Source organism: Convolutriloba macropyga, chromosome 12, assembly GCF_964194025.1.
Source record: "Convolutriloba macropyga chromosome 12, txConMacr16.3, whole genome shotgun sequence".
Lineage (NCBI taxonomy): Eukaryota > Metazoa > Xenacoelomorpha > Acoela > Convolutidae > Convolutriloba > Convolutriloba macropyga.
The window spans coordinates 18209412-18281500 of record NC_134479.1 but is presented as its reverse complement, the minus strand read 5'-3'; the positions used below and the strand labels follow the sequence as shown (position 1 = coordinate 18281500).

General features: G+C 35.9%; 2 protein-coding genes across 2 annotated transcripts; both read left to right on the top strand.

The window, feature by feature from the left end:
• The first annotated feature begins 27967 nt into the window (after nt 1–27967).
• Nucleotides 27968–53285, top strand: LOC142350670 (nucleobindin-2-like). Its single transcript, XM_075402598.1, has 9 exons — nt 27968–28300; nt 28806–28991; nt 29278–29407; nt 29786–29913; nt 33070–33215; nt 37926–38064; nt 51058–51200; nt 52111–52201; nt 52843–53285. The coding sequence occupies exons 1-9, from the start codon at nt 28129–28131 to the stop codon at nt 53139–53141; spliced, it is 1434 nt and encodes a 477-aa protein (XP_075258713.1). The 5' UTR covers nt 27968–28128; the 3' UTR covers nt 53142–53285.
• Nucleotides 53286–55734: 2449 nt separating this feature from the next.
• LOC142351256 (vesicle-trafficking protein SEC22b-B-like) lies at nt 55735–67556 on the top strand. Its single transcript, XM_075403405.1, has 5 exons — nt 55735–55761; nt 58737–58899; nt 61863–62004; nt 65694–65824; nt 66685–67556. Exons 1-5 carry the CDS (start codon nt 55750–55752, stop codon nt 66900–66902), a joined length of 666 nt encoding a protein of 221 aa, XP_075259520.1. The 5' UTR covers nt 55735–55749; the 3' UTR covers nt 66903–67556.
• Nucleotides 67557–72089: the final 4533 nt, after the last annotated feature.

Genomic DNA, 72089 nt, shown 5'->3' with positions numbered 1-72089 from the left:
TTCTTGTTTTTGATTCTTTGGCGAAGTTTAATGTAGTAAAAACAAAGCTAAAATGATAGAAAAGTTAGGTAAAATAGAGTCAAGTATAGTGAGTTCATCACCTGTTAAGTTTTTTCAAAATGCATTTAAAATGATTCTCTGATGCTTTTAGGCAAATCTTTAATGACTAATATAATTATGAAACTGAGTCAATTTCTGAATTCCCCTGCACCTAATAATCGTGTTCAACGGTTTAGATTGGATTTTTAACGGTATTCAATTTATTGGAAGGACTTAAATGGTTAAACTTTACAATCAAAAATTCTTGCAGAACTTTAAAAGTTTTTTTATTGTCTGACTTATAAAATTCACTTTTTTGCAGCCAGATTTTAAAGACGAACACAAAGTTGTATCATGGCAAGTTAATAGAATAATTTTTGAGGGAATGGAGCTGGGAAACTTTTTTAAATCTTTTTATAATGGTAGAAATTAATGATATTTAAATTAAGAGAAATTTATAATATTTTAATGCACAATTTAAAAGTTTTTTTGATGGTCTTATTTGTGAAATTCACAATTCTTTTTCCACCAGATTTTAAAGAAAAGTACGTAGTTGTATCATGACCAGTCTCAACGAAATAAAATAATTTTAAGAAAAGCGATCTGAGAAACTTTATTTAGATTTAAAATGATGGAAATTAATATTAGAAGATATACTCTAAAAATCTTTGAATGAATACTGCGCATTTGTAATGATGAAAAGGGCCTGTTAATGGTTGCTTTGTTGAAACCAAATGTTGATTCCAAAATTGTACTTTAACTCAGATTATTAGTGGACTAATATGTATAATATAAGTCATGAATCTGGGACAATATTACAAATCTCTAATAATTTGTTCATAATCTCCTTTAATCCGCTCGAACTCCTATGCTGACATGTTGCGCGCGCATTGTTCTAATTCAAACATGGTAGTTTACCAATTATTAGTCATGACTAAAACTATAAAATTCCTTTGGCCGAAAAAAGCACATTTTTAAATTATCGTAGTTGGAAGACAAAGTATTTAACCACACAGTGCATGGTGAAAGCGGGCTGAACAATAGGATCACTTGGCTGTCCGATATGATACATTAAACTTTCATTCGTATAAAACCCTTTTCTTGTTTGTTCGCGACGACAAACTCACTTTGTAGTTCAACATTAACTGTCCCAGTGAAAAAATTCCTTCGTCGACTGTGCTGTTGTCGAAAAGATCCAAAGTTTTTCCCGAAATCAGAGCGGCTACTCGATATGGGAGGAGTGAAACAAGCTCCCATTGCGGCTATGATAGCTGTACTTTGAACATATAAACATGGATGGATTGCAAACTTCTTCACTACAGACGTACCAAGCTCGAAAGAAATTGTACGAGAGTTAGACAACCCAGGAACTTGTTCACCAAATGTGAACGTTAACTTTGACGCATTATGCCTTCGAACAAACTTATCTCCATCAAAAGCCCGATCTTTCGCGGGTTAAACGGTCGGTCGGACCACGAGATTTCGCTCTAAGCACAAACGGCTAATCTGGGAAGCGGTCTTCAAATATCCAATCTTCTCTCAATGGCACCTTTCGCAATCCCGCGACCTCCAGAACACCACTCTCCGCCATTGTAAATTTTTCCGTGACATCGATGGTATCCATTAGCAATTCAATCAATCTGAAAATAACAGTTGGATTCAACAAAGCGAAACTGAAAAAGAAACACTAAAAATCAAAACAATTTTGAACGATTTGTTGACGGACACAGAAATCAAATTCGTTGACCAACGCATACAGTGATGCTTTGAAATAACTAGTAACACCAAAATGGCGGTAAAGAAAGGTGGCAGCACAGAACAAAATTGCCACGTAGACGATAAAGTTAAAGCACTTAGACGATAAACATATTAGCCGAAATAACTATCATAGTTCTTTTGTATCCCCATTACTGCTATCCCTCCAGGAGGCAGTAACAAACAGTAGTCTGATGGCAAATAATCTTGAAGGTTTCTTTCGCAATCTGGAAGTTCGTCTCTGCTGAATTCTCCAAACTTGAATGAACATCGTAGCCTGCTTCTTGAAGCTATCTCATGTGCGTCAAGTAGTTCGGTTCTTCACAGTAATCAAGCATATTCACCGTGTAGCCTCTAATATCAGTGATGTGAACTTTTGGTTTGAACGCACTTCTGGATATAACCGCCATTTCTGTAAATTTGACATTTCGGCCAAATTCATTTGTTGGTACAAGATCTTAATTCTGGAAAGATGCTATATAGGAATCTCTAATCATCGTATAAGTTTTTTGGTTGCTTGGTAGCTTCAGGAAATTTTTGATATTGGGATGTTCAATTAATCTGTGAGTTTTTGTTCCTAAGCTGTCAATGAATGTCTCGGTAAGATGTGCGTCGATGTATACTAATACTTGCCCGAAATAGGGGGAACTATCGGTGTGGGCAATTTTGGGGGGCAATTGTAGCATCCACAGTCAATTGAACCGAACCAAAGCTATCGAAATGATTCAGGCAAATATTTTGCTCTGCGGATATTTCCACAAAATATTCGTCGATTTCGTTCAATACTTCTGCTATTTCCTAACTGGCCTATAGAGTCGTTGATCTTGAGTATATTAACTTTTTGGGGTTTTTTGGGACGATATTTTAGGTCGGGCATTAACAACATTGTCGGGGCGAAATAAATCATCTGGTTCTGCTTCGTTCGTCCACTTGTGTTTCCCTGCCGATTTGGGTGGCTTACCTTTGAAAGATTGGAGTGTAGATTTGTCTTGAACTTTCACATCGCGGCTACGCAAGCTTTTAAATAGCTGTGGTTCATCCTTTTTTGTTTTCTGCTGCGGGTCGACATAACTCAGTTATAAATTTCAATTAAGTTAACGATGAATTTCTCAAGAGTCATTGATGAATTTCCTGTTTTTGATTCTTTGGCGAAGTTTAATGTAGTAAAAACAAAGCTAAAATGATAGAAAAGTTAGGTAAAATAGAGTCAAGTATAGTGAGTTCATCACCTGTTAAGTTTTTTCAAAATGCATTTAAAATGATTCTCTGATGCTTTTAGGCAAATCTTTAATGACCAATATAATTATGAAACTGAGTCAATTTCTGAATTCCCCTGCACCTAATAATTGTGTTCAACGGTTTAGATTGGATTTTTAACGGTATTCAAATTATTGGAAGGACTTAAATGGTTAAACTTTACAATCAAAAATTCATGCAGAACTTTAAAAGTTTTTATATTGTCTGACTTATAAAATTCATTTTTTTTTGCAGCCAGATTTTAAAGACGAACACAAAGTTGTATCATGACAAGTTAATAGAATAATTTTTGAGGGAATGGAGCTGAGAAACTTTGTTTAATCTTTTTATAATGGTAGAAATTAATGATATTTAAATTAAGAGAAATTTATAATATTTTAATGCACAAGTTTTTTTGATGGTCTTACTTGTGAAATTCACAATTCTTTTTCCGCCAGATTTTAAAGAAAAGTACGTAATTGTATCATGACCAGTCTCATCGAAATAGAATAAATTTAAGAAAAGCGATCTGAGAAACTTTATTTAGATTTAAAATGATGGAAATTAATATTAGAAGATATACTCTAAAAATCTTTGAATGAATACTGCGCATTTGTATTGATGAAAAGGGCCTGTTAATGGTTGCTTTGTTGAAACCAAATGTTGATTCCAAAATTGTTCTTTAACTCAGATTATTAGCGGACTAATATGTATAATATAAGTCATGAATCTGGGACAATATTACAAATCTCTAATAATTTGTTCATAATCTCCTTTAATCCGCTGGAACTGTAATGCTGACATGTTGAGCGCGCATTGTTCTAATTCAAAAATTGTAGTTTACAAATTATTAGTCATGATTAACTAAAATTATAAAATTCCTTTGGCCGACAAAATCACTTATATAAATTATCGTAGTTGGAAGACAAAATATCTAACGACACAGTGCATGGTGAAAGCGGGCTGAACAATAGGATCGCTTGGCTGTCCGATATGATACAATAAATTTTCATTCGTATAAAACCCTTTTCTTATTGTTCGCGACGACATAATCACTTTGAAGTTCAACATTAACTTTAACTGTCCCACTGAAAAAATTCCTTCGTCGACTGTACTGTTGTCGAAAAGATCCAAAGTTTTTCCCGAAATCAGAGCGGCTACTCGATATGGGAGGAGTGAACCAAGCTCCCATTGCGGCTATGATAGCTGTACTTTGAACATTTAAACATGGATGGGGTGCAAACTTCTTCACTACAGACGTACCGAGCTCGAAAGAAATTGTACGAGAGTTAGACAACCCAGGAACTTGTTCACCAGATGTGAACGTTAACTTTGATGCATTATGCCTTCGAACCAACTTATCTCCATCCCAAGCCCGATCTTTCGCGGGTTAAACGGTCGGACCACGAGATTTCACTCTAAGCACAAACGGCTAATCTGGGAAGCGGTCTTCAAATATCCAATCTTCTCACAATGGCACCTTTCGCAATCCCGCGGCCTCCAGAACACCACTCTCCGCCATTATAATTGTTTCCGTGACATCGATGGTATCCATTAGCAATTCAATCAATCTGAAAATAACAGTTGGATTCAACAAAGCGAAACTGAAAAAGCAACACCAAAAATCAAAACAATTTTGAACGGTTTGTTGACGAACACAGAAATCAAATTCGTTGACCAACGCATACAGTGATGCTATGAAATAACTAGTAACACCAAAATGGTGGTAAAGAAAGGTGGCAGCACAGAACAAAATTGCCACGTAGACGTAAAATTTAAGCACGTAGACGATAAACATATTAGCCGAAATAACTATCATAGTTCTTTTGTATCCCCATTACTGCTATCTCTCCAGGAGGCAGTAACAAATAGTAGTCTGATGGCAAATAATCTTGAAGGTTTCTTTCGCAATCTGGAAGTTCGTCTCTGCTGAATTCTCCAAACTTGAATGAACATCGTAGCCTGCTTCTAGAAGCTATCTCATGTGCGTCAAGTAGTTGGGTTCTTCACAGTAATCAAGCATATTCACCGTGTAGCCTCTAATATCAGTAATGGGAACTTTGGTTTGAACGCACTTCTGGATATAACCGCCATTTCTGTAAATTTGACATTTTGGCCAAATTCATTTGTTGGTATAAGATCTAATTTCTGGAAAGATGCTCTATGTAGGAATCTCTAATCATCGTATAAGTTTTTTGGTTGCTTGGTAGCTTCAGGAAAATTTTGATATTGGGATGCTCAATTAATTTGTGAGTTTTTGTTTCTAAGCTGTCAATGAATGTCTCGGTAAGATGTGCGTCGATCGATGTATACTAATACTTGCCAGAAATGGGGGGAACTATCGGTGTGGCCAATTTTGGGGGGCAATTGTAGCATCCACAGTTTTCAATTGAACCGAACCAATGCTATCGAAATGGTTCCGGCAAATATTTTGCTCTGCGGATATTTCCACAAAATATTCGTCGATTTCGTTCAATACTTCTGCTATTTCCTAACTGGCCTACATGATCGTTGATCTTGAGTATATTAACTTTTTCGGGATTTTTTTGAGACGATATTTTAGGTCGGGCATTAACAACGTTTTCGTGGCGAAACAAATCATCTGGTTCTGCTTCGTTCGTCCACTTGTGTTTCCCTGCCGATTTGGGTGGCTTACCTTTGAAAGATTGGAGTGTAGATTTGTCTTGAACTTTCACATCGCGGCTACGCAAGCTTCTAATTAGCTGTGGTTCATCCTTTTTTGTTTTCTGCTGCGGGTCGACATAACTGAGTTATAAATTTCAATTAAGTTAACGATGAATTTCTCAAGAGTCATTGATGAATTTCTTGTTTTTGATTCTTTGGCGAAGTTTAATGTAGTAAAAACAAAGCTAAAATGATAGAAAAGTTAGGTAAAATAGAGTCAAGTATAGTGAGTTCATCACCTGTTAAGTTTTTTCAAAATGCATTTAAAATGATTCTCTGATGTTTTTTGGCAAATCTTTAATGACTAATATAATTATGAAACTGAGTCAATTTCTGAATTCCCCTGCACCTAATAATTGTGTTCAACGGTTTAGATTGGATTTTTAACAGTATTCAAATTATTGGTAGGACTTAAATGGTTAAACTTTACAATCAAAAATTCTTGCAGAACTTTAAAAGTTTTTTTATTGTCTGACTTATAAAATTCACTTTTTTGCAGCCAGATTTTAAAGACAAACACAAAGTTGTATCATGACAAGTTAATAGAATAATTTTTGAGGGAATGGAGCTGGGAAACTTTTTTTAATCTTTTTATAATGGTAGAAATTAATGATATTTAAATTAAGAGAAATTTATAATATTTTAATGCACAAGTTTTTTTGATGTTCTTACTTGTGAAATTCACAATTCTTTTTCCGCCAGATTTTCAAGAAAAGTACTTAGTTGTATCATAACCAGTCTCAACGAAATAGAATAAGTTTAAGAAAAGCGATCTGAGAAACTTTATTTAGATTTAAAATGATGGAAATTAATATTAGAAGATATACTCTAAAAATCTTTGAATGAATACTGCGCATTTGTATTGATGAAAAGGGCCTGTTAATGGTTGCTTTGTTGAAACCAAATGTTGATTCCAAAATTGTACTTTAACTCAGATTATTAGCGGACTAATATGTATAATATAAGTCATGAATCTGGGACAATATTACAAATCTCTAATAATTTGTTCATAATCTCCTTTAATCCGCTCGAACTGCAATGCTGACATGTTGCGCGCGCATTGTTCTTATTCAAACATGGTAGTTTACCAATTATTAGTCATGACTGACTAAAACTATAAAATTCCTTTGGCCGACAAAAGCACATATATAAATTATCGTAGTTGGAAGACAAAATATCTAACCACACAGTGCATGGTGAAAGCGGGCTGAACAATAGGATCACTTGGCTGTCCGATATGATACAATAAATTTCCATTCGTACAAAACCCTTTACTTTTTGTTCGCGACGACAAACTCACTTTGAAGTTCAACATTAACTTTGATTAACTGTCCCCCTGAAAAAATTCCTTCGTCGACTGTGCTGTTGTCGAGAAGATCCAAAGTTTTTCCCGAAATCAGAGCGGCTACTCGATATGGGAGGAGTGAAACAAGCTCCCATTGCGGCTATGATAGCTGTACTTTGAACATATAAACATGGATGGATTGCAAACTTCTTCACTACAGACGTACCAAGCTCGAAAGAAATTGTACGAGAGTTAGACAACCCAGGAACTTGTTCACCAGATGTGAACGTTAACTTTGATGCATTATGACTTCGAACAAACTTATCTCCATCCCAAGCCCGATCTTTCGCGGGTTAAACGGTCGGACCACGAGATTTCACTCTAAGCACAAACGCCTAATCTGGGAAGCGGTCTTCAAATATCCAATCTTCTCTCAATCGCACCTTTCGCAATCCCGCGGCCTCCAGAACACCACTCTCCGCCATTATAATTGTTTCCGTGACATCGATGGTATCCATTAGCAATTCAATCAATCTGAAAATAACAGTTGGATTCAACAAAGCGAAACTGAAAAAGCAACACTAAAAATCAAAACAATTTTGAACGGTTTGTTGACGAACACAGAAATCAAATTCGTTGACCAACGCATACAGTGATGCTATGAAATAACTAGTAACACCAAAATGGTGGTAAAGAAAGGTGGCAGCACAGAACAAAATTGCCACGTAGACGATAAAATTTAAGCACGTAGACGATAAACATATTAGCCGAAATGACTATCATAGTTCTTTTGTATCCCCATTACTGCTATCTCTCCAGGAGGCAGTAACAAATAGTAGTCTGATGGCAAATAATCTTGAAGGTTTCTTTCGCAATCTGGAAGTTCGTCTCTGCTGAATTCTCCAAACTTGAATGAACATCGTAGCCTGCTTCTAGAAGCTATCTCATGTGCGTCAAGTAGTTCGGTTCTTCACAGTAATCAAGCATATTCACCGTGTAGCCTCTAATTTCAGTAATGGGAACTTTTGGTTTGAACGCACTTCTGGATATAACCGCCATTTCTGTAAATTTGACATTTTAGCCAAATTCATTTGTTGGTACAAGATCTAAATTCTGGAAAGATGCTATATAGGAATCTCTAATCATCGTATAAGTTTTTTGGTTGCTTGGTAGCTTCAGGAAAATTTTGATATTGGGATGCTCAATTAATTTGTGAGTTTTTGTTTCCAAGCTGTCAATGAATGTCTCGGTAAGATGTGCGTCGATGTATACTAATACTTGCCAGAAATAGGGGGAACTATCGGTGTGGGCAATTTTGGGGGGCAATTGTAGCATCCACAGTTTTCAATTGAACCGAACCAAAGCTATCGAAATGATTCAGGCAAATATTTTGGTCTGCGGATATTTCCACAAAATATTCGTCCATTTCGTTCAATACTTCTGCGATTTCCTAACTGGCCTACATGATCGTTGATCTTGAGTATTTTAACTTTTTCGGGATTTTTTGAGACGATATTTTAGGTCGGGCATTAACAACGTTGTCGGGGCGAATTAAATCATCTGGTTCTGCTTCGTTCGTCCACTTGTGTTTCCCTGCCGATTTGGGTGGCTTACCTTTGAAAGATTGGAGTGTAGATTTGTCTTGAACTTTCACATCGCGGCTACGCAAGCTTTTAATCAGCTGTGGTTCATCCTTTTGTTTTCTGCTGCGGGTCGACATAACTCAGTTATAAATTTCAATTAAGTTAACGATGAATTTCTCAAGAGTCATTGATGAATTTCTTGTTTTTGATTCTTTGGCGAAGTTTAATGTAGTAAAAACAAAGCTAAAATGATAGAAAAGTTAGGTAAAATAGAGTCAAGTATAATGAGTTCATCACCTGTTAAGTTTTTTCAAAATGCATTTAAAATGATTCTCTGATGCTTTTAGGCAAATCTTTAATGACTAATATAATTATGAAACTGAGTCAATTTCTGAATTCCACTGCACCTAATAATCGTGTTCAACGGTTTAGATTGGATTTTTAACGGTATTCAAATTATTGGAAGGACTTAAATGGTTAAACTTTACAATCAAAAATTCATGCAGAACTTTAAGTTTTTTTATTGTCTGACTTATAAAATTCACTTTTTTTGCAGCCAGATTTTAAAGACAAACACAAAGTTGTATCATGACAAGTTAATAGAATAATTTTTGAGGGAATGGAGCTGAGAAACTTTGTTTAATCTTTTTATAATGGTAGAAATTAATGATATTTAAATTAAGAGAAATTTATAATATTTTAATGCACAATTTAAAGTTTTTTTGATGGTCTTAGTTGTGAAATTCACAATTCTTTTTCCGCCAGATTTTAAAGAAAAGTACGTAGTTGTATCATAACCAGTCTCAACGAAATAGAATAAGTTTAAGAAAAGCGATCTGAGAAACTTTATTTAGATTTAAAATGATGGAAATTAATATTAAAAGATATACTCTAAAAATCTTTGAATGAATACTGCGCATTTGTATTGATGAAAAGGGCCTGTTAATGGTTGCTTTGTTAAAACCAAATGTTGATTCCAAAATTGTACTTTAGCTCAGATTATTAACGGACTAATATGTATAATATAAGTCATGAATCTGGGACAATATTACAAATCTCTAATAATTTGTTCATAATCTCCTTTAATCCGCTGGAACTGTAATGCTGACATGTTGAGCGCGCATTGTTCTAATTCAAACATTGTAGTTTACAAATTATTAGTCATGATTAACTAAAATTATAAAATTCCTTTGGCCGACAAAATCACTTATATAAATTATCATAGTTGGAAGACAAAATATCTAACCACACAGTGCATGGTGAAAGCGGGCTGAACAATAGGATCACTTGGCTGTCCGATATGATACAATAAACTTTCATTCGTATAAAACCCTTTTCTTATTGTTCGCGACGACATACTCACTTTGAAGTTCAACATTAACTTTGATTAACTGTCCCACTGAAAAAGTTCCTTCGTCGACTGTGCTGTTGTCGAAAAGATCCAAAGTTCTTCCCAAAATCAGAGCGGCTACTCGATATAGGAGGAGTGAACCAAGCTCCCATTGCGGCTATGATAGCTGTACTGTGAAGATATAAACTTGGATGGGGTGCAAACTTCTTCACTACAGACGTACCAAGCTCGAAAGAAATTGTACGAGAGTTAGACAAACCGGATTTGAACGTTAACTTTGATTCATTATGCCTTCGAACAAACTTATCTCCATCACAAGCCATATCTTTCGTGGGTTAAACGGTCGGACCACGAGAAGATTTCGCTCTAAGCACAAACGGCTAATCGGGGAAGCGGTCTTCAAATATCCAATCTTTCAATGGCACGTTTCGCAATCCCGCGGCCTCCAGAACACCACTCTCCGCCATTGCAAATGTTTCCGTGACATCGATGGTATCCATTAGCAATTCATTCAATCTGAAAATAACAGTTGGGATTCAACAAAGCGAAACTGAAAAAGAAACACAAAATCAAAACAATTTTGAACGATTTGTTGACGAACACAGAAATCAAATTCGTTGACCAACGCATACAGTGATGCTATGAAATAACTAGTAACAACAAAATGGCGGTAAGGAAAGGTGGCAGCACAGAACAAAATTGCCACGTAGACGATAAGGTTTAAGCACGTAGACGATGAACATGTTAGCCGAATTAACTATCAATGCCTGTTTTGTATCCCCATTACTGCTATCCCTCCAGAAGGCAGTAACAAATAGTAGTCTGATGGCAAATAATCTTGAAGGTTTCTTTCGCAATCTGGAAGTTCGTCTCTGCTGAATTCTCCAAACTTGAATGAACATCGTAGCCTGCTTCTAGAAGCTATCTCATGTGCGTCAAGTAGTTCGGTTCTTCAGAGTAATCAAGCATATTCTCAAAACTGTCAACAAAATTCCTGCAATTGTTTTCGGCTTTTCGATGAATGTCATATTTCAGTAATTTAACGAGGGCTACAAACTTGTGATATTTTGCTTCAGCCAAATAATCTGAACGCTTCTTCTCAAGGACAAATTGGAAAAAAAACACAAAGAGCACGGTTTTCCGATCCAATGTCAATGACTTCAAATCCTGTGGCCAACATCGACAACGGATGATCTCCATGGAACAGAGCCTTCGTAACCTATAACCACTACTATTACTACTGCTACTATATGTAGTAGCGATAATGCTCCGGCTGATTGGGCATGGACACATTAGGCCTCCGAACCTCATTTAATACACCGCAACAATTTACCTCACCCAGTGAATCGTCTAGACCCCACCATATACATTGACCCCAGCGTACAATATACAACCCCAATGGCTAAAAATTCAGTTGATGGAAATGTATCCTACTGAATCTAGAAGGTCAGGTAGACAAGTAGTTGTTACAAAACTATTCAATGATCCTATTCCATGGGACGCTTTCAAATTTGAAAAGAAGTAAAATTTGTTTTTAATATTACACAAGATATAAATAATATTATTGCCTCTAATTATCGGGAATAATACTCTTGCAGATTATTGCCCACTCCAAATGAACTAAAGGATTTTTATGAGCATATTTAGAGGCTCATTCACAATCCTCTTGACTTAATAATAAACAGATGATTAAGGAAATATATAGTGACATAGAGCAATACTAATATAATTGTATGAAACCACGTTGGCTCCCATTAAAGTCAGTAAGAGCATTGTTGTCTCTTTATTGAGAAACGACATTTTCACTATGTCGGGACGTTTTTCTGCTTTACTTTGCTCCCAAGTTGTTATGATACTTTCAAGCATCCGTCTACTAAAGAATACTGTATCTGTAATGTATTCCGCGCTCATATAAACTCTCAATTCATCCACCGATAACTTCTGTTGCCCTATCTGGTCTGTTTTCAACATGCCATTATATGTGTTCATCTTGGGACAGAACAAAGTAATTTTATTATTAGCCAATCAAGTTCTAGTATTTACAAAAAATGAGATGAAAATATCCAATTCTAGAAACCAATAAAAAATTAACTTGAAAAGTGGATTGAAAGTTCCCGAACATTAAAAAGCGATGAAGTTGCACAAACTGCTTCAAGAAACGGGTATAAAATTTCAAACCGATGGAAACATAAAAAAGGGACCTAAAAATTCCTTTGTCGACTGTGCTGTTGTCGAAAAGATCCAAAGTTTTTCCCGAAATCAGAGCGGCTACTGATTTACCCCCGCCCCACTCAATATGGGGGGAGTGAACCAAGCTCCCATTGCCGCTATGCTAGCTGTACTGTGAATATATAAACTTGGATGGGGTGCAAACTTCAGTACAGACGTACCAAGCTCGAAAGAAGTTGTACGAGAATTAGACAACCCAGGAACTTGTTCACCAGATGTGAACGTTAACTTTGATTCATTATGCCTTCGAACAAACTTATCTCCATCACAAGCCATATCTTTCGTGGGTTAAACGGTCGGACCACGAGAAGATTTCGCTCTAAGCACAAACGGCTAATCGGGGAAGCGGTCTTCAAATATCCAATCTTCTCTCAATGGCACCTTTCGCAATCCCGAGGCCTCCAGAACACCACTCTCCGCCATGGGGGGAATGAACCAAGCTCCCATTGCCGCTATGCTAGCTGTACTGTGAACATATAAACTTGGATGGGGTGCAAACTTCAGTACAGACGTACCAAGCTCGAAAGAAATTGTACGAGAATTAGACAACCCAGGAACTTGTTCACCAGATGTGCACGTTAACTTTGATGCATTATGCCTTCGAACAATTTTATCTCCATCACAGGCGACATCTTTCGCGGTTTAAACGGTCGGACCACGAGATTTCGCTCTAAGCACAAACGGCTAATCGGGGAAGCGGTCTTCAAATATCCAATCTTCTCTCAATGGCACCTTTCGCAATCCCGCGGCCTCAAGAACACCACTCTCCGCCATTGTAAATGTTTCCGTGACATCGATGGTGTCCATTAGCAATTCAATCAATCTGAAAGTAACAGTTGGGATTCAACAAAGCGAAACTGAAAAAGAAACACAAAATCAAAACAATTTTGAACGATTTGTTGACGAATACAGAAATCAAATTCGTTGACCAACGCATACAGTGATGCTATGAAATAACTAGTAACACCAAAATGGCGGTAAAGAAAGGTGGCAGCACAGAATAAAATTGCCCCGCAGACGATAAAGTTTAGGCACGTAGACGATAAACATTTTAGCCGAAATAACTACCAATGCTTGTTTGTATCCCCGTTACTGGTATCCCTCCAGGAGGCAGTAACAAATAGTAGTCTGATGGCAAAAAAATCTTGAAGGTATCTTTCGCAATCTGGAAGTTCGTCTCTGCTGAATTCTCCAAACTTGAATGAACATCGTAGCCTGCTTCTAGAAGCGATCTCATGTGCGTCAAGTAGTTCGGTTTTTCAGAGTAATCAAGCATATTCTCCAAACTGTCAGCAGAATTCCTGCATTTGTTTTCAGCTTTTCGATGAATGTCATATTTCGGTAATGTAACGAGGGCTACAAACTTTGATATTTTGCTTCAGCCAAATAATCTGAACGCTTCTTCTCCAGGACAAAATGAAAAAAAAAACACGAAGAGCACGGTTTTCCGAACGAATGTCAATGACTTCATATCCTGTGCCCAACATCCACAACGGCTGATCTCCATCGAACACGGGCTTCGTAACCTATAACCACTACTATTACTACTGCTACTATATGTAGTAGCGATAATGCTCCGGCTGATTCGGCAATTACACATTAGGCCTCCGGACCTTATTTAATACACCGCAACAAGTTACCTCACCCAGTGAATCGTTTAGACCCCACCACATACATCGACCCCAGCGTACAATCTACAACCCCAATAGCTAAAAAATCAGTAAATGAAAATATATCTACCGAACCTAGAAGGTCAGGTAGACAAGTAGTTGTTACAAAACTTCAATGATCCTATTCCATGAGTCCTAGCAGAGGTCCAGATCGAGTGTTTAGGCGAACTTGAAGTATGAGGAAGTTAACTTGATGGTATCTGTAGCTCATACCTTTATCTTTCTGTACGTTTTCTTGAACGAGATCAAATACGCTCCCGAATCGGGCCTGAACAAAAACGGGCTTGGGACTTTAGCGCGCATGTCCTGCGCCACTCCTCTGTAGTCTCTTTGCTGCAGTTGAGTAGGTCTTTCGGGCAGTTTTAATTGCCGTCTTCTTATTCAATTGTTCGTTTTGCATGCCAGGAGAAATTTTCCTTATAAAACAGCAGTAATCCATAAAGGTACTCAATGCTGCAAGGTAGTTGAGCATAGTTTGGGGCTTCCAACCTCTTCGCTTTTGTAGGTCCAAGGCTGCATCAACTAGGAGTTTTAGATTCTTTAATCCTTGTCTCACTGTAAAAAATATCCAAACGATATTCTGATGGATTTCCAAATGACGTTTAATCCGCTTAACATGGGTGTAGCAAATCAAACATTCTACCGAACAGCCATCTTGACTTCTTTTACTCGCTTGCCTGACTTACTTACATAACTTGATGTCTGTCTGTGTTATGTATTCAGTGTCAGCATTTGCAACATCTGCTTGATGATAGCCACCTATTTGTTCACCAAAAGATTGTGATTGAAGTTCGCCATCCACGTTATTTGTTTCTCTAATAGACTGTAGCTCATGTTCGCCAGAAGACAGTGACTGAAAATCGCCATCCACATTATTAGTTTCGTCAAAAGACTGTAACTCATGTTCGCCAATAGACTGTAACTAAATGTAGCTAATAGGCTGTAACTGAAGATCGTCATCCGCCATAATAGTTTTTACAATAGGCTCTGACTCCACTTCGTCATTTTTCTTTTTTTCGACTCTTTTTTCGACATTTTCGGCAGGTAGAAGAAAGACATTGTTCGTTCCTATTGCCAAAATAATTATCTGCGCACGACTCTGTTGTTTCTTCGCCTGACGCAATATTTTTGATGGTTTCATTTCCAATGACTGTTAGATTTTCTCCCCCTCCGCTGTGTACCAGCAGTTCGTGTTGCAAATGTGATTTACAAAGGATGCAGATCTCAACATAGTTCTTGAATGTTTGTAATTAGAGGTGGCAGCGAAGACCGAGAAGGTCATATCATCAAGTAAATCGCGTTCATCTTTTTTCACCGTGTAACCTCTAGTATCAGTAATGGGAACTTTTGGTTTGAACGCACTTCTGGATATAACCGCCATTTCTGTAAATTTGACATTTTGGCCAAATTCATTTGTTGGTACAAGATCTAAATTCTGGAAAGATGCTATATAGGAATCTCTAATCATCGTATAAGTTTTTTGGTTGCTTCTTAGCTTCAGGAAAATTTTGATATTGGGATGCTCAATTAATTTGTGAGTTTTTGTTTCTAAGCTGTCAATGAATGTCTCGGTAAGATGTGCGTCGATGTATACTAATACTTGCCAGAAATGGGGGGAACTATCGGTGTGGGCAATTTTGGGGGGCAATTGTAGCATCCACAGTTTTCAATTGAACCGAACCAAAGCTATCGAAATGATTCAGGTAAATATTTTGCTCTGCGGATATTTCCACAAAATATTCGTTCATTTCGTTCAATACTTGTACTATTTCCTAACTGGCCTACATAATCGTTGATCTTAAGTATATTAACTTTTTCGGGATTTTTTGGGACGCTATTTTAGGTCGGGCATTAACAACGTTGTCGGGGCGAAATAAATCATCTGGCTCTGCTTCGTTCGTCCACTTGCGTTTCCCTGCCGATTTGGGTGGCTTACCTTTGAAAGATTGGCGTGTAGATTTGTCTTGCACTTTCACATCGTGGCTCCGCAAGCTTTTAATTAGCTGTGGTTCATCCATTTTTTTGTTTTCTGCTGCGGGTCGACATAACTCAGTTATAAATTTCAATTAAATTAACGATGAATTTCTCAAGAGTCATTGATGAATTTCTTGTTTTTAAATTTTTTGGCGAAGTTTATTGTAGTAAAAACAATGCTAAAATGATAGAAAAGTTAGGTAAAGTAGAGTCAAGTATAGCGAGTTCATCATCTGTTAAGTTTTTTAAGATGCATTTAAAATGATTCTCTGATGCTTTTAGGCAAATCTTTAATGACTTAATATAATTATGAAACTGAGTCAATTTCTGAATTCCCCTGCACCTAATAATCGTGTTCAACGGTTTAGATTGGATTTTTAACGGTATTCAAATTATTGGAAGGACTTAAATGGCTAAACTTTACAATCAAAAATTCATGCAGAACTTTAAAAGTTTTTTTATTGTCTGACTTATAAAATTCACTTTTTTTGCCGCCAGATTTTAAAGACGAACACATAGTTGTATCATGACAAGTTAATAGAATAATTTTTAGGGAATGGAGCTGAGAAATTTTTTTAATCCTTTTATAATGGTAGAATTTAATCATATTTAAATTAAGAGAAATTTATAATATTTTAATGCACAATTTAAAAGTTTTTTTGATGGTCTTACTTGTAAAATTCACAATTCTTTTTCCGCCAGATTGTTAAAAAAAGTACGTATTTGTATCATAACCAGTCGCACGCATTTTTCTAATTCAAACATGGTAGTTTACCAATTATTAGTCATGATTAACTAAAATTATAAAATTCCTTTGGCCGACAAAAGCACATATATGAATTATCGTAGTTAAAAGACAAAATATCTAACCACACAGTGCATGCTGAAAGCGGGCTGAACAATAGGATCACTTGGCTGTCCGATATGATACAATAAATTTTTATTCGTATAAAACCCTTTTCTTTTTGTTCGCGACGACAAACTCACTTGGAAGTTCAACATTAACTTTGATTAACTGTCCCACTGAAAAAATTCCTTCGTCGACTGCGCTGTTGTCGAAAACATCCAAAGTTTTTCCCGAAATCAGATCGGCTACTCAATATGGGGGGAGTGAACCAAGCTCCCATTGCGGCTATGCTAGCTGTACTGTGAACATATAAACATGTATGTGGTGCAAACTTCTTCAGTACAGACGTACCAAGCTCGAAAGAAATTGTACGAGAGTTAGACAAACCAGATTTGAACGTTAACTTCGATTCATTATGCCTTCGAACAAACTTATCTCCATCACAAGCCACATCTTTCGCGGGTTAAACAGTCGAACCACGAGAAGATTTCGCTCTAAGCACAAACGGCTAATCGGGGAAGCGGTCTTCAAATATCCAATCTTTCAATGGCACCTTTCGCAATCTCGCGGCCTCCAGAACACCACTCTCCGCCATTGCAAATGTTTCCGTGACATCGATGGTATCCATTAGCAATTCATTAGCAATTCTTTCAATCTGAAAATAACAGTTGGGATTCATCAAAGCGAAACTGAAAAAGAAACACAAAATCAAAACGATTTTGAACGATTTGTTGACGAACACAGAAATCAAATTCGTTGACCAACGCATACAGTGATGCTATGAAATAACTAGTAACCCCAAAATGGCGGTAAAGAAAGGTGGCAGCAGAGAACAAAATTGCCACGTAGACTATGAAGTTTAAGCACGTAGACGATAAACATGTTAATCGAAATAACTATCAATGCTTGTTTTGTATCCCCATTACTGGTATCCCTCCAGGAAGCAGTAACAAATAGTAGTCTGATGGCAAATAATCTTCAAGGTTTCTTTCGCAATTTGGAAGTTCATCTCTGCTGAATTCTCCAACCTTGAATGAACATCGTAGCCTGCTTCTAGAAGCTTTCTCATATGCGTCAATTAGTTCGGCTCTTCAGAATAATCAAGCATATTCTGCAAACTATCAGCAGAATTCCTGCAACTGTTTTCAGCTTTTCGATGAGCGGCATAATTTCAGTAATGTAATGAGGGCTACAAACTTGTGATATTTTGCTTTAGCCAAATAATCTGAACGCTTCTTCTCCAGGACAAAATGAAAAAAACACACGAAGATTACGGTTTTCCGGTCCAATGTCAATGACTTCAAATCCTGTGGCCAACATCCACAACGGATCATCTCCATGGAACAGAGCCTTCGTAACCTATAACCACTACTATTACTACTGCTACTATATGTAGTAGCGATAATGCTCCGGCTGATTGGGCATGGACACATTAGGCCTCCGAACCTCATTTAATACACCGCAACAATTTACCTCACCCAGTGAATCGTCTAGACCCCACCATATACATTGACCCCAGCGTACAATATACAACCCCAATAGCTAAAAATTCAGTTGATGGAAATATATCCTACTGAATCTAGAAGGTCCGGTAGACAAGTAGTTGTTACAAAACTATTCAATGATCCTATTCCATGGGACGCTTTCAAATTTAAAAAGAAGTAAAATTTGTTTTTAATATTACACAAGATATAAATAATATTATTGCCTCTAATTATCCGGAATAATACTCTTGCAGATTATTGCCCACTCCAAATGAGCTAACGGATTTTTATGAGCATATTTATAGGCTCATTCACAATCCTCTTCGACTTAATAATAAACAGATGATTAAGGAAATATATAGTGACATAGAGCAATACTAATATAATTGTATGAAACCACGTTGGCTCCCATTAAAGTCAGTAAGAGCATTGTTGTCTCTTTATTGAGACACGACATTTTCACTATGTCGGGACGTTTTTCTGCTTTACTTTGCTCCCGAGTTGTTATGATACTTTCAAGCATCCGTCTACTAAAGAATACTGTATCTGTAATGTATTCCGCGCTCATATAAACTCTCAATTCATCCACCGATAACTTCTGTTGCCCTATCTGGTCTGTTTTCAACATGCCATTATATGTGTTCATCTTGGGACAGAACAAAGTAATTTTATTATTAGCCAATCAAGTTCTAGTATTTACAAAAAATGAGATGAAAATATCCAATTCTAGAAACCAATAAAAAATTAACTTGAAAAGTGGATTGAAAGTTCCCGAACATTAAAAAGCGATTAAAAGTTGCACAAACTGCTTCAAGAAACGGGTATAAAATTTCAAACCGATGGAAACATAAAAAAGGGACCTAAAAATTCCTTTGTCGACTGTGCTGTTGTCGAAAAGATCCAAAGTTTTTCCCGAAATCAGAGCGGCTACTGATTTACCCCCGCCCCACTCAATATGGGGGGAGTGAACCAAGCTCCCATTGCCGCTATGCTAGCTGTACTGTGAACATATAAACTTGGATGGGGTGCAAACTTCAGTACAGACGTACCAAGCTCGAAAGAAGTTGTACGAGAATTAGACAACCCAGGAACTTGTTCACCAGATGTGAACGTTAACTTTGATGCATTATGCCTTCGAACAAACTCAGTCTCCATCACAAGCCCCATCTTTCGCGGGTTAAACGGTTGGACCACGAGAAGATTTTGATCTAAGCACAGACGGCTAATCGGGGATGCGGTCTTCAAATATCCAATCTTCTCTCAATGGCACCTTTCGCAATCCCGTGGCCTCCAGAACACCACTGTCCGCCATTGTAAATATTTCCGTGACATCGATGGTATCCATTAGCAATTCAATCAATCTGAAAATAACAGTTAAAATTCAAAGCGAAACTGAAAAGGAAACACTCAAAATCAAAACAATTTTAACGATTTGTTGACGAACACAGAAATCAAATTCGTTGACCAACGCATACAATGATGCTATGAAATAACTAGTAACACCAAAAATGGCGGTAGAGAAAGGTGGCAGCAAAGAATAAAATTGCCCCCGCAGACGATAAAGTTTAGGCACGTAGACGATAAACATGTTAGCCGAAATAACTATCAATGCTTGTTTTGTATCCCCGTTACTGGTATCCCTCCAGAAAGCAGTATCAAATAGTAGTCTGATGGCAAATAATCTTCAAAGTTTCTTTCGCAAGCTGGAAGTTCGTCTCTGCTGAATTTTCCAAACTTGAATGAAGATCGTAGCCTGCTTCTAGAAGCTTTCTCATGTGCGTCAAGTAGTTCGGTTCTTCAGAATAATCAAGCATATTCTGCAAACTGTCAGCAGAATTCCTGCAATTGTTTTCAGCTTTTCGATGAATGTCATATTTAGTAATGTAACGAGGGCTACAAACTTGTGATATTTTGCTTCAGCCAAATAATCTGAACGATTCTTCTCCAGGACAAAATGAAAAAAAACAGACACGAAGAGCACGGTTTTCCGAACGAATGTCAATGACTTCATATCCTGTGGCCAACATCCACAACGGTTGATCTCCGTCGAAAAGAGGCTCTGTAACCTATAACCACTACTATTACTACTGCTACTATATGTAGTAGCGATAATGCTCCGGCTGATTCGGCATGGACACATTAGGCCTCCGAACTTTATTTAATACACCGCAAGTTACGTCACCCAGTGAATCGTTTAGACCCCACCATAGACATCGACCCCAGCGTACAACCTACAACCCCAATAGCTAATAAATCAGTAAATGAAAATATATCCTACTGAACCTAGAAGGTCAGGTAGACAAATAGTTGTTACTGAAAATGGCAGTATTTGCGAAATATTTCTAAACTAAGATTTTCTGCACCATAAATAGGGAAGCAAAAAGTAGAAAAATCATTCTTCCTTCACTGACGAAATGCTCATCAGAATAAACGGCAAATTATCCAAACTAAAATCTACTTTCTTTCCTGCTAACGACTTGAACAATATTCACGCTACTTTTCTATTTAGGCAAGTAATTTATTTAGGTAAGGTAAATTTGTATAAAGTAAGGTATTTTATAATTGTTCTCCATTCACTTTCTGCAAATTTCTATCCTTTTAATGTTAGAGTACCTGAAATTGTACCCCTAATTATTTCAACGTTATTTCAGTAACTTGAGCAAACGCAGACTCTAAATTTAGCAATACTCTAGGGCAAAGAAGTAGGACATTTTGATTTTTCTAAAATTGATTTCAATAAAATGTATTCGTTGTACAAAGTAGCTCCGTGTGATAGAACCCAAGAAAATGGAAGTAGGTAGAGCAACTGCTTTTATGCAGCGTAATTATGAGACTAATTTAGAAGCCGCGATGTGTAAAGCTACACATCAACGACTAAAGTGGCATTGAGATGATTTTGACGATAGTATTTTGGTCCGCTATAGAAGCAACTAATTGCTCAGATATTATATTAACCGCCGAGCAATGTCTCGACGCTAAGAAAACTGGCTCTGCAACTATCAACACTCACAAATTACCATTTAATGAAAATGTGGGGAAACAAAGTTATGAATAAGGGCGACTTTAGTGACAAATATAGTAATTAGTGAAAAGCAACAGGATGGATTTATCACGATACTTATGTGGCATATATGCAAGATATTAAATTACTAGTAATTTAATAAGATGGAACTGTAAAAATCATTATAACATTCCTCTGCCTTCTAGTCTATACAAAAATGGCTGTGATAATGATTCAACTGATCCCTATGAATATACATCGGTATATAGAGAAAATTGTTTAATAGAAGAATTACACTCAGCTCCAGTAAAGAGATCTAAATAGATGAAAAATATTATATAGTAAGAGACCATCAAACTAAACCTGATTAACATGGATGTGCGCAACCGTTTAAGGGGTCACGAACTAATTATTTTTCAGATTAACAGTAACCCACAGTCAATTTGTGGTTCCCTATAGTTCCCATATATATGTATATTTGTATATGTATATGTATATATGTATATGTATATGTATATATGTTTATGTATATGTATATATGTATATGTATATGTATATGTATATATGTATATGTATATATATATGTATATGTATATGTATATGTATATATATATGTAAAAGTATATGTATATGTATATGTATATGTATATGTATATGTATATGTATAAGTATATGTATATGTATATATGTATATGTATATATGTATATGTATATGTATATATGTATATGTATATGTATATATGTATATGTATATGTATATATGTATATGTATATATATATATGTATATGTATATGTATATGTATATATGTATATGTATATGTATATATGTATATGTATATGTATATATGTATATGTATATGTATATATGTATATGTATATATGTATATGTATATGTATATATGTATATGTATATGCGTATATGTATATGTATATGTATATATGTATATGTTTATGTATATATGTATATGTATATGTATATGTATATGTATATGTATATGTAAATAAATAGATTATACATATATATACTCCTTATAGTTCCCTATATATACATTATGATGGAGGATTTGTAGTGGGTACAGGAAATGCAAGGAAACCAATTCCAGACGTATACAAAAATTACTTATATAAATATATAAATAGTATTAATGGCAAATTGCTTGTAAAACAAACTTCAAGAGCCAAATGTTGATATGCAATCAGTAATTAGTTATGAAGCTCATGTGGCAACAAAGTTTGACTTCTACGAATACACTAATATATGGAGACTGCAGGTTTTAGATTTAGAAATTATAAAGACTGATTGTGAGTTAGTACGTGCTATAAAATGAAGAAATTAATTTACTCACAGTAATCCACGTCTGACAAATAATCGCTCAATGTTAGTAGAGACAAATGAAAACGTTGCTTGACTATATCATTGCCCACACTATTTTTCACCGTTACAAATAATGGACAAATCTCATAATATAATTCCAATTATCTATCACAATAAAATACAATTTTTTGATCCAATCACCAGAAAAACGTATACTAGCGCCAAAGAACAATCCTCTGTAGATAAAAACGTTATTTTTTCGATTTGGATATTGATGATTCTTGGGGCGAATTAACACCAGGTTTAACTGGAGTCAAGAGACCTTATATTTTTGAGCCCAATGTTGCTCCCCAAAGATCAGGAAAATACAAATTCAAAAATATTGATGAAATTTATTTAGTTACTGACAATTAAAGAAATTCTGGCGCGAAATTGCTTTTATCTGAATTATCCAATGAGAACACTCCATTTCATTTAGACTCTTTACCTTTCTTCAAACTTAGATAACCGCTATAATGAAATTATTGGTTACACACACAGTTTATTTTAGACCAATGTGAAATCTATTTTACCGCTTTTCATTTCTTGAATTTTGTTCTTCAAATTAATGTGACAGTTATCAAAACCCTACTAGATAAACTAACCGGAGCTTCTGTTAACTTTGGCAAAATTATTTTTTTAGCCACTTATAACATTCCCTTCTATTTTGACTTCTATCAATGAAAAACAGCCAGATGATGCTGAACACTTTGTAACCTAATTTAATGTTACACACTTTATTCTATACCCACATATTTTGCTTCCATTGTATAGTGCAATTAGGAATGAAAACAATGCTGCAATAGAGGAGAATGGAGATAATCCAATGCCCCCATATAAAAATTATTTATAACACGTAAAGCATAAAAATACAAATAATTATTTTGTTTTTACACATATACCCTATCTATATTACACGTTTACGTTGTTTCTTTTTTTACAATTTAGGTTACGACGCAGATGACGATATGCCTGATCTGGACGATTTCATACTAACTGACCTTTTTGAGGAGCTAATGGCAACAACGGCAATGGAACCACAACAACAACCATCCAGCGGGAGAGAAAAAAATGAAAATGCAAATACTTCAGCAAAACGGATTGAAAACTTTGCCGAGATAACAATAGCACCGACGTCAACGCACTTGGCCGAACAGACAGCAAGTATTCAACCAATTCAACCGCGCACCCTCACTATGAACAAACGCTTGGAACGTCAGAAATTTAGTGAGGAAAAGACAAGAAGTACGCAATTCCGTGGGCACCCTAACTATGACTGTGGACTGCAATATATGATTCTCCCCGAAGGGAATGTGTATAAAGGTCAGTCCTATAATTCAAAGCTAAGAACTTATCGACTGAAGAATATCGCGTTGCAGTATATTCGTATGCAAGATTTTTTTGAATTTGTTAAATAGTGTAATATCTATCCTGTTTGTCAACGTTGCAAAATTCTATCTATTTAATTCAATAAAATTATCTTTGCTGCGGGATGAGATGTACTAAAAATAAATGAATAGTAAAAATGGGAACTCTTGTCGCAAAATGAAGAATGTGAGGTATTATACCAAAATAAAATGGGAGGTTTCATCCGAAAATACAAATGGCAGGTTTGTTTCCACAATGGGATCTTTTATCCCACTTCTATTAAAATGGGGAAATAGTATCCCACTTCGACGCCTATGAATAGGAGGTTATTAATTAGCCCTTCAGTATCCTAAAAAATCATACCAAAAACTATAAACCCTTTACTTCTCTTCCACCCGCTAAGTGTTCATGATATCCTTTATATTGAAATCTTTTATTGTATTATATCCTTCAGCTCTTTTTTATAAAATCCTAAATTCCATCTTTTCTTTTATCGTTAGAACATCAAAGCAAAATTTCCTTTGTATACTCCCATCCAGACGGAGAGTGCAATATTAGTATAAATTTGAGAATAATGTTCAAATGATTGGATATACTGAATGAGCAGCTTGAGCTGTCTTACAACAATGAGGGATTCAACTTAAGTGAAATTTTTTTCTCAACCGCATTATTTCTTTGTGCCTAAGGTCTAATGGCACCTATTCTCCTAATTACGACCCCTTCTCCTCACATTCCAGAGCCGTCAACTCTTGGAACCTCTTTTGAGCCATTTTCTATCAATACAGCACGCCTCAGAATTTTTTCCGTTCAACTTATTCACATCACCTTACAGTTCACTCTTTTGCCGTGCGCTCCTAAACAAATCGATATTAGATTAATATATATTTTTAAAAACTTCAAACCTTTCAAACATCAAACTTTTCTGGTTGAGCCGACACAATAATTGATGCCTTCAAACCAATTATTTGCTATGCCAAACAATAAAATTGTGAAATAATGTCATGCAGATATAGGGTTTAATAAACGACACAATTTTGAATAAATTTGGAATCTTGATATTGTTCAATCCATCCCGGTTCAAAAATTGCTCAACATTTTTATTGCAGCCACCTGTTAACACTTTAAACTTTCATTATATTTTTGACTCTTTACCTCAAATTGAATTGATTCAATTTTTAAATTGAAACCCCAGTCTGTGATTACTGAGTACCGATTCCATTAATCTCTTATATTCAGTCAATGGATTGCTCCTAAACTTCTGAACTCAACTAGAAAAGGACCTGCCAGAACAGAGGACCCGCCAGAGTTGCAACAACTTACATTAACTAACAAAATACACCTAGTGTTTAAAAACGCCCTTCTAATGGACATTATGCTGGCTTCCCTAATACGAAACCTGTTTTGAAGGCACAGCTACAAGGCAAATGAGAATTTTAAGATGGGCTATAGATGTCTCAATTTGCTCAACGCAAATTGAATGACTAAAGGGGACACAACTGATATTACGCCCCTCCACAACAATGGTTCTAGTTCTAGTGTGTTAACAAAAAAGGCCACAAGCATTCTTCTGAATCGTTTCAGAAGCAAAATTTGCAATGATAACAGAACAGAGACATAAAAAACTAACCTTTCACCGCTGAAGAACTTAGCAAAACCTAAAGCAATTACTAAGAACTCAGTGTGTTTTCTGACCCATACTGAATGCTTTGCTAGACAGCTGAAGTATCGAGCATCCAGACTCAAAGTATTAATAGTCTGGCTATTGTTATTGTGAATTGAAATCTGATTGGATAAAATGGTGAATAAATAGTTAAATAAGAAATGCATTCGCGCGAATTGTTTGTTGTACTCTCGATCTTCGTCAAACTTTTTCATCGAATCTTCGTGAAACGAGCACAATTCTCTGTGTTCTGAAATTATAGTAATTTCTCATCTCCGGGGCACACCCGACGCTTGCGAAGCTAAAAACATAGAAAATTATTCAAAACGAAAGCAATAAACCGCGCCAAAGGTAGCTCAAATTAAAATCACCCATAACTAGGAGTAAGAGTTATCCCTACACCAAACTTTGAATCGGATTATTGTTTATATAGAGTTGAGAAGTAGTTGCAACAGTCAACGTATTCAACAATGAAAAAAATGCTCAAATATGGGTAGGTCAAGAATTTTAATCGTTTATGAACAATAATCAATTCAAGGGAATGTTGACGGGCCAATTATGATGAGAAGCGGTCTTGAAAACTTTTTTAAACATAGCTACATCTGCTACATTTTATACAGCTACATCGTAATAAGCTGGGTACGTTTTAACAAGCTCATCTGCTTAAAGCACCAGAATATATTCAGTCGCAAGCAGAATAACAGTTGTTTAATCGCAGTGGTATAAATCTGCAAATCAGTAAATCTGCTTCAATTTCTGATTCTGCTGAATCAGAAATGATTGTATTCTCATAAATGGAGAGCTTCCGAGAGATATCTCCTGAACTACTGTCTCGAAGTCAACATAATGAACTGGGCGCAATTCGGATTTGTTAATTTTACAATTAGTTTTGGGATCTCCAGTTGTCATACTTCTCTGCCATTTCTTCCAGTCTCTGGTTTGATTAAATCCCTAAAAGATCATGGTGTTTTTAATTCTTGACGGAATGACTATGATCTTTGTTGCTAACTTGTGGTTCAACGGGAACTGAAAATTTTTTGATCTTCACTTATTCGAGCGATGTCATTCGGGAAATTTTTGAACAGTTTTGTATTTTTGTTCACAAACGTTTTGACCTCGATGCGTTGTGTGAATTTCAATGAGCTTTTTTAAGTGTTCAGTGTATAGCTCTGTCATTTATTCAGTTCCAAAAGTTCTCTTTCTTAGCTCAAAACATGTTCATATCTCCATACCTGAGTTGTATGTGTCTTTATTTTCTCTCTGTGACAAAGCTATTTTCCTGTGCTTTCACCTGTTAACAAAGACAGCCCTGCTATGTCTCAATGCAATTTCCATTTTACAGTCAGATATGAATTGAAATGTTCTCAATTTACTCTTTTTCTAGTTCGATGAATATTTGAGAGTATCTGTACAACATAAGGAATTCAATAACGCCCAATGTGCCCAAAATAAATGCAATATTGAAGTTAATATTGTTAAGGTTATCTGAAAGATTGTGTACCGTTTTTATACCTAGAATGATAATGGATAATATGTTCATAAATTATTATTGAGACGGCCATGCCGTTGCAGCCCAAGTGATTTGATATGAAACTATTGCAACGAACTCCCCGGATCATAGTAACATAGTAACTCAAGGATGCTCAGTCAGACTATTTTCAGAAAAAAGTATCTATGAATTTTATACTGCACATCATGGAGTAGCAAGATACTCTTAGGATACACTGATACAGTACTGGGCCGACGATATACAATAGGAATAAAATGTTTCAGCACTGATATACTATATACTATATCTTTGCAAATAATTAGTTCTGTTCTGATCGTTGCAAATAACGAGTGTCCGGGTCAAGATCAAATTAACCGACTAATTTAAAAAACACTTTTAAAAAGAACTGCTGTTTTGTAAAGTTAAAATTAAACGTAAGATCATATGGATTAATGGGGTATTACCTAATTGGGTGTCTTTGCTTTTCGGGTATTTTGGCATTGGGTAAATTGTTACCGTTACCTTTAAAAGATAGATGCTTAAACACAAGTTTATATAGTTCTACTAGCAGCTTCAGAGAGGTTAAAGGTTTAAACTGCACTTTGCTTCGATAGTTTACTGATTAATTCGACGCTGTGTTCAAACAGAGCAGTCATGCTTACTTGAATGATTCTAATTGGCAATTGTAACTCAGATAATTAGTTCTGTTCTGTTCTGTGACATTACTAACAAGGTATATAATATTTTTCTTTTTAATTTTTTATTACTGAATTTTCAGTGTTTTTATATTCTGTTCTGATTTTTTTATTACTGGTAGCCTCCAGTAGTGGTATCCTCATTGCCGAAATTTTCAGTACTGCTGTCTCATTTACGTTATTTTTGCTGATGATTTTTTGGTTACTGATATTTTCCATTACTTCTGTTTCTCATTAATAAGCGTTTCATTTTATTTTCAGATGATTGCTGGCCTCTGATGTTTTGACCTTTATTGAAGGAGCGATTCGGCGAATCAGAGTTGATAATCAAAATTATCAAGAAGTTGTCAAATTCAAGTGCCAAAGTGGTCTGTCTACATAATTGTGGGATTTAATCGCTGATCTGGCCCAACTTAATCATAATGATGTCATCGCTAAATTCAAGGCTGAATAGAGGGGTGCTGTGCACTGTTGTTTTGTTGGTGTTTGTTTATTCACACCTGGGTCTGATTGACTGTAGGAGGATACCCAGAATGCATGCTGAGAATCCGAATATTAGACACGTTCCAAGAGGTCCACCACCTCCCCATCCAGGTACGCGACATTGTGTGTATGATATATTGATCAGCTAATATTTAGGGCCCATAACAAAATCCGCCGGCCCTTATTTAGATCCTGTCGATCAATTTGGAGCTGAAACGGCACATCCATTGTAGACAATCTTTCATACATTGGTTGATCTTCTGCTATTTACGATTATAGCATATGGTCGTGCATGCCTAAACTTGCTAACTCAGTATTAGTAGTCTAAAAATCTCAATTTAGAGTATCATATTAATATGTTGAAAACATGACATCCCTAAATAATGATGTGAAAGTTGAAGTCGAGCATTCGTCGACTGTGAAAATTTTGTGAGTTCTTTGTTTTCGTGATGGACTCAAGCAAAAATAAATTTGCAACTTTTATTTGAACGTCAATGGAGTGCAACGGCAGTGTCCTTGAAAATCTTTACTTCCGTTACTCCGGTGGTCGAAACATTTTTCAAAGAAGTTACTACCAATGTAAAGCAGATAAATATGGATTTTGAATTGGTTTCAGGTAGACTTGACAAGAATCCACCGCCTCGTGAGAAGCACATAGAACCGAAGGAAGGTGACACTTTGCCAGCTGACATTGCCGAGCTTAGCTATGAAAAGTACTTGAGAGAGGTCACTAGGATTCTGGAGTCGGATCCAGACTTCAAGAAGAAGATGGAAAACGCTACCAGGGAAGAAGTTATGTCAGGTTTGCGCGAAGTCTGTTTGTGATTCCTCAACTCATCATTTAACCTATGAAAATTGACAATCCTTCGATGGTATCTTCAATCATAGTATAATTTTTAGACGTTGTGGCATTATAGTCTTTTAACCACATAAAGGTTGTTCTTCATTTTGGTGTATTAAGGATAATGAAGTGCGGGGGCAGGTGGAGTGCTGTTGGTAATATATCTTACTGGTCGCTTAGTTAATGAATTGAATCGAGGATCCGCAGAATTGTATGAAGTGAGAATCTTGTATTTAGTTGTTTTCAGGCAAGCTGTCGAGAGACTTGGAGTTTGCCTCGCATCATGTGAGAAACCAGTTAGATGAAGCTAAGAGACGAGAGATCGATCGACTGAGAACAGACTTCAAGGAAATGGCTAGACTTCAAAACAATGATAGGCAAGTTTATGCTGTAGGGATATTAATATTAGGGTTTTCCATTTCATTGGTTTCTAGAATGTGAAATATCGCTTTTTATCACAACCCTTTTCTACCCCACTCAGAGAGCTAGTCTCCTTTTTATTAAATTAACTACTACCAAGCTAATCCCCGCCATTCTTTTAAAATCAATGCTTCTGGAGTTAATTATGCTTTATATAGAAAGTACCTCGGTAATTTTTATCAACTTAGCTCTGCTTCTGTTGCTATTCACGGTCAGAAAGTTGATTTTAAAGCTATTCTCCAGTCTGTACTTTGCAACATTAATTCATAGAAGCATTTTGCAGGATACCAGAAAACGGTGTTGAAGTAATTTATTAAATTTATTCGTTCTTTTAGGTCAGTACACGAAGACTATATCAAGTCGATGACTGCTCACATGAACAGACCAAAAGACCCGAAAGAGTTCGACAAGTTCACATCCGACGATCTTCAACAGCTTATTCACACTGCCACTAGAGATTTAGGTTAGTCTAAGAATGAAGTATTTTTTTACATTTATCCCGAGAAAAGCAGGAAACTATTTCCGCCAAACTCACCCCTCACTGGTGGGACAGGGACAATAACCTACACCTCTAAAATTATTAATTTTAGCTGTTGTTGCTAGGCCACCTCTTATAGGCTGTGATAACTATTAACGGCGCAAAGTTGCTTTATCTGGTTCACATATTATTATTATGAAAGCAAATGTTTAATTGCTCTTGAACGAAGTTCATAGCACTTATTGTAAACGTGTGTGTCTTCTTTTTTATGCAAAATTTTTGCTTGACGGTATCGAGTGACTTTCACGCCCTTGCGTTTCGTGTGATCTAAAATTCTCTCTCAATCACAATTTTAAGCCGCTGAACTCAATTGGCGGCAATTTAACACTAAAAGTCAAATAAAAAGTGCGCCGAAACTTTTGCCATTTTTCACTTTAAATTCTAATAGTGGTATATGTTAACCTCTAATGTGGTTATTTGAAGCCCACTATTGAACTTCTTAGTCCCATTTAAGCCCCCCCCCCCCCCCCCGACTGAAACAAGCTGCAGTTGATTAGATCTCCTACTAGTCGTTCGAGAGCAATTCTTCCGACGTTTAGTCGGTTATGTTTTGTTATTAACACGTAATGTATTATTACTCAGATAAACAAAATCTTAAATTTACTTAGAAAGGCAGTTTAAATTTGTGATTTTTTAAACTGAGAAAACTCAGCTGATTGAGTTCGAGCATGACGTCATTTTCACTTCAAATAGGCTTTTGTTCATTGTATTTTCAAATAGGCTTTTGTCCATGATTGTTTGTGGAAGATGTTTTGCAGGATGTACTTTTACAATTGCTGGACTGAAATTTTAATTCATTCGCGTAAATAGTTGTCAGGCCACAATTTACCTTGCTCTCAAAATGGTTTTCCTCTTTTTCAAGTTGATTTTTGCCAGCTGTAGTTAGATGTTTTGTAAGTGACTATCTGAATCTTGAATGCAAATTCAGATCTTTTGGTAGACATTTCATCAATCATACAGACTTTTTTTGATAGTATAATCATTAGAAATTGTGTTTTCTGATGATATTTTGTATGTGTATATTTTCGAGTTCTGGTCCTGTTAGAAATTGCTATAAGGCAAACACAAGTCGTCGACTCGTATGAAAGCAGGCCTGGTGATGTACAATGTAAAAGATATAAGTAACTATGCTATACTGTAATTTAGTCGGAAAATCAGTACGATAACAATAATATTTTCTACGATAATATTTAGTTTTTTCTTCTTTGACCCTCAAAAGATCTGCTGGGTTTTTTTAATGGCTGATTACTAAGAAGTCGGCCAGGAACGGAACAAGCTTCTTGGGAAAACAATGTCAGGTTAAAAAGCATTTGAAACCCTCGGTCATTTTTTAAGGATAGATTTGACTTCAGTTTGAAATCGCAATTCAATATAAAAGTTTTTTCATTCCTTTTTTCCCTCTGCTTTGTGCTTTGATTCGTATTTGTTTTTTGTTGCCAAGAACAATATACTCAATTTTATTAGCTTTTAAATCGAGAGAGAGTTTTATGTGAAACATGCGAATATTGCTTCTACCCAAGCTTCAAGATTTTGCAAAGTTAGAAGTTGCAAAGTTTAAATTGTGTTAAAATTGCGGTATCAGCATGCTGCATTCAGTGTTGATCATCTTAGTCATTCAAATCAAGAGTCAACTGTTCGATACTCTCTATATAAATCAATTCAATCAGATGTTTCATCATTGACAATTACTCTTTCCTCGTCCCGAAAAACGTAACATATTGACTGGAGAGGATGAGAAGCCCACCCATTCAAGTTTTTTTTGTGAGTTGCAGATCTTGATATGTTGAATCAGAATCTTTTGATGAATCGATTTCTTTTGACAGATCTCAAGTGTTTCCTTGAATGAGCTATTCCTGTTTCGGTATACAGGAATCCAGTTTCTGTAGCTTAAAGGATTTTTCGGTGCAAGCATAGTTTATTTAATAAAAGAGGACCTTAAACTTTTTCCTCTGGAACTCTTTGAGCTATCTCAATCGATTCCGATTCAATGTTTCTGAGTTAATAACAATAATTTTTTTTGGTCCTATTTGTTAGATAGGTAAGAAGTTGGATTACATTTGTGCTCTCTCGTTTTTTCGCAATCCAAAGAATTTGGATTGTATCGGTGGAACGTCTTGTCAATTGCTCTCAAACAAAGTTTTTTTGCTATTATTTTAGCCATGAGGCCTTTATTCAATGCAATTTTTTGCCTAACCAATTTTATGTCTGACGTTTTCAACGTTTGACCTCAAAACGGGATAATTATGTTACGCTCGGAGGTCAGAAATTGGCTGAGGAGCTCACTTAGAGCTTTCCTAAGCGCTGCAATTCACTGAAACTGTTTTGAGCAGCAGACATTAATTTATGGTGAGAACGATGGCTCTTATTCTTGAGCCCCACTCCCCCTTTGAGTACAGTCCCTGCACCCAGCCCCCCCCCCCCCCCCACCATCATTTGACCCCCCCCCCCCCCCCCCTACTGCATGCCCTGATGCTAGGATCTCTCAGCCACAGTTGGCTACTATTTGAGCCTACCGCTCGCAGGTCGGTTATGTTTATTCAGTTTGTGCAGAATCAGGAAGCCCAAAAAGAGAATTTCTAGTAAGATATTATGATCGATAGAGTCGAATGCTTTCGATAGATGCCGCTTCAGTTTCTTTTTTTTGCATTATCTGATTTTTCTGCTAAAAGAAAAAGAGTAAGTAACTATTAATTTGTTTCGTCATTGAGAGTTATGCGTTGTTCTATTACCAGACTGGCTGGAAAAGTTTTGGGCATAGTTTCAATTGACGTTATCCACATAATACAAGTTCGGCAATCATGAAATCGTTGTCGTTTGCAGTAGCTTTTGTCAAAAACTGTTTTTAACCAAAAATACTAATTTGTGCAAATTTCAATTTTTACGGAGATTTCAATCCGTAGAGTTGCATATTGCCTCGTATTTTACTCGCATATTGCCTGCTGTAATCTTTTTATCATTAATATTCGGTTCATGGTTTAATGGACGTCGGTGACGTTGAAACAAGGAAAAATTTTAATGTCTTATTTTTTCCGTCGATTTAAGCAGCACAAGTTTGAGCAACCATTTTGACATTTTTTTCAGACGCCATTGATGTAAAACGACGCGAAGAATTCAAGAAAAATGAGATGCGAAAAGAGTTGGAACACAGACGGGCCATGGAGAAGTTGTCGCCTGAAGAGCGGGCCCAGAAAGAGAGGGAATACAATGCACAGAGGAGAAAACTGAAGGTACTTTATGTTGAAACAAATCTTTTGCATTGTATGTAGGCTATATGACAAATGTATGCTGGATCCTAAAAAAAATTATGAAGAAAATTGCCGTTTAAGTTATGAATTTTATAGGGTATCCTTTTTTAGAAAAAAATGGTGTTTGATGAGGTGGAGATAAATAGCTCCATTAACAAGAGCAGTGCCGTTTTTTCTTCTTGAGGATTAAAGTTAGGGTAGGTGGCTAAAGTTGGACTGATTTGGATAAAATCGAGTGGGACTGGGTGCGTTGTTTCTTGACTGTTGAGAACCAGTTATACCTGTTGTGGTAAATCTGACGTGCAGCAATGGATGAAGATAGTATTGATTAATAGCCGCCTCAGCTTCTCAGCCGGCTATTTTAGCGCTCCTAATTTTTTACGACTCTAAGAGGAGTATTGGTTTTAGGTTTTTTTTACCGGAAGTACTATTCGCTCGAACGCTGTTTTGACCTAAAAGCGAAAGTGAGAAAAAATGCCGTGTGAAATATTTTTTTCTGAGCGAGAGAAGTTTCTTGATCATGCGCTGCGTTTTGTGAATGACTTTGTGACTTCGAAAAGTATTTTTGACAGAATGTCCCATATAGATAACCGTTTTTAGCCGTTTTTCGTCTAAGTGACCAGTTCTTTTGCTTGTAAATTGTTTTTTTTTGTAGAAATAAGTTTTATTCGATGCTTCATTGAAATGTAAACTTAATTTTTTGGCTTTTTTTAATAGCCGCACAGCGATAGATGGGGCTATTATTGGCCTTCTCTTGGTTTTTTACAATTCAAAGAGTTTGAATTGTATTGGGGCGCTGTCTTTTTTTAAGATCTGTTCACACATTTTCACGATTTTTGAAGTCAAATGGGAGTAGTGATTTTGGTCACGCCGAAACAGTAAGTGGAGCGAAAAAGCAAGTGGTTTTGCGTGAAATTTTTTCGCTCCAAATTTAAAGTAGACTGAGAAAACGGTGTTTGAACAAAGATTCGCCTTCTCGCTAGTGGTTTTTTGTTCACATGCAGCAATTTCACTTTGATTTTTACTGTTTTTTCGATTTTTTGGATCGGTTTTTTTCTAAATGGTTTTCCCAATCCATTCATAGTCCGTTTTAGGTCTAGTTTTCTGTTTAGTCAATGGAAATTCTTTGAATTGTACGTCAGGACTTGTCCTGCTATGTTTTTTATTTCGCTGTCGCGATTTTTGTTATGACCATATGACGTCACAACCACTTCAAATCTGCTTTTTGTTCATTCGTTCATGAAATTTCAACTGAACTGCGTGCGTGACGTCATTTTTCGCTCTTAGTGGAGCGAGTTTTTTCGTAGCTGCAGATCTACGAAGCTATTGCGGCTACTTTTTGGCAATATGCCAGCTATGTTCTATTAATTTCTTCGTTTTTGGATCTTTCAGCCGTTTTTTTGGCAAAAACTAGTTTATATGGCAACTTCCTTTTGATAATTCATATAATCAATGCCTCTTACTATCTGGATGGGATGTAATTTTTGTTCTAATAAATTGTACATATGTCAATTCGATTTTGGTAGTTTTTTTTCAATTTTTCTCAGTTTTTTGTTTTTAAAATAGTTTTATTTACTGGAAATAGTCGTTTTGTGCAATATGAGGGACTTTAATTTCGATTCAGAAAATTTCAGTCATTTCTTGGCGCTAAGTTGTTGAAAAACAGTTAATTTTTTTTTAATAAATGCTGACTTAAGTTTTTAATAAATGCTGACCACTTTTTTGCAAAATATTTCAATGTGTTGTATGTTTGAATTCTGCTTTTACGTTTTTTATTCTGTACAGGAGGCTGGATTTTTTTCTCGGATGACTCGTTGTCTTTTCTATGTCTCGAATGCTGAACAATGAAATGTTTTCGTTTTTCTTGATTTTTTGTTTGATTTTTGACTTTCAAAAGTCACGAATTAGTCTATTTGTTAGTGCTTCTTGCATTGTGTCCGTATTCTTCACTTTCTAGTTTGCATCATTCTAGCTTTGTCCTGGCACCTACTTTTATATAAGTTATATTGATTTTTCAGTGCTAAGACTGTTGACATATTCAGCTTTTTCTTAATTTTCGTCATTTCTTGGGTATTTAATTGATTTCATTCAACATAAAGCAGTACTGAGAGTTTGTTTGAAAGTCTGTTCCTAAATTTCCACTTATTGCTATTTATTGCAATTTGATTGCGACAGTGGAATTGTTTTTAAACGCTCTTTTGCCTCTGAATATCATTCTGTTATGTCTTTTGTATGATTAATTTTATTTTAAAATTAGTAAGAAATTCTTTTGTCTAGTGTATATACAACAAGGAAGAAGTATGTGCTGTTTTTTCCTAATTGGATTGATTAGAAATCTAATTGTAGTGGTTTTTTATTCTTAATTTTGAACAATCTTTTTTGAAAAATTTTACTTAGTTTTTTAAGATCATTATCTGCCGTTTGCTCTCGCAATCTTTTCAGACTAGAATTATGAATTCTTTGAGAGCAATTGATAGCCTTCTAAGTTTTTCAGCCAATAAATTTTTTGATCCTTCTTTATACGACTTCATTGTTACCAAACGTTTTTAATTGATATAAAATTTTGCTGCATTTTGTTTCTCTTGTGAGTGAAAGTTGTTTAATTTTCACCAGTTTTTAGATCAGACCTGGGGAGGTAATTAATTAATGGTTTTACACAAACGGTAAGAGCTTCAGCTGCAATTACGGTTTTTTGTAAATTTTTGACGCTTGGAATCGCTTCCGGAATTTTTCCGGCTATTTTCTTTACTTTGTCGAATAAAAATTTTTTTGCTTTACCGTAGTCCACAGATTGTTCTGCTAAAAGTGTTTTTAGACAGCAGTTGCTCAGCAAAGCATTTCAAACTGAACAGCGTCAGTATCAAAAAACGAAATCAGAAATAGAAACGGGATAAGCCCATAGAGCCCAGTTTTAGATGCGCGTTTCTCGAATTTGGTTCTTATAAGTCTTAGTTACCGCCTGTAATGCTTATTGGTATTGATACTAACTCACTTTGACTCGCTTTGTCTCACTTTCAGACCGGATTATGTTCAACTACAAAATGACGTCAGAATAGTTCGAACTCTAAAATCGTTTTTCTACTAAAATATTTTCTACGGCAGCTTTTTTAAAATCAACGGCGGCTATTTTTCTGCAATCTGCCGGGTATGTTGTTATCTTGCTTTTCTTTCAGTTCAAATAATTCCAGATTTACTAGGGTACTGTCGATCTCGAAAGATTTGCTAACAGATTTTGATTAGAAGTCCAATTTTTAATTGCTCTTGAACGACGTTCAAAGCAATTATTGTAAACGTGTGTGTCTTTTTTATGCAAATTGTTCGCTTGACCACTTTGGGCTTTTCTTCTTTGACTTCTGAAGTGACTTTTTCACGCTTTCGTTCTTCATTTTTGAGTGATCTCTATTGCGGTCACTCCCAAGTACAGCTTGTTGCTAAAATAAATTGGTTGCAGCAGAGCAAGGAGGAGGTTCTGATGGCGCATTTGGAAGTGCTCGGGGGTACGGACTTGGTGGTCAATGGTTCGAATCCCGTCGGGGGAAAAGTTTTTTTGCGCACATAAAGAAAAATTGATCTAGGCTATAGTCCCTGAATTAAATTGCCTCGCCTGTCGTTCAAGAGCAATTCTTCCGAAGTTTGTGGGTTTATGTTTTAATGATGGTTTTTATCACGCCAAAGCAGTAGCTTGAACGATTTGTACGAGCAGTTTTAGCGTGTGCATTTCTTGATGGTTTTGGGTTGTTGCGTTTTTCCAACTGGATTATTAATTTCACAATGGAACCATGATCGATTGCTTGTGTTTATCGCAATTAGGAAATATTCTCCCATTTCCCTTTAAGTGAGCTTGTGTTTTCTTAAAAATAGGAGCCCTCTTAATTATTTCTGTCGAATCATATGAAATTCATTATAAACAGCCTTGCTAGTTGAAATTTTCTTCAGCACAGGATGGTTGCCGATAATCTTAGTGATAATCTTTTATAAAATGTTGTGATGGTGCTGTGGCGATGCGCTGAGCTATTTAAAGGCTGTGTTGTACATACCTACCTAATGAGTAGCTTTCGACTTTCGAAGTGCGGGTACCTTGAAAACGTTATGATAAAATTTTTCACAGGTCCCGCACAGCTATTTTATACAGATTTTATTGAAGCTACTGAACTGCAATTATCAGGGATATGAAGAGAACATAATATATGTAACATATCAGAGTCATGCTCTAAATAATTTTACAAAACATTTTTTATCAATCCGTCAAATTTCAGCATAGTCGAACCGTTTAAAATTGCTATTTTTTAAGTCTACTCAATCAGCGGTGCAAAAAAATTGTCTGAAGCAGGTTTTGTTTATCGTAAATTTTTTGATTTCTGTTAAATTATTTGATTTTAAATTGCGAGCTGTTCTGTTTCTAATTGAAGATGAAGCATCTGCTAATTCATACTTTTACAATTTCAGCTGAATTTGCAGAAGGTGCGTTCTTTAAGCTCATTACCTCTCGTTTTCTGATCACTTGTTTCATTTAGTTCTTTCAACACGTAATATTAAAGGGAACCTAGAATAGCTGAGATATTTGCTGCGAGTGAATTCAATTAAAGAAGAAATGTACTTAACAAGTTCATATTGTGAGACTCAGTTTGGCGTGCTTTTACTACAACCTTCACCTTCGTATGTTAAATTTCATTAAAAATTGGTTTATTCTAGGAGCACCCTCGTATGCATGAGCCGGGGCACAAGAAGAACCTTGAGGAAGTATGGGAGGAACAGGACCACATGGACAAGGGAACTTTCAAGCCAAAAACATTCTTTTACATGCACGACATGAACGGTGATGGAAGACTGGGTCAGTTTATTTTACATTGCTGTTATCATGTTGTCAATAGCCGCGTCAGCAATTCGAGACGGCTATTATTGCGCTCCTATTTTTTTACAATCGAAGAATTGTATTGGGGCGCTGTGTTTTTATTAGTACGACTCGAAGAGGAGTATCGGAGAAGTCCTTTTTTTAAATCAATTTTCTTGGAGTGATTTTTGAAGCGGGAAATAAAACGCGTGAAAAAATGTGATTTTGGCGCTGAACAAAAGTGAAGAGCGGAACGAAAAGAGAGTGGTTTTTGTTCATACCGCTGTTTTTGAGAGAGCGAGAAATTGATGTGTAAAAAAAAATTTCTCTAAGCGAGCGAATTTTTTTTGTTGACCTCCGGCTTTTAAGAGAGGTTTTTTGCAACTTTTGATGGTTATAAGGTTTGATTATGATATTGTATTAGTTTTAGACTTGTTAATAGCCGCCCTCATCTTCTCAGCCGGCTATTATAGCGCTCCTATTTTTTTTTTACGACTCGAAGAGGAGTATTGGTTTTCTTAAGGTTTTTTTTTTCCGGAAGTACTATTCGTTCAGACGCTGTTTTGACCTAGAAGTGAAAGTGAGTGAAATTGCCGTGTGAACTAATTTTTTCAGAGCGAGAGAAGTTTTTGGATCATGCGCCGCGTTTAGTGAATGGCTTTTTGACTTTGAAAAGTAGTTTTTGACTGAATGGCACATATAGATAACCGTTTTTAGCCGTTTTTTCGTCTAAGTGGCCCAGTTTTTTTTATTGTAATTTGGTTTTTTGTGGAAATAATTTTTATTCGATGCTATATTGAAATGTCAACCTCGGAAATTGATACCACAGAGTTTTGCAGAGCCTGAAGATGCATTTCAAGTTCAAAATTGGCACATAATTCTTGATTTTTTAGTTTTTTTTGGCTTTTTTTCTATTAATTTCTTCATTTTTGGATGTTTTAACCGTCTTTTTGTCAATAATCTGTTAATATGGCAACTTTTTTTGATAATTCTTTTACTCAACGCCTCTTTCTACCTCGATGTAATTTTGTTTTATAAAATTGTACATATGAGAATTCGATTTTGGTAGATTTTTTCCGATTTTCCAGTTTTTTGTTTGTATTTTGGTTTTAATAACTAGAAAGTCTTTTTTTCTAACATAAAGGACTTTAATTTCATTTCGAAAAAAATTCGATTATTTTTTGGCGTTAAGTTTTTGAAAAATAGTTAAAACTTTTTCAGAAATGCAGTCTTAAAAGTTTTTTTGACCATTTTTTTTGCAAAATGTTTGGATGTTTCGTATTTTCTCTATTTTCCATTTTTTGAGTTCTCTCCAATAGGATAGATCTTCGTATCGGATGGCTCGTTATCTTTTCTATGTCTCGAATGCTTAATAATGAAATGTATTCGTTTTTCTTGATTTTTTTAAAATTGATTTTTAACTTTCAAAAATCAAGAATTTCGTTTTGTTACGGTGTTCCTTACATTGTGTCCATTTTCTTCACATTCTAGTTAGTATCATTCTGGTTTCGGGCTGGCACCTACATTTATTTTCGGTATATTGATTTTGTCAGTTGTTAAAAAATTGAATGATTTCTTAGATTTTTTTTAGATTTTTGTCATTTCTCTGGTTTGCAATTGATTTCATTCAACATAAGGCAGTACTGAGAGTCTGCTAGCAAGACTTTTCCGAAACATCCACTTATGAATGGTTGCTGCAACTTTCTTCCGGCCTTGGTTTTAATTTAAACGATTGTTTGCCTTTGAATTTTCCTCTGCTGCTTATGTCTTTTCTATGATCAATTTAATTTTTGACTTAGTATGAAATCATGTTGTCTAGCGTATGTTTAAGGAAGGAGTATATGCTCTTTTTTCTTAATTGCAGTGATTAGAAGTGTAATTGTAGTCGTTTTCTGATTCTTGACTTTGAGCATTCTTTGAAAAGATTTAACTTAGTTTCTAAGATTATTATCTGCCGTTTGCTTTCGCGATCTTTGAGATAAGAATCATTAATTAATTGAGGGCAATTGATAGCCCTATCAGCTTTTTTAGCCTATCAGTAATTTGATCATGTTTATTATTTTGGACTTTTTTTACGTTACCAAACGTTTTAATAATATAAAAATTTGCTGCGTTTTGTTTCTCTTGGTGACAGTGGTTTGTCACCAAATTTTAGATCTGACCTGGGGAGGTAATGAGTTAATGGTTTAATACAAATAGTAATTGCTTCCGCTGCATTTACGGTTTTGTTGTAAATTTCTGACGCTTCGAGTCGCTTCCGGAATTCTTCCCGGCTATGTTTTTAGTTCGTCGAATGAAAAAATATTTCGCTTTACCTCATTTTGCCGCCTTTTCAACATATTGCGTGAAATCTTTTTGACTTCTCTAGGCTAGTTTCTCTCTTCTCTCATTCTGCTAAAAGTGATTTTGAACATCGGTTGCTCAGCAAAGCAATTCAAAATGAACAGTGTTAGTACAAAAATGGATGTCGGAAATAGAAACGGGATAAACCCATAAAGCCCAATTTTAGATGCCCGCTAATTGAACGTCGTTCCTATAAGTCTGTTTTACCATCTCTAATGCTTATTGTTATTGATAGTAGCCACTGTAGCCTCTATTTAAGAAACAGAAGTATGTTCAACTACGAACTGCCATCAAAGTAAATCGGACTTAAAAAATCTTTTTGTACAAAATGTATTTTTTTCAATATCTTCTGTTTTTTCAATCCCAATCATGCTTATTGGAATCAACGGCGGCTATTTTCCGGCAATCTGCCGGGTAGGTTTTTGATAGGAATTGAAGGTTTCAAGGAGTTAATTTGAGTTAAATGCTAATTTGGAGGTTTTTGATCAGTTTTGCTGATTTTGACGAAATTTAATGATTTTTTGCCTGTTTTTTTTTTGTTCTAATGCTTTACATGGGTTTTGAGTAGAAGCTTGCTACTTAAGGAATATTCAGATATCAGTTGACTAAAGTTTTTTTTGTATAAGTTTTTTTCTTAGCAAAATTGACAGAAAAATTGAGAAATTTAACCATTTCTTTTTTCTTTGCCGTTTTTCTTTTTTTTAAATCTTAGACATGTTCCTTAGCCTATTAAGACTTGCCCAGTGTTTTCCGAGCCTTTCATTGCGCTAATTTCAAAGGAAATTTTTTCGGCTGTATGTTTCCTTGTACTAATAAAAAAATAGTCATTAAGTTTTTCTAATTTTTTGTTCAATTTGTTTTTGAATGCCATTTCTATTCTCCCCTAATTTTTATGGCATTTGTGGAGGTTCAGGGTTCACAATAGTTGTTCTAAATGCTAAGTAATAAGTATGGGCAGTTTTCTCCTTCGAGTCGTTTCCGGGATAAACAGGTAAATCCCAGCGGGCATTAAGTTTCATTAGAGGCCCAAAGTGGGCTTTAGTAGTCCTTAGAGTGCTTAGAGTGGTGCATCTGCTAAGATGGCCTTAATTTAAGGTTAAAAGGTCATTTTTAGGAGTTTTTCGCTTCTAAGTGGTGCACTTTTTCATGTTGTTTGTAATTTTTTGAGTTTTTTTTAATTGATCCGTCTTAGGTTGAAGTTTTTAAAAGTTGATGAAGGCCTTTTGCGAGACAAAATATGTTAATATGACGATACTATGTTTTGGTACTACAAACACAAACACGCAAAGCTATACTAATTTTTTTCAATTTTTTCAGGTTTTTCCAGCTTCAGGGGGCCAGGAAATTTTTGAATCCTTTAAAGTTTGATAATAGAGCACTGCATAATTTCTAGTAAAAATGGATTGGTTCTCAACATTTTAATGTCTCGATTTTTAGAATTTTTTTATAAATTCTGCAATCCTAATTTGTCAATTTTCGATATTCGTCTTTCTCAAGTGCCAGAAAACCTATTTAACGATCTGATTAAAAAGTTACTGCTTAGTTGTTAGTTTCAATGGATTTGTATTCAACAATTCAACCTTTCCAATTTCAGAAACTTTTCGATAAAATTTGCAATTTTTTTCACGTTTTTTTCCAAACATTCAAATTCAGGTTATTTCCTCCAGAGTTGGATAGTATGTTATGAAATAGTTGCTAGGGGCAATAGTGTGGTTTTCACGTTTGAATAGAATGAATTTCTATTTTTTGAAATTTGAATTTTTTTCTAAAAATTATTGCCTATCGATCTTTGAGCCAATGCATTTTTAAGGCTTGGAATTGGGTGACTGGATAGCTTCTAGAGACACAGAAATGATTCTGAAGATACCATTATCACGATTTTCAGCAACGATTTTCGTTAAACTATTTGCAATTGATTTCATTTTTTTAGTTTTGGTCATTTTCGAGTTAATCGGTCTTCAAGGGCCACTGATTTTTTAAAGTCATGCAGATATAATCTTGCATTGATTTCAGAAACAAAATTGGTCGTCAACGTTTTTTTTGAAATAGGTATATTAAAAGAGATTAAGTTTTGCCTAAGGGATAAAAGCTGCAAGAGTTTTAGCAATGAGTTTATTTTTGTTTAGTTTATTTGATTGTTTTATTTTCTCAATATTTGGAGCATTTTTGCGTTTTGGCTGGCATTGTTCAATTGATCTGCCGGTGAAGTAAAGTACTTCTACGTTTCTCAAGCAATTTTTTGAATTGTACTTCAGGACTTGTCCTGCTATGTTTTTTTAAGATCTGTTTTTCATGATTTTTGAAGTCAAATTGGAGTAGTGGTTTTGGTCACGCCGAAAATGAGAGTGGAGCGAAAAAGCGAGTGGTTTTGCGGCGTGAAAGTTTTTACTCTATTTTTAAAGTAGAGTGAGAAAACGGTGGTTGAACAAAATTTCGCTTTCTCTAGTGATTTCTTGTTCACATGCGGCAATTTGACTTTGATTTTTACTGTTCTTTCCATTTTTAGATCGGATTTTATTTACTGGTTTTCCCAATCCTTTCGTTGTTCAGTCGAGGCCTAGTTTTTTTTGTTAACCAAATTTCACTTTCTGGTGGTTTTAACTTTGATTTTTCCTGTTTTTTCGATTTTTTGGATCGGATTTTTTCTAAAGTGTTTTCCCATTCCATTCAGAGTTCATTCTAGGCCTAGTTTTTTTGTTTGAACCATCTTTCAGTTTCTCGCTAGTGGTTTTTGTTCACATGCGGCATTTTGACATTGATTTTGTTTTGTTATTTTTTGAAAAAAAATTGATGTTTTTTCTTAGAAATGGGTTTCCCAGCCCACTCACAGTCCCTGCTAGGTCTAATCTTTTGTTTATTCAATGGAAATTCTTTGAATTGTATGAGAGGATTTGTCCTGCTATGCTTTTTTTTAATTCGTCTAACAGATTTTTGTTTCGTCTTACCCTGACTTTTTCAATGACTTTTAGTGGTTTGCTGTTAAAATTTGTCTGCGTGACTTCATTTCTGCTTTTAGGTCGATTGCGTGACTTACCTCACTCAAAAAAATGACTTCTGAAATCCTTTTTGGAACTTTATTTTATAAACATTTACTAGTTAAAGATCAATAGTGTGCATCTAAGTAGTGCCAAACTTATGCCCTATTTCTTGTGTATTAGTCTTTAGTTTTTGATTCCGAAAATCAATTTCGAAAAAGCTGTTTTAGGGATTTTTCCTTATAGACAGTATGTGTCATAAAATTGACAGTCCGATTCTAACCGAAAAAGTCTAGTGGTCGACTAAAGGACTTTTGGTCAATGTGCCTATCTTGTTTCTTTAGTTGTTTCAATTCATGGAAGGCCAGAAGCGGCTATGGCGGCTATTTTCCGGCAATCTGCTGGCTATGTTTTTTTATCACTTCTTATCACAGTGTTTTTTCATTAACTTCTTTGTCTTCGGTCTTTGTGATCTTTTGACTTGGAATTCTAAACAAGTTATTTCGCTGTTATTGTCCGGCAATCCTCCCGCTATGTTTCTCTATTGTTAATTGCTCTGAATTGAGGTTTGTAGCAATTATGTTAGTCCTGTTGGTCTTTTTTATGCAATTTTTCGTTTGACCAATTTTTTTGTCTGACCCATATGACTTTTTGTCCTCAAAAACGGGATAAAAAGGTAGCGCCCAGCTGGCATTAAGTTCTGTTAGACCCTTCAGCTCTCGAGTCTCTAAGTATGCGATTCGCAGAAAATATTTTGGAGACTTATACTTATGGTGTGAAGGGCGGTTCGTACAAGTTGACCCCCCCGCCCCACATCAGCCACACCTCACTCCTCCGATCCTCACCCCTGCTTATCTTTCAGGCCCTAAGGGGCGCGTGCAGTCAAAGACCCCTCCCACCTTGAAGTAAGGTATTGTGGACATTAATTGTGGGTGTCCCTATTGATTTTCTTTACAGGATAATAGGAACAAAAACAGTCTTAGTTTTTTTAATTAACGAGCATTTGTCGCATTTTAGGTCAGTCTCACTTAATTGCCATTTTCTTCGAATTTTCCCACGCCACTCCAGCTTTAATCTATGTAGAATGAAACAGAGAATTTTCAGTTGCTCTCAAACGAAGTTTGTAGCAATTATATTAAAACTGTGTTCTCTTATGCCATTTTTTCGCATTATTAATTTTTCGTCTGACGCTTTTGTCTGCGTCAACAAAAACAGAACGAACAGGTAACGCTCAGAGGCCATTAAGTTCTCTTGGAGATTTTGGCTGACTAAACTGCAAGTATGCGATTCGCCGACACTGTTTTGCCGACATAATTTAATGGGGGTTCTTGGATTTGGACCCCTATTTTCACACCCCTTCCCACCTCAACAACCTCCATCTTGCACGTCGTTCCGCCGGTAGCCCATTGCGCTCGACCCCAACGCACTCATCGCACTCCCCTCAGTTAAGCTAAAGCCAGACTCCTTGAAACCTAGCTAGATAGTGACGAAGCCAACCGCTTGCCTGTCGTTTGAGAGCAATTCGACTGTCATTAATCGGATATTTATTGGTCTTGAACGATAGCTATTCTTCATAGCAATTATTGTAAACGTGTGTGTCTTTTTTAATGCAAATTTTTTGCATGAACATTTTTCGTTTTTCTAGAACTTTTTTTGACTTCTCAAGTGACTTTTTCGCGCTTTCATTCATCGTTTTTGAGTGATCTCTATTGCTCTCACTCCAAAGTAAAGCTTGTTGCTAATATAAAATCGGTTGCAGCATAACAAAAATAAGTGATTCGTAGCGCAGTGGTAGTGCGGGTGGTTAAAGATTGGGAGTTAAATGGTTCGAATCCCGGCGGGGGAAGTTTTTGCACCCATAAATAAAAATTGATCTAGGCTACTTCCCCTGAATTAATTTGCCTCGCCTGTCGTTCAAGAGCAATTTTTCCGACATTTGTCGGTTCATGTTTTTTTGTTCCCATCTACTCCTGTCTCTGTTTTTAAATGACGTAAAAAATTGAGTAAATGAATTACATACTCTTTAACTCATTTTCGTGTTTAGAAAAATGTTAGTGACACTGGATTTTTTTAAATAGCGTCAAGTGGATTCTGAAGCACTATGTGCCAGTTTTTGAATTGATGTTCGCCTAATTTGCGCTAATATTGATGCTCAATAGTTCCACAAAAATGATTACTCATTAGTTGCTCTGCAAAAAGGTTTTGCTCAATGACTAATAAATTCCCTTTGCCTATCAGTGTTTTCGCCTTATAGCTTTCGCCCCCGTGAGACGTTTTCGAGCGATTTTTTAGGTGTTAATTTTTTATGGTTATTTTGATTGGGCTGTTTTAATAGCATTTTGACGTTTAAAAACGGAAACTGAGTTGGCAGCCATTTCGCAAGTTTTTCAGCATATTTTGGATTATCAGGTCTTTTATGCAGCTGTTAGTTTTATTTTGCTATTGTAATTGGGAATTGAACAGACGCTTTTTTCAGGTCGCAGTTTTTTTTAAAAGCAATTGATAGCTGATTGCAGTTTTGTCGATATGAGCGAGCTTTTTGGCTCCCTTTTTGAAATTCTGTTCTGTTAATTTGGCACTGTATTTTCTTTATTCAAAACTAGTTTTTGATTGTGATATTACGTGCTCATGATTGTGCAAGGAATTTCATTTTCCACAAAAGATAATGTTTTCTAATTCAATTCAAATTAGTTTTTTTAATAGGTTGATTAGTTGGTTGGTGGAAAGTGGTTTTTGGTCAAATGATCTCACTTTTTTCAACTTTTGTTAATGAAAAATCATTAGAGCAGTGATTTTTTTGGAGCAGTGTTACGCTGGAATTTTAGCAAAAAGCGATTACTTTTAGTGCGCGATTTTTTTGTTCCAAATTGACTTTCAAATGGAATGAGATTTTTTTGCTTTTTAGTTAACTTATGTTTCACCCTTTGATTTTTTAATGCATAGTTGCTGTTGTATGGACGCTTCATAAGGCAATTAATGGTATTCAAGACTTAGAAAATATTTTCATAAAATATGATTTTTTGGCCTTTACCGTTTTTGTAGATTTTGTTCATCTATCGCGTCGTCTTAAAATTGACAGGTCTCTTTGGCTTGCAAATAAGGCATATGAAAATCTAGTTAATGAACCGTATTTCTATCTAACGGTTGTAACGGATTTAACTCTTGTTATGAAGCAGTGATTTTTGAATTAGCTTTTTTGTGGTTCTGTTTGCTGTTCACTCGCTTAGTCTCATTAATGATGGGCTTTATCGACTCTTGAGTAAGGCGTAATTGGGCCGGTCTAATTAGCTCAATTAATATCTCTTGGTTTTAAAAATTTTATTGTTAGTTTTTTAGTTTCTGGCTTGTTGGTCTTTTCGTTGTCCTGTTACTGAGTGTCATTATTCGAAAACCGCTTTTAGCTTTTTAATGAGACATAGTTGAACCCATCTGCGGATTCAATTTATATCACGGTTTTTACGACTTTGACTGTACGACGTTATTTTTCATCAAAAAGTTTTTCCTATTTTGGAATTTTGTCCCTGCTTTTGGTTCTATATCGTTTTGAGGTAGGCTCCTATGAGAGATCTCATTGATTCATTGACATTCTAATTAATCAACGTAAAACGTGTTCCACAGTTCCTCTTTGTATCTAACGTTTTTTCACTTGAACGCCATTAGTTATAAAGGAATTGAAGGACTTTTTGACCGATTTGGTTACCTTTATTCTTGTCGTCTTGGTCCAATTAAGGACAGCTCTTTTTGGCTTCTCAATGACACGAGACAAAAACTAAGATTCAAGAATTTAAGTATGTAGCTAATAATGTCATTTTTGGAGAATGTTTTGTTAAAAATAATTTTTGTCTTTCACCTGTTTCTCTTTCTAGTTTTCTTGGTCTCAGCAATGACAGGTTTCCATCATTTTCTATTTAATTAGACCTTATTTTGTCTATCTATCTACCTAACTTTTTTCACTCAATAATTGTAGTTTTTTTTAGCTTTGACCTCCTTCACTTTTAATATGTCCGTTGTTGCCTGCCTTTGTCGATTCTTTTGCTAGGTGGTATTTTATTAGGTTTTATGAAGGATGATGTATGTTTTCTAATGACCTATTGTTTTTTACTTGTTTTGGATTTCGAAATCCCTCATTATTAGTGTGTTTCTAGATGTTATTTGATTGAATGATTTTGACATTTAATTTTGAGAATTTGGAAAAACGAAATTTTTAATAGCGTCAAAATGATAGATGGGGCTATTATTGGTTTTTTCTAAGTTTTTAATTTTTCGTTTGTTTATTGGCCTATAGCTATGCGATCACTTCAGCTCTGCTTTTCTGTCATTAAGGGATTCAATTTGCTATCACAGTTTTTACGACTTTGACACTATTTGTTATTAATTGCCTAATTTGGAGATCGCTCCTGCTTGTTGTTCCGTGCTGTTTTTACGTAGACTGTTATGACTGATCTCACCGATTCATTGACATTCTAATTGATCAACCTAAAATGGGTTTAAAGTTCCTCTTTGTATCTGACGTTGTTTTCAGTTGAAGGCCATTAATTTTTATAAAAGAATGGCAGTACTTTTTTATTTGTCCCCATTTTGGTTACCTCTATTCGGGTCTTTATGATCCAATTAAGGAAAGATGTTTGCGGCTTTCCGATGACACGAGATGAAAACTAAGATTTAAGTTTTGAAGTTTGTATCTAACAGTTTTATTAACTTTGAGATTATTTGTTTAATAGCCGCCCTCATCTTCTCAGCCGGCTGTTATAGCGCTCCTATTTTTTTTTTACTTCGTCAAACTTTTTTTCGCTTTACCATTTTGCCGCTTTTTCGACATTTTGCGTGAAATCTTTTTGACTTCTCTAGGCTAGTTTCTCTCTTCTCTCATTCTGCTAAAAGTGAATTTGAACATCAGTTGCTCAGCAAAGCAATTCAAAATGAACAGAGTCAGTATAAAAAATTGAGGTCAGAAATAGAAACGGGAAAAACCCATTAAGCCCAATTTTAGATGACCGCTATTTGAACGTCGTTCCTATAAGTCTTAGTTACCATCTCTTATGCTTTTTGGTATTGACAGTAGCCCCTGTAGCCTCTCTCTAAGAAACAGAAGTATGTTCAACTACGAAATGCCATCAAAATAAATCGGACTTAAAAAATTCTTTTGTACAAAAATCTTCATTTTCAATATCTTCTATTCGTTCAATCCCAATCATGCTTATTGGAATCAACGGCGGCTATTTGCCGGCAATCTGCCGGGTATGTTTTCTCTTTCACCTGTTTTTATTTCTAGGTTTTTTTTGGTCTCAGCAGTGACAGGTTTCCTTTGATTACTAATTAGACCTTTATTTTAGTGAATGTTTACGGTTGCCTGAATTTGTTTCTTTGTTAGGTGGTACTTTATTAGATTTTAGATATTATTTATGCTTTCTAATGACATTGTTTTTTACTTGTTTTGTATTCCAAAAATCCGTCTTTGTAAAGATCTTTTTATATTTTATTCGATTAAAGGACTTTGACATTAAAGTATATGGGTCTATGACGTATCGATCACTTCAAATCTACTTTTCTGTCCTTTAGGGATTCAATTTAGTTACCACGGTTTTTAAAGCTTTAAGGCTATTTGTTATCAAAGGTTTTGCTGCTTTTTGTTGTGTCGTTTTTACGTAGGCTGTTATGACAGATCTCATTGATTAATCGACATTCTAATTGATCAAATTAAATGAGTTCTACAGTTCCTCTTTGTATCTAACGTTGTTTTCACTTGAAAGTCATTAATTTGTGAAGAAGTTAGATGATTTTTTCTATTTGTGCCCGTTCCGGTTACCGTTATTCTCGTCTTTTCGGTCCAATTAAGGACATTATTTTGGCTTCCCACTGACACGAAATGAAAACTAAGATTTGAGGATTCAAGTTTTTAGCTAATTGTTGTTTTGAGAATGTTTTTTAAAAAAACCTTAACTTGTTTTTCTTGTATTTTTGTCTCAGCTTTTTAAGGTTTTTTTTAAATTTCTGATTGGATCTTATTATGTCTATCTTTTTTCCATTCAATAGCTCTTGTTTTTTTCTGGCTTTAACATCGTTTGCTTTTGATTTTTTCCCGAGAATGTTCCTTTTTGCATTTGATGTTAATTTTGCTGGGTGGCACTTTATTTGATTTTATGAAAGATGGTTTATGTTTTCTAATGACATGTTGGTTTTTACTAGTTTTGTATTCCAAAAATCCGTCTTTGTAAAGATCTTTTTATATTTTATCCGATTAAAGGACTTTGACATTAAAGTATATGGGTCTATGACGTTTCGATCACTTCAAATCTACTTTTTTGTCCTTTAGGGATTCAATTTAGTTACCACGGTTTTTACAGCTTTAAGGCTATTTGTTATCAAAAGTTTTGCTGCTTTTTGTGTCGTTTTTACGTAGGCTGTTATGGCAGATCTCATTGATTAATCGACATTCTAATTGATCAAATTAAATGAGTTCTACAGTTCCTCTTTGTATCTAACGTTGTTTTCACTTGAAAGTCATTAATTTGTAAAGAAGTTAAATGATTTTTTCTATTTGTGCCCGTTTCGGTTACCGTTATTCTCGTCTTTTCGGTCCAATTAAGGACATTATTTTGGCTTCCCACTGACACGAAATGAAAACTAAGATTTAAGGATTCAAGTTTTTAGCTAATTGTTTTTTGAGAATGTTTTTTAAAAAAACCTTAACCTGTTTTTCTTGTATTTTTTGTCTCAGCTTTTTAAGTTTTTTTTTTAAATTTCTGATTGGATCTTATTATGTCTATCTTTTTTCCATTCAATAGCTCTTGTTTTTTTTCTGGCTTTAACATCGTTTGCTTTTGATTTTTTCCCGAGAATGTTCCTTTTTGCATTTGATGTTAATTTTGTCGGGTGGCACTTTATTTGATTTTATGAAAGATGGTTTATGTTTTCTAATGACATGTTGGTTTTTACTAGTTTTGGATTTCAAAAGTCCGTCATTGTGAAGGTCTTTTTTGAGATTAAATAAATTTGACATTTATTTTTTTTGAAAAAACGGAGAAACGATTTTTAACAGCCACAAAGTGATAGCTGGGGCTACTAATAGCCTTCTAACGTTCTTTTATCGTTTGGTTACGGCCCTTTGACGTACGATCACTTCATATCTGCTTTTTGTGTAATTATAAATTTCGACTTAATTGCGTGCATGACTCTTCGTGGAGCGAGTTTTTTTCCCTCTCATTTTCAGTCATAGAGAAAAACTCATTTTTCACTGTTAGTGGAGCGGGTTTTTTGTTCGTTTGATTAAATTTTTGGGCACATGTGATTTAACTCAATCTCAAAAATGACTTCCTCACTATCAAATTGACTTTTCTTTACTTTATTTCAAGGAGAAAAGGTCAACGGACTGTGTGTCACTCTAATTGAAGGTTCTTTGAGAGCAGGTTATAGATGCAGCGATAAGTTAAACATATTCTTGATCAAGATTTAAGATCTCAGCTAATAATAAGAGAATTAAAATTTTAATAACAAGAGGAGAATTTTCTTTTCCGTCTGTTTTTATAAACTTTTTGAACCTGCAGATCCAGAAGCTATTAGGTGCTTATTTTATGGCAATCTGTCATCTATGTTCAGACGGGCGGTTGATTTTTTTCACACAGCCCGCAGGATTCAAAACTTGGATCCCCTAACCTGTAAAATAAATTTGATTTAGATGAGTCCGAGTTGCAGGCTCTGTTTGTGAAAGAGGTTGATAAGATGTATGCTGAGGCTGAGAAGAATTACGACGACAAAGAAGAACTTGAAAGAGTGAAAGAAGAAGAAATGGCAAGGATGAGAGAACATGCAATGAATGAGGTAAGCTCTTTTCGCCACTTCTCGCCACATCTAAACCAGTGCTATCCGTGGGGCTATCATTGGCCTTATAGAAGTTCTGACGATTCGGCGAGGTGTATTTCTTACAAGTCTAAGAGGAGTATTGGATCAGTGTTTTGATCAATAATTTTGTAGTGATTTTGAAACAGGAAATGCGGCACGTGCTTAGGTTAGGAGCTCGGCTTAGGTTGGGAGCAGCGTATTCAGTTAATCTACGGACTAGATTGCGGACTAGATTAAACACTTTTTAAAAAAGTAGGCTGCCCATTGCCTTTACCTGTTTCAATCAACTTAGTTATCAAAATTATTAACTTTCTAGTAGAGTTGTTGATAGCTGTAAAGTGGTTGAAACATTCACCTTTGAGCCTTTGTTCAAAAATTTCTTGTGGGCAATTTTAATTGCTCCCAAATGAAGCTTGTAGCATTATATTTGTCTCACTGGTCTTTTATTTATCCGATTTTTCGTACTACCGAATTGTCGTCTAATCGTTTTAATTTCAGTCGTAGGAATTTTTGTCCTCAAAAACAAAATGAACAGGAAAAGCCCGGAATGTGAATCGCATACTTAGTATGCGGTGAATCGCACACTAAGTATGCGTTTCACTGAAACTGTTTAAGAGACATAAATGCATTGTGTGAAGCTTAGAGTTTGACCCCTCTCGTTCCACATTAGTTTCACTTAACGCTTCACCCCTCACTCCCTCCACCTCATTCCACCCATAACCCCGCAGGCTGCCGCAACCCTCGCTCGCTACCCCCTCAACCCATGCCCCTCAAATAAGCTGAAGTTAGCCTCCCTAAACTGCAGCTAGCTACTGACAAAGCAAACCGCTTGCCAGTCGGTTGAGAGCAATTTGCGCGACGTTAGTCGGTAATGTTTCTTTACTTTCAGGTTGATACAAACAAGGATAGATCAATCACGTGGGAGGAATTCAGCTTGTTCACCCAGTCAAAAGACTTCGAAAAAGACGATGAGTGGAAAGGTATGTGCACATGATTAGGTTCTCTATGGGGTGCATGCTTTTCATTGCATTTTTGTCTAATCGATTCCGGCTTCATTACGTGTGTGCAACTAATTTCTCGTATTCTGTTTCTCTGGTTTGTTTTGCTTCATATATTAGGTTATATTTAGAGACTGTTTTTTGGCTTTATCTAATTTGTTTGTACGTACATGCGTTGTCATCTTCAGTAGATCCATACCCGGCTTTACATATAACATTGCATCATTGCTCCTTTTACAACTTAATGGCAGAAAAGATAAACCTGAGTGAGTTTGAAAAATGAAATAATGTTAATTTGTAATTTCGTCAACATGTAACTTGAACAATGCGTTTATCTAAATTTACACGTTTTCGGATTTTAAGAAAAATAAAATTAATTGATGACTGTAATTCATGAAAATGTTGCAGTAGCAGTTGAGACTTTCAAGGTGGCAGCCTGGATATAGACATTTATTTATCGCAATAACTATTCAAGTTTTGGTAACTAATAACTAATCATTAAATAGATTTAAATGTATTTTAGGGTTTTTTGCAATTGTTGCAGTAGGTGTTTGCCTAAATTATTCTCCATGTAGAAACAATATTAAAAAGTATTTACGTACAACTCAAACTCTTTCGTTTAGGCGTACCCGAACAAGAGCAGTTCACCGAAAATGATTTGAAAGAATACGAACAACGGTTGGAAAAAGATATGAAATTCCTTCAAGAGCGCAAGGAAAAGCTGAGAAAGTATAAGGAAAAAATGCAGATGGAAAAGAGTAAAAGCCAAACGAAACCTCCCTCAAAAAATATTCCTGGAGACGGACATGTAATGCCACCTCCACCTGATTTTTACTACAATGTAGACGGAGAGAAGTTGCCGAATTATGATCAGCGGATAGAAGATTATGGCGATTACAGAACTGTAGAATTCGAAGGGTGAGAGTAAGTTTGTGCAAAGTTCTGATTGATTTCGAAAAGCTGTGCTTTTAAAGCTAGAGAAAAAGGTCATTCATTTTAATTCCAGTGATTTTCGGCAATCCAAAATGTGGCTTCAGCCTGTAAAACGAAAATACGCTACTCTTATTTTGAAGAAGTTATGTTGGTTTTTTGAACTGACGCTTTCCTTCTGCTACTGGCTGTTTTGTTCCTTAGATAAAATGGGAGTGCTTTTGCTGCTATCATGAAGTGATCGCAGTACAAGCCAGAGCCCCTACCCTTAATCAATATTGCGCTAATTTGTTGAATTTGGCGACATAGGCAATGTGAAGTTTCCAATCAGTATAATTGTTCCCCTGTCGCCATATCCCACACTGTAAGGCCCTATTACATGTAATCAAGATACATTTTGTGGAATGATACAAGTGAAATAGATCAAGTGGTCCTCGTTATTTGGGGCGCTAGATCTGAGTTCGCAGGAAGTTTCATTGCAAAACTGATGTGTAACGTGATCTGAATGACCTCTTTCAAAAATATTATCCGAAAAAATGATCAAGTAATTTCACTCATGCATGATATGTGTTATGATGGGTAATGATAATCAATATACTACGAAACTTTACATCAGTCTGAGTCAGTTAGTATAACTGTCTCAAAACTAGTGATAACTAGTAAATCAATTTTTATTTCAAAACATATTGAGAGGTCATATAACTTAACAGCAACGAATCCGGATTTTTGTTTTCCTGTGCTTCCTTAAATCATCATCATTCTAAAGTTATTTTCTAAGAAACATTTTGCCAATAACTTAATAATTTTTTCTCAACGTTAAAACGTTTAAATAACCGAGATAACTCGATTCAAGTTATTACCCGCTCATTGTAATGTGTTAAAATGGCGTGGATGCTTATAAATATCAGTCTATTGTATCGGTTCCTAAAACAAACAAAAAGCCGGAAAAAATAACTTTCCATTTTTCCATGTCTTTGTTCTGCTACCTTTAAATTAATTGTGCAATCTGGTCGAGTTTGCCTAAATGTGGTTTACTGAGCATTATAGAACTATAATACAAATTAATTTCAAAAAATTTTGCGTACAATAAATGATGCCAACGTGTTTCAAGTTTTTCAAACATCTGAAAGAAGTATATTGAATTCTTTATACTGCATTGAGTGAGTAATTAAAGTGTATTAATCACTTCGCGAGTGAATTGATCTGCGGAACTTGTCCCCCCTCCCTTTCCCTCAAGATTATGACTCTCAATAATTGATGATTTTTATTCCTTTATATAAATTGTAATGGATAGTCATGCCTCTTATTAGGCTATACAAATCATTCTGTTAGAAAAACGATAATCAGTTTGCTTTTACGTGGAAATGAAAGCAAAAGTTTTGTTCTGGGGTAGTGGGGGGGGGGGGGGGGTGAGGAGGGGGAGGAAACAGTTCTTGATCTGCTAAATTGAAAAATTTAACGCTGATAATCAAATATTTCAAAGCAAAGCGCAAGAGTAGTTAAAATGCGTTTTGACTGATAATTCGTCAAGTTAATCAAATTATAGCCGACTACAAGCTCATATCAATTGCTGCTATAAATAAATCGATACCTGGTAAGTTTCCATTTATTTTACTCAATTAAGCTTTTATCCAAATTATTTGCCACGGGTGCAATTTATGAATTTAATCTGCTATTATCAACGCTCGTTTTTGTTTTGTTAGTTGAAAATGTTCCCGTTTCTGATGTTTGAAGTATAAATCTGGATATTTGCTTTTGATGTAGTTATTATATGCGATTATTCTCCCAACGTTTGAAACAAAGATTTCAAAAGCCATTGTTCTTTGACGGCCGAGATCATAGTTTTGATCCCATTTATAAATGAAGTTTATGAGCGGCTGAGGTGCAAGCAATTAAGATTTGAAGTGGACGTGTCTCTGCCGGCGATCTAACTGTCATTGTAGAAACCTGCGATGCCTCCAATTAATTCCCTCCTGATGTGGATCTCTTTCAATTACCAGGTCAAGAATCGAAACCAGTCAATCTTGTAGAAATGTAAGAGCTGTTATCATTCGCAGCGCTAGTGGAAGTTCTGAGTTCTTCTCATACACTTTTTGAAGCCCATTTCGATTCCTTCCTGTTGATACTATGACTATGATACTGTGGAACCTATGACTTCGCTTGTCGTGTTTTACTAAAAAGAACCTATTGATTGCTTTTCAAAGCCATATAGGCGGGTTAATTGCAAGCGAGTGCAACTTCTTTCAGTTCCAGTTAATGACATTCGCCCGTTGTCCAATTTGTCAGTTTCATAGAGACCGGAATCTATTGTGAGATTGAGCAGTTTGCTCGCATGAGTCTAGATTAGTGCTGATTGTGTCCGCGAAGACAATTATGTTGCATTATCCAACATAATTGACTGAAGTTTGCTCGCAATGATCCAATTGTTGATCTGGCTGTTTCGTTCATTTTGCAAACGACATGTTTCGCTTCAAAATACCTAGAATTATGTTCATGGCTGCGTTCATTGTTCAAAGTTAATCATTGCTTGCTTGATGACAGTTAATTCAAGAACCCTAACATTTCCAACTTGTTGGTTGCATTTCTAGCTTCGGGAATCAATGCCGTCTAAAGTTAGTCAATAGGTTATTCACTCTTTTTCTGTATTTATATTCTGGCAATCTATGGCTTAGAATGAGGCCGCAAAGGGTATTATTATTTGTTGCAATCATTTTATTCACGTGGTCTTTTTACCAGACGAATTTTGTTGTTATACAAGTTTTTGTTAAATGAAGCGCGTCTGTTCATGACTTGAACGTTGACTTTTGTTTTCCAACACTGACTTTGTTTTAGAACGTTAGCTTTTGTTTTCCAACATTGAACAATAACAGTAGCTTAGCTACCAATACATAGTAATTGAGAATTGCCGGTACTACTCCAGGCCGAAAGGTGGGGTGTAGATAGAGAGAAGGATTTCTTATGGGAAGAAAGCTGCTCAAAATGACCTTTCGACATTGCGTTTTGCCAGGATTTCCTAATTAATTGGTATTAGTAACTGAGCCTTTCTTAAATCCCAATGTTTGAAAACTGAAGTCAGCGTTCTAAAACAGAAGTCAATGTTCGAAGTCAAAATCCATGTCCTGAACAGACTTGCCTAGGCTATTCAAAAGCCGTAGCTAAAAAACCTTTTTTCATAAATAGTTTTCAACTGATCTCTAATGAGGGTTTTAATGGCGGGTCTTGTAGGCCTTATTATGCCATTCTTTTTTGTGTGTTTTGTCTTTTTTCTTTAGTCTGACCAATTTGAATATTTTTGCATTTATCCGAGCATTTGATAGCTTCGGAAGCTCCCTGAACGTTGTTTGTGTTAATAGATCAAATGATCGCATGTTATTAATTGCTCTGGAATGAGGTAATTATTGTAGTTGTTGGTGTTTTTTTTGTAATGAACAGTGTTCGCATGGCCGTTTTGTTGTAGAAATTTGCTTTTGATCACATGAAAGTTGTGTTATTTTTCTTGAGATTTGGGATAAATTGTTAAAGCGATGAGGATATTAAGTTGAGCAGCTTCTTAGAGCTTTATCTAACTCTAAATATACTTCTACTTTTCATCGGAGCTGCTGAGGAACGCCTGAGGAGGCAGACATTTATGATATCAAGGGTATTCTTTGAGAGGTTTGGAAGAAAACTGTATAAGTCTCTCTATATCGAAAAAAAAATTAAAGTGAATTTCATGTTGAGAGAACAGCTTGGCGTTGTAGTTTTTTGTTTGCTCGTAGAAAACGCTCTTTCATTTAAAAAATTAGTTAGTATAATAATTATCAATAAATTATTAAATTATAATTCTTTTTAAATTGTGTCTTTTAAATATAGCATGAAATCTGAAGCAATTGACTCTACTCTTATGCAAAGCTTATCGGTTCATTTCAGTAAACAAAATTTAGTTAAATTTGTCTTATAAAAATTAGTTTCTTCATACTAGAATTGCCTCCAGAACTGTAAGTTGCGGCTTTTCGGTGTTTTTTTCAGTTGCTATTAATAGCTCTCAAACGAAGTTTGTAGCAATTATATTAGTCCTGTCGGTCTTTTTTATGCGATTTTTTGCTTGACCGTTTTTTCTTCTGACCCATTTGAGTTTTCGTCCTCAAAAACGGGATTAAAAGGTAGCGCATAGCCTGCATTAAGTGCTCTTATAGTCTTTCAGCTCTCCAAGTATGCGATTCACAGAAACTGTTTTGGAGACTTATACTTATGGTGTGAAGGGCGGTTCTTAGAGGCCATAAGGGTCCCGTGCAGCCAAAAACCCATTCCCACCGTCCGTTGCCCCCCCCCCCCACTGTTGCCCCATCAGCCCCCAGGTGCACCACCCCCCCCCCCCCCGCTGCGCTCACCTTACACCCCTTCAATTAAGCTAAATCTAACCTCACTAACCCGTGGCTAGCTACTGACGAAGTCAATCGCTCGCCGGTTGTTTGAGAGCAATTCGCCCGACGTGAGTCGGGTTATGTTTATTTCTTATTTTGCATGGGAAGTTTCAAAAGGCATATAGGTTCACAGGGACAGATTGAAAAAAAAGAATCGAGTTTCTTTGGGCTTGTAAGAATCTGATATTCTTTGTGAAACTTGAAACTGTGGTAACGATTCTCACGACTTCGTATCGATGACAAGGTTTTTACATGATTTATGTGTCTGTTTTTGGGCTATTGATCATCTTTGAAGAAGCCATTTGTTTGACTATCAGTTGGTCCTATTTCTTTACTCCAAATTTCATTTCAAGTTTCCTTTTTGACTTTTTGGAATGAAAATCTTAATTATTTGGATGATGTGTGGTTGCGTTTTTCAATTGATGCAATCAAATAAATTAACATTAAGGCAGCTTCTGCTTGTCGCTGCTGTGAAGTTCTTATTTTCTTCAGAATTTCATTACATAATTTGAACACGCGAGAAATGTTGACGTGTATATGATGTAATTTACCATTACGTCTGTCATACATTATCAGCCACGTTGTTCACCAGTGGCTGAAAACGTAAGAAATGTGATAGACAATCGAAAAATTGATAAACTCAATTTCAACCCCTCTTTTGCTGTTTTTAAGATTTGTTCAAATTTTCTTAATTAGGCCTTTTTAATAAGTAATTGAATTTGAATTGCCGTACAGAACTTGATAAAAAATAGATACAGTTAGATGAAGGTCATGCACTGTAGCTGAAATTATAAATATGCAGTATTTTTTCAGCAGTTTTTGGAGAAGTGATCTTGATGCAAAAATCTGCTGCATTTTGACATCCTAGTTGACCGTACCTGTGATTCAAGAAGCTTAATGTGATCGAATCGAATTTGTTACAGAATCTGGCTCATAGACATGTGCCAGAATGTGTCAGGCCTGGCACCATAAATTCAAATACTTCAGGTCTTGGAATGGGAAAATTCTTCCAATAAAGATCATGAAGATGAAGGTTCTGACCTGTAAAGTCTTGCCAATAAAAGTTGAGCATTACAATATTTTTCACTATTAAAATTTCGCCCTACACATCATCTGATAAGATAAGGTTTTTACGTTAGCAAGGTTGAGGTATGTGCATATTTGTAGTTTATAAATCTTTTCAGATGATTTTGTTGACATTTATCGGTCGAGTGACTGATGGGTTGCCTCTCTCTGCCTCGATTCAGGAGGACGAGAAGACGGGAAGGGAGCTGGTGGAGTACCAGAATCAAGCCAAACAACTCCTCAAAAGACTAACTGTCAGATCACCCCAACAATGCTCTTTAGGTAACTCTGAAAACACGAGTATCTTCGTCCTTAATAGCACTGATGACCTATACGCGAGAGCTGTCTATGAATGCGAAGCCGTAACGTATTTGAATTCACCGACATTATGATGTTTCCTAAATAATATCAAAGCTGCTTAAATTGTCGAAACACGCACATGCAAGTTTCAAGATGCCAGAACTCAACCGTGGTAAATTCTAGAATGCCAGATCATCATATATATAGTTCCAGATTTTAATGCAATGTTTTCGTTTCAATTATAAATTTCTGTACTCTGATTAAATCATTGAGAAAATCGGGCATTAATTGAGAACCGTGTAGCGGTATAACATGTAACTCAGAATTGCGAAGGGACTTCATCAGCAAAGTCACGTAAGAATATTTCAAATACACACTCGCAAGTTATAAAATCTTGCACTGTGAGAAGGAAAGTTTGGCACTCTGAAGCTGACACATGAGTGTTTCAAATCGTGGTAAGATCATAAAACACGGAAGTGTAAATGACGAACTGGTGTAATCTGGACTCGATATAAATGCTATGATTCAAGTCTGTGAAGGGTGCTCTATCGTTATCATGCGAAATGAAAGTCGGAAGATAGTGCACTTCTGTGTATAATAAAAGTTTAATATCTGCAGCTTGAGTAGTCTTCGTAACAGAGTTCTCAAATTAATGTTATTTTACTTCACTTTACGGTACCTTCTCAATTGTTCAGAAATAGGATCTCGATAGATTGCAAATTTCATGAGCTTATGAGTTGGTTGCTCAAATGAGAACAACGATTTTTGTTGAGGTGGCTTTTGTCTTCATTTTGTACTCGTGGAACCATTCGACCCGTGCTTGTCGAATAATTCTTGTACTTGTCAAACCATTTTAGACTTGCTCAACCTTTCTAAGAGCGAGATAAATGGCTGGCGCAATTGTTGATCTATTATGACGAAAAGCCTGTTGAGCTAACGAGAGGCTCTGCCTGACAAACACGTATAACAAAACAAAAGGTAATTTCATCAAAACGTTAGCACAACAGTGTTTTTGGCTTTTATTGCATTGCTTGTGACCTGTCAGAATTTTCGAAACTTGCTACTATAATACACAATTTCCAAGAGTCAGGAAGAACGTGCTTTTGGGAAAATGCTTGTGAGATTTAGGTTACGCCGGCGACAAATTTCTATGAAGCGTATTTCCGATGCCGTCGAGCTACTTTGGTTTCATAATATTGTGTTTTGATCAAACTTTTCCAATTTCGACCTCGAAAACAACAGTTGTTGGGGGCTAGAAAGTAAAGGATTTTTTTTCGAAAGCTGTGAGAGTTGATCGAAAGTAGGCGCTTTTCTCTATCACCCTTTTGCGGATGCCTTTTAGATACCCTTGAAGTATGCTGAATTGTTAGGTTGTTGTTGGGAATCCTTTTTTTGAAAATTTTCAGACCGTGAGTTAATGACTTTTTTTCTCAAAATCTTTTAATTTATTTGGGGTTTTTTGCTTTTTGTCTTTGTAGCGTGAATTATCTTTATGCACGAGTAATTGAGTGTCACTTTATTTCTTTGTTTAAGCGCTGTTTGTCTCCCATCTTAAAAGCATGACGTTGCATTCCTCCTAATTCTTCAACAGTTCAGCAATTTTTTGATGGGGCGGAGGAAAATGGCTTGTGAGCAGGGGCAAAGTGGGCCAGTTGTCTGCAATGTCTTCTTTTTAGATATTGTTTAAAACAAAAAACACTGTCCAACTATACTCTGCGGCATCTTTAACATTTGAGGCAATTGGTAGAAGAATGGTTAATAACACCATTGAAAAACACATAACTGTAGTTTAGTTTAGCCTTAAGCTGAACTGGACTCAATTTTGAAGGATCGCAGAGACAGCAAAATGGGCCAACTTTATTTTGGATAAGTCTTAGCGCTACAGTTTTGTGCCCTGTTTTCGTAGGAAGAATTTTGGAAATCGTTACTTCCAAAAGCAAATAGAGTACATTCAACTTCTGACTCTCGTTAAGTCTCTTGGTTTTTCCTTTCTGAAAGCGGTTTAGTTTATGTAAAAGAGTGTTTGGAAAGCTTTATTTATATTGTAATAGCTAGTAACAAGTTTATCTCGTTACACTGCCTATCATAATTGTATGAAGGCCGAGAAATTTGTTAACAAAAGGTTTTGAGAATAAATTTTTTAATCCTTGGGTGGACGAACATAATGCTCCAAAAAGTTTAGCTCCAAAGTATATAGTTTTTCCGGTGACCTGTAAGAGCCAAAGTGAAAGGAGCCGATTGAAAGAGAGCCGAAAATTTATGAAAATTATTAGTCGATAAATTAATGTAAGTTTTGCAGGCAATTAAATTGCCTTCTGCAATGAGAATAGCAAATTCTCACCCAATCGTAACCGAGTATTTGAGAGTGAGTTTTAATATTTTTTGTAAAAGAAACAAATCGAATTAATAAATAATTTTCTTGAAATTTTCGCGGTTCATGGCCCTTACTCAGCGGCTCATGGGATTTGATATGGAACTATCACAACCGAACATGAAATCAATTTACCTAAGCAAATACTCTCTGTATTAGTTAACTGACAATTTTTAGTAATTGAATACAATTTACTGTTTTTGGCTTTTTGGATTAGGTCCTGTTTCGGGGCGTTTTAACGTCGGCTCTTTTTGACTGAACCGTACGACATAATCGTGATAAGTCAACAATGCCCCGATTTTTATATTCCATATCTAAACACCACCAGATAGAGCTATTTATAATCTTAGATTTTTCCAATAAGAGACTGACCTGCGAAGTGTGACAATGAAGGAAGTGCGAAGTGTGAAAAAATGCTTTGTTCTTAATATGATTTGATATGCTTTCTTCCCATTTTGCTTTTGAGTATATCGCGCGTTTGCTCAGGTTGAATAAATCTAATGCTTTAGTGGCGTCTGGGAATACCTTCTCAACAAAATTTATATACAATTAATTTAACAGTATTTTATTTCAGAGAGCGGCTCTTACTTGTTCCACTATCTGATCACGAATGAGGTGTGTTTCCTCTGTCTGTGCGAGAGGACATTCTCAAAGAGACTGGCATTTGAGTTCCTAGAAGACATATCTACACAGTTCATAACACAATACGCCCAAAGGTACACATTGCAACTTTCTTTGCCTGAAGTTTTTGACTGACAACAAAACACAATGTGTAAAAAGTACCGCTCATCTTGAGTTTGAACGACTTAGTTCTATTCTTCGATCAATTTTGAGTCGGGTGAGAAATTGGTTTGGTAATATTTGCAAGTTTTAGGTCATTAAGCATATTGAAAGCAATGGGGTTGGAAAAGGAAACAGAATGTCACTTCCTACAATTTATTAATGAACATTGCCGTACACAGTTGTCATCGCCAGCGAGAAGTTGTCAACAACCCCGAGAGGGTGAATTTTATTAATCAACTTTCCTCGCAATTACAATTGCTGCATTTTATTTATGCCACTGTGTAGCTGATTAGACTACATTTTTCCGCCACTCTTCATTTTGCTAAACTACGGAAAAAGGTAGTTTGGCTCCAAATATTAGTTACACCACTTTTGTTTTAGCTGTATTCATGAACAAACTATTTCATCGATAAGTTATGCAACTCAACGTCTACCTCAAATTTTTGTCTGGTAGTTTCTGGTGTCTGACTTTTTGTTTTCAAAAACGGTGCAAACAGGCAATTTATTGGTTAGCTTTACTATTCTCTAAGTGTACACGATTCAGCGAAGCTACTAAGAACAACGAAGTTATGGTAAGAGGGGGCAGTTTTCCAGGCATTTTAGAACCCCGCACGGGCACCCCCCTCAAACTGCTCGCCCGTCATTTGAGAGCAATTAATAATAACTTGTTCTCAAGTAGGTACATTAGATAAAACATTGATAGAACTAATTTACATACACACTTGAAAGGACATCAAAAGGCTCTTACGCCTAGTCGGCTGATGCCTTTGGGAAGCATTGTATTTTGCTCGAGAAATTACAACAAAAAGTTATAGAGTTTTTATCGTGCAATATTCTAAGAATTGTTATGGATCGTACCAAAAACCATAACCTTTGTCTTTTTACTAGTGATACGAAAAACTCAAGATCATTATTAATAAACTCAAGATCATCAATAAGTCTGTTAAAGGTAGCATGCATATGCTCACGTCAGATTGTTTTAGTTGAAGTTTTCAATACTTCATAAGCATGCAGTTTCTTTCCTAGGTAGTTTTCATACTTGTCCCGTTCATTAACAGATGATTGCCGTGGTTTCTTTTGGCACATTATTCGAGTGATTTGCTTTTTTTGTTTCAATCAGTAGAATAGTTCTGTAGATTAGTACTCCATATTGAACTACAGGTTGCACGTATGACTTGAAAACCCATAAGAACTGTTTGATGCATGAAATGAACCTTTTTGTCAATTTTAAATTATCCACTTTCACACGTTCCTAAAGTTTTGGATGACTGTCAAGGAGACCACCTCGAGGTCTGACTTCAGTGCTGGTCTTCTCATCGGTTGAAAAGTTGTTCTTGTCAAAATTTATTGTTTTTTATCACTAAGAAATATATTCAACTAGGTTATGTCGTCCGGAAGCAGATTATCGTATATATTTTTTTCAGGTTGCAGAGCAGTATCTTCCGCATATAGTGTCAAAATTAAGTTGCTGCAGTTTTCCTCGGTATCATTGACATGTAGTGGTCCCAACACTACATTGAAATAGAAGTGGTCCCGACACTGAGCCTTAGGGAACAACAAATGTAACTTGCCTTGCTTTCGCTCTTTGAGAACCATTTTGAAGACTATGCTTTCTTTCCATTATGGTGAGTGCTGGTCCACACAAACCTATATTAGAAATTTATCGTTGTAGAGTGTGTCGTCTGAAACAAAACTGATTTTATGTAATTCTTTGACAATCAGTCTCCGTTAACAAAACTGATTTGTATCTAAACTGATTTGTATCTAAACAATCAGTCTCCTTTAACCGTTACAACTTTTTGAGAGCCGTCTAGATGCAAACACTCTATGTTTACTTCTTCTTTTGGTCTCTGTCCAAGTTTCTGTTTGGCAGACTGCTATGGGAAGAAATTCTTTTTCAAATAAATGTTTTTTGGTAATAACTTTATTATTGCGTTGTTCCTAACCTAAGGCTAACAATCGCTGGTGCCTAATCGCAACTCTGTCTGGAAACCCATTGAAAACCATGTTAAGATTTTAATGTCAAGTTCAATAGTGCTAATGTCAACAACGCGCGTCATTGCATCAATTTTTATAGAGCTTAGCGGAACTATTGGAAAAGAAGCGAGTCAAAGTACAGGATTTCGCCAGCCTACTTAATGAGGAAAAACACTGACGCGTAATTGCAGCCACCATTTATTCTTCTTATTAAACAAAAGTTGCGCTTTATTTTCGCCCAACGATAGGAGTTTGTTTCAATACTTTTGAGTAGTTTTCAACTAAGGTAGACGTGGCTGTTGTGTATGTGGTCTTCGTAAAATTTTGGCTGGAATGTGCTTGCGGTCTATAGGATTGCTTATTTTGCGAAAAGTTGTTGTAACCCTCGGAAAATACTGCTAAAATGTATACATTTAGAAAATACCAAGTGAAGCATTTCAAAGGAGCTTGAAGCTAATAATGTCGTGTGTCAAAGCGTTTGGCCAGATATAACATAGATACTTTTAGCTCTAATATGAAGATGTGATAGAATACTTAAGGACTGTGAACCGAATTGGAGCGATGCCTTTATGGTCGACATGATGGTGTTTTTGGTTTCAAGTTCTTCGCATTATTGCACATTTTAAAAGCGAGAAAGATAAACAAATTCTTGGCAAAAAAGCAGTTGAAAAAAATTTATTTAAAAAAATACGTTAAAATCCTGAAGCACGAATGGCATTTCTTGGTCGGGCCATAGACTAAATGCATAGAAACACAATCAATTTTCAAATCCCTCGCATATTTGTAATTACCCGCCAAATTTTTGTAGCTCAATGCTTTTACAAACAACTCACAACCCAGTTGCAGACTTTTACTTTTTAATTGCGGTTCAACTTTGTAGTATAAAAAAATGATAAGCGTTTTTAATTTGTTTCTGAAAAATTGGGAGCTGATTCAATCACGACTCCAAAAATTGGTTAAAACCGCTTCCCATCTAAGTTTATATAATACTCAATCTACATTTTTTTCAAAGTCAATCTACATTTGTCTCAATCTACATTTGTCTCAATGCAAATAAGTCTTCAAAAGAATTTTAAATCATTACAGAGGTTATTAAACATAGGGCATGTCAGTTGTTTTCATGTTGGTTGTTTTGTTTTGCGTCGCACTTATTTGTAGTTTTTAATTGCTCTCAAACGAAGTTTGTAGCAATTATTAATTGCTCTCAAACGAAGTTTGTAGCAATTATATTAGTCCTGTCGGTCTTTTTTTATGCGATTTTTCGCTTGACCAATTTTTCGTCTGACGCTTTTGACTTTTCGTCCTCAAAAACGGGTTAAACAGGTAGCGCCCAGCGGGCATTATGTGCTCTTAGAGCCTTTCAGGTCTATTTCTGCTCAAACTGTCTTGGAGACTTATACTTATAGTTATGGTGTGAGGGGTGGTTCTTAGAGGTTGACACCCCCCCCCCTTTGTTGACCCCCCACCCCCACTATTGGCTCCACCCCCCCCCCCACCGCGCTTTGCCCCCCCCCCACCCAGTGCTGCCCCCATCAGCCCCCGGTGCACCCCTCCCCCCGTGGCTAGCTACTGACCAAGCCAACCGCTCGCCGGTCGTTTGAGAGCAATTCGCCCGACGTTAGTCGGTTATGTTCCTTGTTTGTAGGTATAACTCCGTGGGTCGACCTTATGCCTTCATAGAGTTCGATGCTTATATCCAGAGGGCCAAGAAGTCGTTCACTGATGGGGCCAGTAGAGGCAAAAGAAACCTCGTCAATGTCAGCACCGAATTACAAGGTATAAATACACTGCCCTTCCATTTTTGCGCACAATCAAAGTCAGATTTCAGAAAAGGTTTCAAGATTGAAAACTGAAGATTTGAAGACTGAAGATTAAAATTGAAGAAATGTTTAATAATGTCTTTTAAAAGAGTTGAGTTTATAGCAATTGTTTGGGTCCTGTTGATCTTCTGAAACCGATTTTTTGTCCTATGGATTTGAATGATTATTTCAGTTGTACTCGTAGCTTTAACGGGAAATAATTTTTACTCATAACAATTCGGCGATGGAAGCTTGATAAAGCATGATGGCATTGCAGATCCGCTAGAACTCTGCGAGTGACTTAAAAGCTAGACAACGCAGAATAAGTTTGGGATCGATGCCTCCCCCTTTTATGTTGTGTCAATGCGCCCGCCATCTCACGGACAGTGAGGATAGCCTCTTTGAACGTGATCTGGCTTCTATTACCAACCTTCCTACCACCTACCCGACCTTTTCTAAAATACTCTACGATAATTAAAAAACCATTAATCATCTGTTACTAATTGCTCTCATACGACATTTGTATCAATTTTGTAGCAATTTCTTTCCCGTTGGTCTTGTTTGATTTTTTGCTTGATAGGTTTTTTGTCTGATCAATTGACGTTCCGTGCTCAAAAAAGGATAAATTGGTAAAGCCCGAGGGCATTAGCTCTTATAGAGCCTTAGAAGTGGTTTCAGCGAGCTGCTGAGTATACAGAGCTTCATGTTGTAAAGGGCAATTTTTGTTTTGATAGGTTTTAGTTTTGCCGTTTTCTGTCCCCAGCCGTATTTCTGACGCCCTCTCCAGGTCTCCCTAGGTCTACAACGAAAGTCAATTTAATCCAGTTTCGGTTACAGGAATCCAGAGGATAATGGTTCAGAACATAGACGATGTGCTCCAAAGAGGCGAGAAGCTCTCAGATTTAGACAACAAGGCCAGCAATCTCTCCATGATGTCCGCCAAGTACACAAAGAGTGCAAAGAGTTTGAACTCATGGACTCACTACGTCAAATTTGGCGTCGGATTTTTTGTACTCTTTGCAGGAGCTTTGTATTTAAGATACTGGTGGTTTTAAACTTACTGTACAGTAAAAAAAATAGCATCGGTTGGGCAAACATAAAATAAATAGGATACAGAATTTCTGGGCATCACCGTGCCTGTGAATTCTGCTGACATGAATTCTTTGAGCCGCTTATTCTCAATTATTTAGAAGAGTTTCTTTTAGTCCGATTGTTGCAATGAATCTTGTTGAAAATTGGTCAATAGTTTGATAAAATGGAGCAAGTGTTTAAGGCTTAATTTTGTAACGCTCTGAAGCTGTAATCTGATCACCTTCATACTATAAGTTTATACGCGTCGATTTTATCCGAACCAACGGTGTATTGATTTTCTACTGGTCCTTAATACGATTCGAAGGGGGTTCTTACCGTGAGTATTATGGAAGTAAAATGGGCTCAGGCGCCGTTTTGACAGAAAAGCTGAAGTAAAATAGCCGTGTAGCGTTTCCACAGAATGGTATAACCGACCAATTTTTGCTGTTTGTGGATCCTTTTTTGGCTTGCGGTGCATTTTTCGCTTTTTTTTATCTACGCTGCACTGTTATGTAACTTTGTGAAGTTGATATAATTGAGCTTTTGAGCTGAAAATCTGGTTCAATGGCAAAATCGACAGATATTTCTTGAATTTTAAGTTTAGTTTTAGATTTTTTCAAAAGCTTCTGCATTTTGAGTTTTTTACGGCCTTTTCTTAAATCATGCATTACATTCATTAGTTGTTTGGTCTTAGGTCATTTTTAAATAAAATTGTGCTATATAAATCCATGTAAGGGTTTTTTTCAAATTGTAAATAAAATGCCTGTGTTTAAGATAGACAATGTGCTCATTAGATGTTTAGGGTTTATGACGCACAAGGTTTTATAAAACGCACAAGGTTTATGAAAAAAAATCTGAGACTGAGTATTCGAATCGGGAATTTTTTCCTGGAAAGACAATACAGTCTTTTGGATATTCACTCAAATGTAACGAGCGATTGATTCCCCGCCGAACTTTTTAACCGACCACGCATTTGAATTTTTTACTATGGATTTGGAAAACCCTCATCCCTTGCGTGAAGCGACCCATCTGTACCGGGTTTTTGCGACCTGATACTCAAGTAAGCGGGGGTTAGTGAAACTTGACCTTTGAAACTTAGCCGAAATACATTTTAGGTATTAATTTCAGGTGTTTTAAGAATCCAGAATTCTGCGAGCAGGTAGCTGGATCCTTAGGTAAAATAATGTCTATGAGTAAGATAATAAAAATTGAAGAATTCGTAATGGAGAAAATGAAGAATCCGAATAACCGCATTACTCCATTCTTTTTGAATGAGCAAACAGGGCAAAGTAAAACGGGGAAAGGTAAAAACAGGGCAAGTAAGAAGTCCAAAATCACTTCATCTTAACCAATGACTACAAATTTACAACCGCGTTTTTGTTCACATCGAATAAATTTTTGTGCAACTTTTTCAACATATGTTTGTACTCTAACATGGAAGTTTGAACATTATTTTTTTTCTAAGACCTAAATATCTTTTTATCTATTCATGTTCTCTTAACTCTTCTGAGAAGAGATGCAACTGGCCCTCTCAAATTAAAACACAAAAAACTATTACGTAACAACAAAACGCTTGCAAATAATGTCATCATCAATAAGATCCTCAATGTGATGATCAAACGAGAAGCAAAAGTGATGTTCACTTAATATGGTTTTTCCTTTCCATTTCACACGCCTTTTTGTAGATCTCATCAGTTCTTTGTAAACAATCTTGATAATGTCTTTTCACGGATGATTTAGATTAAAAGTTTCAAATTAAAAACACATATGGTTTTTAAGTAACCACAAATAGCTGCCATATGATAACGTTATTAATTAACAATTTTTAAATGTTAATCAATAGTTTTCACAAGACGAAGTGAAGCTCAATTAATTAAGTTTCTTTGCTTCCGATCCATGTCTTTCTTGGTATAATTAGTCAGTTGTTTTCACATGCTGTTGGTATAATTTCTCATTAGATCAGGACCGACTATCATCGATATCTTCCGCTTCTGCCTTATCAGCTTCTGATAAAATTAATTTTGGTTTGTTTATCCAAATTGATTGGACTCATCTCCTTCTGGGACCCAATCCAGCTGGAGTTTGCAGTAACGCGTCGTTTTGTCTGACTTGTAATGACAGGGCGCAGTATATCGGGTGATGTACTTTTTGGGACTATAATTAATTTCGCTTTCGCTTACATCATCGTAATTGTCTTCCTTGTTCTTTTGCTTTTGTGCGATTTGACTAAAAATGTCATCAGTTTTTTGCTTTGACAACAATAGTCACTGGATAATTAACTGGAAAATAATGCGCAGCTTCCTCGACTTCTTATTTTTGCATCATCTGTCATGTCCCAGTCTGTCTGGAAAATGAAGTAGAATTTGTGACACTTCTTTCTCCAGATCATTTCCACATTTCATCTCTACAGCCTGTCGCAGATGTCTTAAATCTTTGAGTTTTTAACCACAAGATCTTTCGATAGCAGTTTTGTTCACCGAGTAAACTGGCTTTTCAGGGTTTAAGACGTCCATAATCATTTTCCATACTACGTACTCCTCAGGTGAATAAAAAAACTTTTGCTGCTCCAGCAGAAGCATTCGTCTTATAATTGTGGTTGTAATGTCACTTAACAGGTTTGCCGCAACTGTGGATCATTTACATTGAGTTGTGGCGTGGGGGAAGGTACGTTTAAGTCAAGACTCGAAAAGAGTTTCTCTCATGTACTCATGCAAACTAAATCTTCAAATTACTCTCGGATCGACTTCGATTAGCTTTTATATCAACTTCATGACATTCTCTAATTTTTTTCTAGGATTTCCTTTTTTGTGAGCAGTTTAATTTGGTCTACAATTTCGTCAAATATTTCTCCGATCTTTTCTGTGGCATGATTCAAGAAGAGTTTCTGACACTCCTGTTGTTACTAAAAAGTCTCCGATTAATTGATGTCAAGTATGGGGATTACTTTTTCTTGCAGTTTAAATTTTTGAAAAGCATTTAGATTCTAAGTATCAAATCTATTTCACAAATGAATTTTAATCAACCATAGGTATGCCATATGATAACGTTTTTAATTTACAATTTCAAAATGATAATCATTAGGTTTGAATGGACGAAGTGAAGCTCAATTAATCAAGTTTCTTATTTAGTTTCAGCGCTTCCATTTCGTGCCTTTTTTGGTATAATTAGTCAGTTGTTTTCACATACTCTTGGTATAATTTCTCATCAGATCACGACCAATTATCATTGATATCATTTTCCGCATATGCCTTATCAGATTATGATTTAGTTAACTTTGGTTTTTATCGAATTGATTGGACTCGGCTCCCTCTGGGACTCACTCCTGTTGGAGTTTGCAATATCGCGTCCTCTTGTCTCTGTTGTGATGACAGGGCGCAGTTCATCAGTTGCTGTGCTACTGGGACTATAGTTAATTTCGATTTCGCGAACGTCATCGTAATGGTCTTCATTGTCACTTTGCTTTTGTACAATAAATTTATTAAAAGTTATCAGGTTTTTTAACAATAGTCACTGGATAATTTACTGGATGATGATGCTCCGTTTCCTCGACCTCTAAAATTGGCATCATCTGACTTATCCCAGCAACACTGCTGTGATTAGTTTTAAAAATTAGCAGGAAATCTTTATCAGACCTGTAGTATTTACTTAAGCTTAATTTACCGTCCTGTAGACTTTACCAGCAATTCATTTTTGACAACATGACATTTTACTTCAGTTGAGTTCAGTTCTTTGGGAATAGTTTTAGTTGTACTTGAATGCTTCTGATATGCAACAAAAGAAAACACAGCCATTTTGGGGGCATTAGCGTTACGGTAGTGTCTTCTAGCAGAATCTGGACGATTACCCAGCGTTATGTGACAGTTGATCCTCCTGATCATTTCCACATTTCATCTCTACAGCTTGTCGCATATATCTTGAGTTTATAGCAACAAGATTTTTCGATAGCAGTTTTGTCCACCGCGTGCACTGGCTTTTCAGGGTTTAAGAGGTTGATAATCATTTTCCATACTACGTACTCCTCAGATGAAAAAACAATTTTCTGCTCCAGCAGAAGCATTCGTCTTGTTTTTGCAGTATTGTCCCTTAACGGAGTTGCCGCAACGGTAAGATCATTTACATTGAGTAGTTGGAGTGGAAGAATGTTGTTGTAAGTCGAGACTGGAACGGAGTTTCTCACCTATACTCTTGCAAACCTAATCTCAAATAACCTTCAGGTCAACTTCAAAAAACCTTCAGATCATGTTCATGACATTGATTTCATCTGATTTCATCTAGGATATTTTTTCTAGGAGCAGTTGAATTTGGTCTGCAATTCGGTCATCAATCATCTTTTTTCTGGCATGATTCAAGCAGAATTTTGACTCTCCTTACTGTTGTTACTAATAAATCTTGGATTAATTGATATCAATGAGTTTTTCTTCCACCTTTTTTCTTTTGAAAAGATTTAGTTTCTATGTTTGAAACTAAAATCAAACGCTTTTTGAGCAACCACAAAATAGCTGCCAAATGATAGCGTTATTAATTAACAATTTCTAAATGATAATCATTAGGTTTCACAAGACGAAGTGAATCTCAATCAGTGGGAAATTACACAACCTCAGTTTTAGAATAAAGCAAAATGCTCGTTAATAAGTTCTCTGGATAAATCTTCCGGGCATTTACACAGATTAAATGTTTGTGCAGTTTTTGAATAAAGCAAAATGCCCAGTGATGACTCTTAGACTTATCACTGGGCACTTTGCTTACCCGCCAAATCTAGATGCTACACCAATTATCTCTAATCAGAGACAATATATCTTATGTTTCACCCTAGTTCTCGACCTCCTTTATATGTGTCGTATTTCTATCATGAGACGCTTCATCGTCTTGTAACTTATGCAAAGCAATCTTTCCATCAGCATTGACTTCAACTTCCACGTTGTTCTCACAGCAGGGAAACTTCGCAACTGTATTGCGGAATTCCTTCAGAATTTCCTTAATAACGCCTAGGTGTTTTTTGATACGCTACATTAGCTGCCGCAGCTTGATAATGTGCATTAGCATCCCTATAATGCCTTTGCATGTTGTCCAACCTATGTAGCAACATTGTAGTTGTCTCTTGCTGCAGATGTACGCCTGCTTTCATCTCTACCGCCTGACGGAGTTATCTGATGTCTTTCACTTTATATCCC

Excerpts from the sequence above, each read along its gene's own strand:
- LOC142350670 (XM_075402598.1), top strand. The coding sequence starts at position 28,129 with ATGATGTCATCGCTAAATTCAAGGCTGAATAGAGGGGTGCTGTGCACT. Across the intron at positions 28,992-29,277 it reads CAGGGAAGAAGTTATGTCAG|GCAAGCTGTCGAGAGACTTG; the intron begins GTTTGCGCGAAG and ends AGTTGTTTTCAG. Across the intron at positions 52,202-52,842 it reads AAAAGACGATGAGTGGAAAG|GCGTACCCGAACAAGAGCAG; the intron begins GTATGTGCACAT and ends TCTTTCGTTTAG.
- LOC142351256 (XM_075403405.1), top strand. Across the intron at positions 58,900-61,862 it reads ACCCCAACAATGCTCTTTAG|AGAGCGGCTCTTACTTGTTC; the intron begins GTAACTCTGAAA and ends ATTTTATTTCAG. Across the intron at positions 62,005-65,693 it reads ATAACACAATACGCCCAAAG|GTATAACTCCGTGGGTCGAC; the intron begins GTACACATTGCA and ends CCTTGTTTGTAG.